Here is a 72,089-nt window from a genome sequence, read left to right as displayed (position 1 = left end):
TATTGCATATTTAAGCGCCTTTATTTGCATTAGTTAAGTCCATTAGTTGATCATCTTGTATATATTAGCTTCATTATGTGTATTTTTGTTTGCTTTCAGGTTAGTTCCCCAAGATAGTTAAAAGTGTGGTTTTTGATGAATTCTTGAAGAACTAAACCATGCCGGTACCGGGGACCTTCATTTTAGCTAAGCCTGTGACCTATTGAACTCATGGTTATCCCTGTAAAAAGAGCTAAGGACGTAAGCGCATCAACGGCCGAGCAAAGATCAGATCATGAAGCAAAATGGTAAAGGGCTCTGCAACATTGCAGGCGCCCGCCAAACAAGGCAGTGAGCTTCCAAACTGCGAGGGCCCGTCATAACCTGTAGGCCCCCGCCCAGTGCCGTGCCAAGCCCCCCAGGCACCATGTGGGCGCCCGCCATGCACCTGCAAGCGCCTGCCATTTCGTCTAGTGAACCTCGAATTTTGCAGGGGCCTGCAATACACTGCAGGCCCTCACCAAGCATAACCCCTAACACTGCGCGGGCGCTCGCCCTGCACTACAGGCTACAAACAAGTGGGTGTGGTCTGCATTGTTTCATCCACTGCTATCCCCTTGACCCAATGTGTGGTTCTGAATTCTTCTAGGGATGATGAGCCACGAAAATGGAGTGGTTGGAGGGCTACAATTGATTATTAAGGGCTTGATTCAATGTAATAGACATAACACACATTGTAGGATATTTTCTAGAGAGAGAAATATTGTTCTTGAGAGCTTTTGGGTTGGAACTTGCTCTAGGTGCGAAAGTGGAGGGCAAGATTTCTTCAACCTCCTCCTCACTTGCATCCATGGGTAACTAACTCCCTTTCTAGGGAGGTGATGAAGCCCTTCCTTGTAAGCATGCCTTAGTTTTGGTTTTATTTTGGGGAATGATATGTATTTGTGGTTGTTTCATGATCTAGAGCACCTTACATGTTGTAATGGATATTAATGTCTATAAATGATCATTTTGAGTTGATTATCTTGTCTTAAATTGTTTCCTCTCATGATTATATAGCTTGCATTTTTATTGTGACAATGAAGATGAGATTGTGAAATGGTTTTAATGGCATGTCTTATGAGAAACTTGTCAGTCCATAGCTTAAAGCCTCCCTTTTGATGGATAAATCTTGATTCTTGAGTTCATGTGCTTTTATCATTTGACTGAGGGTTTGATAATCTCTAGCTTGGTGAGCATGTCTAAGGCTACACCCTAGTTTAGGTAGTTCAAACATATAAAACTTTGATAGGTTATTCTTGCCTCTTGATTTCATGATCTTCTTGAAGGTAATGTAGCAATTTTGTGTTGTTGCATTCCATGGTCACATATATATGTTGTTTACCCAAGTTAATCATAACCTATCATGTTTATAGGGTAGGTAGTGGATTTACTTCCCTAGTCCACTCTACCTAAGTTTCTTTCCTCTTAATTTCCTGCAATTTATTGTTTTATGCAATCTTTAATTCAAAGTCACCAAGTGACAAACCAAACAAAAACTCTTCACCTCTTTCATCAAACTAAAAGTAATTTTACAATCTTTGTTACCATAAACTAGCAATCCCAGTGGTTCGACTTACCCGTCCAATAGTGTCACGCCCTGAATTTTCTAAATAAAATCCTTGATTTCATTAAATCAAAATACATCAGTCTTCACCAAGGATCTCAAAAGAAATATCATTTTATTGATACAAATCAATTCCTCAAATAAAAATATACATCTCTAAAATAAATTATATAATTCCTCAACACCAACTCTTCCACCTAAGCCCACAACTAGCAATCCACGGTACCTGAAACTGTAAGGGGGTGAGACGGGGAAGTCCTAGTAGGAAAAACTATAACAAGAATCTCAAGGGGTTTCATGAAAATTAGCTTCACAAAATAATATATATGTTTTTAAACAAAATAACATATATGCAATTTGAAGCAAAAGAGTAATCGCAAAATATTTAAGATAAAATCACCCAGGTAATTCAAGGTATAAAGAACCCTGTATTGAAAAATAAATACTTGAAAAATAAATACTCCTCTTTGGATCATCTGAGCATCAACAATCTCGGGTTTCTCTCTGTGTGAGCTCTCGGCTCACTGTGTGTGTCTCCAATTTTTCTATCATGCATTCCTTACTTAAAGTCACAAGACAGATACATATATATAAAGAAATCCTCCACCGACACAATACAAATATCAGCACTGTTCACCACAAGACTCAATCAGGCCAAATCATTTCATTCATGATTTTTCTATATCACATCATATCAACAATATCTCACTCTAATATAACAGACCAACCCACGTGAGTAGTTAAAGCCAAAACAAAATCTTGATCAAACAAATATCTTAGCGGGCCCCGCGAAATACATTGTATATCACCTTTTCAATTTTGCTTTCTCTCTCTATGTCGGCTGGCCGCACCCATCCAACAGAAAAGATACAAAATTATGTATATATTATTATATATACAAAAGTAACTAAACTAAAGCCAAAGGAAAATTGTCCATTAAATATCATAAGTGGGATCCACCCACCATCATCACCATTTTTCTTTATTTCCTTTACCCCCACTTGCGGCTGCCACCATTTCCTTCCTTAAGGCAATATATATATATGTATATATATCTATATATATATATATATATATTAAAACATCAAAACCCATTTCTCTTCCCTCCATTTCGCAGACTACTGTTTTCACAGCCCACTGTTTCCTTCTCAACATATATATATATATATATATATATAAATTGTACAAAAATCAAATCCAGCCAATTAATCTCCTCCATCAGTTATCATCACTAATATATGTATATACTTACATTATCACTATTCCAAAATGAAACTTTATCTAACCCACTAATTTCAGCAGCCAGCTCGCTTGTTCCATTTGAAGCAATTTATATACATATACCATATATATATATATATATATATATATATAATCAAACCCAACAACCCATTAAATAATTTAAGTGGGTAAATCTCCAATAAAAATTTAAATAATTAATTTTTTTAACAACTAAAAATCAAGAGTATATAATTTAAAATTAAGCTCTAAAAATTCGGGTTGCACAAATAGCCCTATTTTACAATGATTTGTGTTATTGCAAAGGGTTGATTATAATTAACTACCAAATCTTCAGTGTGCGATTCGTTATACGCTATGGCAATATCATTTAATATTGAAAACATATACTCATGAATCTAAGACATGTCCAAAATCATGTTTTAAACATACAACCAACGTTAAACACATGATTAAATCATTAATGCAATAGAAACGGAAATTAATTAAATAAACTAATTAATTTCTCTAGGTTTCAGATCTCAATCAAATAATCCCTAATCAACATATGTTAAACAACATAGTATGGTCATTACAAAATCAATTTAACAACTTAATTAAGCCAATGGAACTATTAGATAGATTTTAATTCTCTTTTAATTAAAATCTCTAGATTTTTAAACTCATCCAAATGCTCTCAAATTAACCTGGGTTAGAGAATATGCGAAGGCCTATTTTAATATCACATTACAAGTTGATTTCATACTTGATACAGTTATATGAATTAATCTTTCACAAAAGATAAATATTAAATAAAAGTTAAAATTCTTATTCAAATGCTTCCAATTTAATATATGTTGATAAACATACCAAGGCCTAAATTACTAGTATGCCACAATTCAATTCTAAGCTACATACATCCATTAGAATTAAATCCTATACAAAGAAAATAATTAAATTAAATTCTAGGATTAATACAAAGAGATTCATACAAGTTGTATAAGCTTCTAAAATCATCAATACAACATTTAAATGAACCCAAGACATCCCCTACCTCAATTTGAGATGAAAATCTCAAAAGTCACCAAAATGAAACCGCTCCGAATCCGACGATACTTCGGGGTTTTGTCGGGGACAACATGGCGATCATTAAACCCCAATGGATTCACACCAAAATCCTAACTTGGCTCCAAATCTAAACTCGAAAAATAGCCAAAACTGGATTCCAATCGGTTGGAATCGAAAGCCTCGCCAAGACGAACATTAAACACTAAGGCACTATGACTCTTTAACAAAAGGAAGAAATCCAAAAGAAGAGAGAGAATGTGGCAACCCCATGGGCTTCCATGGCTGCCAGCGAATAGAGGGAGAAGAATAGAAAAATCTGATTTTTCTTTTTAAGTTGCCCTATTTCCATGGCTGCCGGGTCCAAAAAGTGAAATTTGAGCAAACGCGCTCAAATGGCAAAACTCCATGAACGAAAAAGAACCAAAATGAGAAAATATGAACAACAAAAGAAACATAGTTGAAAACCGAGTTCCGAGCAGAGAGATATATCCCGAACAAGTTCGGCAGCAACCGGGGCCAAAAACCTTGAAACTAGGAAAAAAATGACCAGAAGGAACTTATAAGAGTACAAGACTCAACAAAAAGTGAAAATAAATCCCATACAAGGACCTAGGCTCAAACGAGGCATTTTTGCAATAACTTTCATTAATTGCATAATGGCCCCTGCAAAAAGGGTTAACTGCACTAATAACCCAGAATGAAAATATCTTCTAAAAATATTTTCTTAAAAACTCCTGAAATAAAATATCTCCAAAAGATATTTACAAAAAACACCCCAAGAAAAGAAAATATTTCTGAAAAACTATGCATCCATACCCCTATGGACGCCGGGAGCAACCAGAGTACTTTTCTACAAAAGTAAAGATATGTATTTCGTAAAAACCACTTCGAATGAAGTTACATGAAGTCAAAAACCAACTCTGAACACGAAAAGTGAGGTTGTGCCAAAAAGTGACAAACAGGGAAAAAGGACGAAAAGTGAATAGTATCGAAAAACGAAAAATGTGAAAATGACTCGATCCTTAAAGGAAGTTGTCAATCCAAAGGAAAGAGTCTCAGAAACCATTTTTGAGCACTTGAGATAACACTAAGAGGTGAGAAGCTGAACACATAAAAGAAAAGACAACGAAAAAAAAATTATCCGTAAAAATTGAGGAAAAAAGAAAGGAAGAAAATGACCGAGTCATTACAAACTCTCTCACTGATCACTTTAGTTTAATTTCAGTTTTTAAATCGTGACAACCAATCAAACATTTCAACCAATTCCCTATGAACCAATAGGAATTAATTAAAGACTGAACATAAATCTTCATCTCCCTGTGGGTTCGACACCCTCTCTATAGTGTTATCCTATAAGGATTCGTTCTATTATGAGTGGTAAAATTAGACACAACAGTGCTCCTACCATATCTTGCATCATTGGAAACAATGCGATAGACAGGGCACTTCTTGATCTTGGAGCGAGTGTGGTGTATGAGCAATTAAACCCTCGTCCATGGTGTTGCAACTTACTGATCGATCTATGAAGCAACCACGTGGGATCATTGAAGATGTTCTCATTAAAATGGATAAGTTCTACTTTCTGGTTGACTTTTTTTATCCTGGATATAGAACATGTTCACGATCCCAATAGATATATTCTTGTAATCCTTGGTCATCCATTCTTGGCTACAGCAAATGCCAACATTAATTGTAGGACTAAGGTTATGGATATTTCTTTTGGGAACATGAAGCTCAAATTAAACATCTTCAATGCTACTCCATATTCCTCAGAGAAAAATGAGTGTTTCTTTATTGATGTTATTGATGAGGATTCAGTCACCATCTTTCCAACAAAAGATCCTCCTCCTTTGATTTCGAATCTTTCTTGTCCTTCTTGTGAGTCTTCTCACAAACTTGAGCCTAAGCCACCACTGGATAAGCTTTAGTATTATTTCTTGGGTCTTGATGGAACCACATTGGTTCCTCCTGTTTTGAATTTCATAATCACCTATAGGACTGATTTTGGGATGAGAAAGGTAGTTGAATTATTGGATACAGGCTAAGGAGTGGTGTACAGTCGAGCTAGTGACGTTAAACTTAGCATGTTGTCGAGCTATCGATGTTAAACTTAGCATTTGTATGTTTGTAACATAGTTTATTTTTATTCTTTTTAGTTTTTCTAGGTTTTTAGTTTATTTGTTTTTTTTTTTTTTTTTTAAATTAGGATAGTTTAGGTTTGTTTTGATTAAAAAAAAAGAAAAGAAAAAAGATTAGGTTAGTTTATTTGTGTATTTTTCTTTTATTTTTAGATTAAGTTAATTGAATTTTAAAAAAAAAAAAAAAAAAAAAAAAAGATTGACTTCTGCATGACATATATATATATATATATATATATACATATATATATATATATATTTGTTTTACTCCATATACTTGATACTCTGATGTGTGTTGTAGAGTATGATTGTTTTGTCACGTATAAAAGACTAAGTTTGGGGGTGAGGTGACAATTTCATTATCTGTAATATAGTTCATGATCTTTGTTGGTTCTGTATATTTGGTAACATCTTTCTATCACAACATCTATTTTCACACATTAAGGACAATATGCATTTTAAGTTTGGGGGTAAGGCAGTGCCTTTTAAAATTTTGTTGTTAATATATTGTGCACAAGAGGATGCAATTTAATTGTTTAAGCATGATTTTAAGTCTGTTGATTGTTGTGATGTCCATATGTATTCTCAGATTGGTTAAAGATAGCTTGTATGTTGAATTCATGCTAAATAGGAATTTTTGAAAAATTTTGATATCAGTTGGTGGCCTGTGGTCCACTTTGTCAGGATAGTTACAATTTGATGATTTTGATTCCTAGAATAATTCACTTTGCACATGTTCACACTTACATGCATTCTGTGGGGTATAAACTTGAAATCTTATTCTGATTTGTGTTAAACTGAAATGAGCAGGTGAATTTGATGATTTTGAGAACCAAGGTATAAAAAAAAATTATGAAAGAAATAATATGGTATGTATACAATGGGAAAAAAAAAAAAGTCATCATCAATGTGAAAGAAACAAAAGAAAAGGGAGAAAAAGGGCTAAGTTCAGGTATGTACCTAGATTGCTTGAGCAATTAAGTCCTTAGGGGTGTTTTGACACCTAATGCCCTAAGACCATCTGGTTTGGGAGTCATTGACTGAAAGTTCGTTACATAAGAAGTTTAGGTTTCCTACATTACTTGAGCAATTAGGTCCTTAGAGGTGCTTCAACACCTAATGCCCTAAAACCAACTGGTTTGGGAGTCATTGGCTGAAAACTTGTTACAGTAGTGATTTAGAAAGCTTAAAAGACCTGAGCATTACACAGTACCCTTTCGAAAAAAAAGAGTTGAAAAAAATTGAGTGATGAATGAAATAAATACATACTTGTAGAAAATTAGGAAAAAATACCTTGGGAATCAGAATTTGAAAGGTTTACTTGTGAATTAAGGGATATCATGAGTTAGATATAAGTATGGATAGTAAGCCACATGTTTAAAATTGTAAGTTCACTATTAAAAAGGATTTTGGGGGTCGAGATTGTTAAATATGTGATTAAACTGACATATGAGGACCATGACTGCTGATATGATATTGAGAGTTGCAGATTTTTTCTGATTAATATAACTTGTCATACTTGTTGTAATTGACTGACTGATGCATTGCTGGAACATTATGATATGAAAATAGATTTAAATGAGTTTACCGTGCAATTAAGGCACTAATTTGAGATGCTTGTGGGTACCATCATTGGAAACCCTTACGAGACTATAACTCGTCCACTAGGGGTAACCTAAGGGTTTAAAGGCTTGTTACATAAGCTAAATGCAACCATGATTCCCACAAAAGAGGCTTTGTAGTTCTGTACTGCTAAGGGACTAGCAATATAAAAGTTTGGGGGTGTGATGAGCGCTGAATATTGCATATTCGAGCCCCTAAATATACGTATGTTAAAACCTAGAGTGATACTTCTATCCAATTTTAGACTGATTTATGTTTATTTTGTGTTTGTAGGTACTTTTCCAAAGAACAAGTTAAAACCGTGATTTTATGATGAAAAGACTGATATTGAAGCTTACAGAGCCGTTATCAGTCAACTAAAGCAAGCTTAAAGTAAAAATGATGAGAATTCTGGATCTACTTCAGTATTTTGGGCATAACTTTTCATTCGAAACACCAAATTGAGCAAACTCAGTGGCTCTGGAAAGAAGACTTGAAGCCCGATGTTTTTGTCTGTAATAGCTATCTCTAAATTCGCAATTTAAATAGGTCAAAATCACTTGGGCTTGAGCCCTGTTCTTGAAAGCTCAAGCCCTGTACCTAAAGCTCGAGCTTTAGGTACAGGGCTTGAGCTTTAAGTACAAAAAGCTCAAGCCGAGACCCAAAGTCAAGGATCGAGCACCATGAAAGGGGGATCGAGCACTATTAAAAGGAAAAACCTAAAATTATTCTTAAGTGTTGATGGAAAAAACACTTCAGAAAATATTGGAAGAAATTTGACTAAGTATAGAAGTAAGGATCGAGCCCCATTCCTAAAAGCTCGAGCCCTGTACCTAAAGCTCGAGCCTTAGGTACTGTTGGCCTAAGGATTCTATCTAAAGGTCAATCTTATGTTTTGATGATTACAAACCATTAATGATGTTTAAGTACTAATATTTTCATTGAGTGATATACAGTTGATAATTATTCAATCCTCAATGTTGAGCTAGAAGATCCATTCCAAGCATTCCAAATACTCAAGCTATGGATTCAAGGAAGCCTCAAGGTGCAAGAAATTAAAGAAAAACTCGGACTTCAAAGATTATTCAAGCTCTTCAGCAAATCTTCATCAAGCCTAAACAATCATGGTCAAGAAATGAAGAAAAGGGTAGATAGGATGGTGAGAGCTTAATGTTTAATGTCAAAGTTCAGTTGAATATATTTTGAAGCTCAAAATTACAATTCATGCATATTATTCTCATTTCATTTTTCAAAGAACATAAAATTAGCTCATTAAGTTTTTGATCACATTCACACATAAGCCTCACATCATACTGGAATTCATTTTAAGTCTCCTACTGAAATTAGAGAAGGCTCCACAAAATTAGAGAAGGCTCTATTTCAAATAGAGAAGGCTCCACAAAAATAGAGAAGGCTCTCAACATTCCAGTAAGCTATTTTTTTAATGAAAAATGAATCTTCCAACCAAAGAGTAGGCTCCCAAAATAGGGAGCAGGCTCTCAGAGGCTGGGAGCCGTCTCCATGCAATGGAGAGCCTACTCTCAAGGCTAGGGAGCCGCCTCCTCTTGTTTACAAGAGCCGGCTCCTTTTAGGGTTTTGATCTACAACGGAAACTTTTTCATTTATTGTTTCCCAACCACTTGCAACGACTATATTAACCATTGCTTATCTATAAATACAGAGGCTAGTCTGTAACATAAAACACACCATTATAGAGAGCATTCTACCATTCTTGAAAAGCATTAAAGAAGCATTCATTGAGCTTTCATTTCCTCTCTTATATTTCATTCCACTATAGTAATTCTGAGGTTCATATATATATTCATCTTTACTATAGTCGTGAGCAGAACTGTGTACTTCTATCTTTGAGAGATTTATTGTACAATTCATTTCTATTCCAAGTTATTGTAAAAGGGTTGGCGTAACCCAAAAGAAAGCCTAGGAGAAGGGTGTTCTCTTAGCAAGAAGAAAAGCAAAGTCTTGCTTTAATTGAAGGTTTGCTCTCCACCATTAAGGAAAAGCTCTAGTGAATTTGGAAAGTCTCAAAGGGGACCTTGAGCCGAGGAGTAGGAGTTTCCGAACCTCACTAAATCACCGGGTCATTGTTTGCAATCTCTCATCTCTATCTCTCTTATACTTGTGCCATATACTGCTTGAATATTTCAATTTCTCTGTGCTTAACAGTTTGTTAGATTTAATATTTTATAAATTACAAAAATTGGCCCTTGACTTTATTCACCCCCCCTAGAGTCAATTAGTGACTAACAATTGGTATCAGAGCCTAATCTTTAGAAAAAGATTTAACCATCTTAGAGAATGACCATGGCCAATACAAATTTTCATCAAGAAGGTCAATCTAATAATAGACCTCCTTGGTTTGACGGAAATGACTACAACTATTGGAAGATCAAAATGAGAGCATTCCTAAAAGGTGTAGATATAGATGTTTGGAAAGCCACAGAAAAAGGAGACCATGTTCCAACTAAAATAGTAAATGGTGAAACTGTTCCAACACCTGATATTGAATGAACCATCAATGACCGTAGGCTTGTACAATGTAATGTCAAGGCTATCACTAATCTCTATTGTGCCTTAAGCAAAGACAAATTTAGTAGAATTTCGGATTGCGAAACGGCCAAAGAAATTTGGGATAAACTTGAAGTTACCTATGTAGGAACTAGTCATGTTAAGGAATCCAAAATGAATATGCTTATCTATAAATATGAACTTTTCACCATGAACAACAGAGAAACTATTAGTGAAATATACTCTCATTTTACTAACATTGTGAATCCTTTGAAGGCTCTTGGAAGATCATATACATCATCCGACAATGTGAGAAAAATTCCTAGGTCTTTGCCTAAAAATTGGGAAGCCAAGATGACCGCCATCCAAGAGGCCAAAGATCTCAATACACTCCCCATAGATGAACTCGTTTGTTCATAAATGGCCTATGAGTTAGAGATGAATGATAGAGATGAAGACAAAGAAGCTCAAAAGATGGATATAGTTCTTCAAGCTACTACCAAAGAAGTCACAACTGATAAAGCTCCTAATGATGATGAAGAAGAAGAAGAAGAAGAAGTTGCTCTCATTACCAAGACCGTGAGAAGAGTCCTTCAAATGAAAAAGGTCTAAAAGAGTAACAACTTTAAAAAAAATGGTTCATCAAGTGAGCAAGAAAAAAGAGAAGCACCTACATGTTTTCATTGTGAAAAATCGGGGAATTTTAAATCTGATTGCTATACCTACAAAAATAAAAAGTAAAGGAAAAAGAAATGCAAAGCCATGCGAGCTACATGGGAGGATGATGATTCAAATGGATCCGAAAGTGACGATGAACTCAATGAATTGGTCAATCTTTGTCTCATGGCCGATGAAGATGAGGTAAATTCTAATCATGACTCATTTGATTTAGAAACTTCGTATGATGAATTAGTTGATGCACATAACTATTTGCTAGATGCTTTTAAAGAATTACATGATGAATTAGGCAAAATGGTTCAAAAGTGTGCTAGCCTTAGAAGAGAAAAGCTTATCAACTCTCAAAACCTTGAAAAATCTCAACTTGAAAATGAAACTTTGAAAAAGGAAAAAGAATTAGCTAAAGAAGAGGCCTCAATTGAGTTAATTTCTAAAAATGAATCATTGAAAGTCATTATTGAGGATCAAGTTGAAACCTTAGCTAAATTCACAACAGGTAGAGAGAATTTAGGCCTCATTCTTGGAAAGTAACGAAATGTTTATGCTAAGGATGGGCTTGGATTTGATCTTCACAACAAAGATTCTTGTTTATTGAAAAGAAGAAAACCCTTGAACAATTACTTTGTTAAAAATTCTTCCTTTAGTCCAACATGCAATTATTGTAAAAAGGTAGGACATAAGATCAATCATTATCCTATTAGGCCATGTAGGACAAAAGAAGTTTGGGTTGTTAAAGGGACTTATGTGCTTCTTCCTAACTCTCATGGACCCAAAAGAATATGGGTACCAAAAGAAGATTACTCAAATTCATTTTGTAGGTTTACGTGAAGTCTTCATATTCATCCAAGGACAAATGGTTCCTTGATAGTGGATGCTCAAGACATATGACGGGAGATCAATCAAAATTTCGCTCCATCAAACCTCACAAAGGATGAAATGTTATATTCGGCGACAATTCAAAAGGTAAGGTCATTGGCATTGAAACTATTGGTATCTCCTCTTCCTTATCTATTGATGACGTTTACTTGTTAAAGGCTTAAAACATAACTTATTTAGTATTAGCCAACTATGTGATAAAGGATATGATGTTTTGTTTAAATCAGACAAATGCATTGTCAAAAAGGATAATAATGAAGTTTTTCATGCTCTAAGAAATGGTGATGTGTACACTTTGCTTTTATGTGAATTACATGATCAAGATGTCAAGTGCCTTGTATCCTCAAATAAAAATAGTTGGTTGTGGCATAGAAGGTTAGATCATGCTAGTATGGATTTGATTTCAAAACTATCTAGAAATGAATTAGTCAAAAGCCTCCCAAAGACTAATTTTTCTAAAGATAAAACTTTTAGCGCATGCCAAATAGGCAAGCAAATCAAGACATCATTTAAAAGGAAAAAGGACATAACAGCTACAAGACCACTTGAATTAATTCATATGGACTTATTCGGTCCGAAGAGAATTGCTAGTCTTGGTGGAAAACTCTATGCATTTGTCATTGTTGATGATTTCTCTAGATTCGCTTGGGTATTTTTCCTTACACACAAAAATGAGGCTCATGCAATCTTTGCTAAATTTCTTAAGAGAGTCGAGAATGAGAAAGAGTGTAAGATTAAGTCTATTAGAAGTGATAGAGGAAGAGAGTTTGATAACCAAGATGTAGAAATATTTTGTGATGCAAATGGATACAATCATAATCTTTCGGCTCTTAGAACTCCTCAACAAAATGGAATTGTTAAAAGGAAAAATAGGTCTCTCCAAGAAATGGCTAGGACTATGTTAAATGAACATAAATCTCCTAGAACTCTATGGGCCGAAGCCGCTAGTACCTCATGCTATGTCATAAATAGAGTCATCATTAGAAAACTTCTTAATAAGACTTCTTATGAACTTTGGAACAAAAGGAAGCCAAACATTGGATACTTTAAAGTTTTTGGGTGTAAATGCTTCGTGTTGAATGACAAAGATAATCTAGGAAAATTTGAACCTAAATCAGATGAAGGTATTTTTCTAGGATATTCATCTCGTAGCAAAGCATTTAGAGTGTTCAACAAAAGAACACTAGTGGTTGTGGAATCTATACACGTTGTATTTGATGAATCACCATTACCCCCTCTTAGGTGCTCATTGGATGATAATGAAGATGTGATTAAGATTGAAAAAAACACTGAAAATCTTGATTTAAATGATTCGTCTATTGAAGATCACTCCAAAGATGTTCCAAAAGATAGTCACTCTCATGAAGATACTCTTCCTAAGGCTTGGAAGCAAGTGTCTAATCATCCAATAAATCAAATTATCGGTGATCCATCTAAAGGAGTAAGCACTAGATCTCAAATAAGTAATGTTTGGAACTATGTAACTTTCGTTTCCCAACTTGAACCAAAGAATATTCTTGAAGCCGAAAATGATGAATCTTGGCTCTTGGCCATGCAAGAAGAATTTAATCAATTTGAAAGAAATGAAGTTTGGCATTTGGTTCCAAGACCTAAAGATAAAACTGTCATTGGCACAAAGTGGGTGTTTAGAAATAAAAAGGATGAATCGGGAACAATTGTGAGAAATAAGGCAAGGTTTGTTGCTCAAGGTTATAATCAAGAAGAAGGAATTGATTATGAGGAAACCTTTGCTCCCGTAGCTCGACTTGAAGCTATAAGAATGCTCCTTGCATTTGCATCTCATAAAAACTTTAAGTTATATCAAATGGATGTAAAAAGTGCTTTCTTAAATGGCTTCATTGAAGAAGAAGTGTATGTTAAACAACCACCTGGCTTTGAAAGCTATAATTGTCCAAACCATGTTTTCAAATTGACAGAAGCATTATATGGTTTAAAACAAGCTCCAAGAGCTTAGTATGAAAGACTAAGTGGTTTTCTACTTGCTAATGGGTTCATTTGAGGAAAAATTGACAATACTCTTATCACTAAAACCATTGATTGCAACTTGTTGGTCATTCAAATTTACGTTGATGATATTATCTTTGGATCAACCAATAGTGTACTATGTGAAAATTTTGCCTCTAGTATGCAAAATGAATTGGAAATGAGCATGATGGGTGAACTAACATTCTTCTTAGGGTTGCAAATCAAACAAACACTTGATGGTATTTTTGTTTGCCAATCTAAGTATGTTAAGGATTTGCTAAAGAAATTTGGCTTGGAGGAAGTCAAACATGCCAATACTCCAATGAGCTCATCTTTAAAACTTGACAAAGATGAAAAGGGCATTAATGTGGATATTAAAAAATATAGAGGTATGATTGGTAGTCTCTTATATTTAACCGCAAGTAGACCGGACATCATGTTTAGTGTATGCTTATGTGCTCGTTTTCAATCTTGCCCTAAAGAATCTCATCTATGTGCCGTTAAACGCATCTTTCGCTATTTAAGTTATGCTACATTCTTAGGTCTTTGGTATCCTAGACATACATCATTTAAACTTGTTGGTTACTTGGATGCTGACTTTGGAGGATGCAAAGTTGATAAAAAAAAAAAAGCACTAGCGGGACTTGTCACTTCATTGGACAATCACTGGTATCTTAGTCCTGTAAGAAACAAAACTCCGTAGCTCTATCAACAGCGAAAGCCAAATATATTGCAGCCGGTAGTTATTACGCTCAAATGTTTTACATTAAGCAACAACTTGAGGACTTTGGACTTTATTTTGATCATGTTCCTATAATGTGTGATAATACAAGTGCAATTTGTATTTCAAAAAATCCGATTCAACATTCTAGGATAAAACATATAGAAATTAGGTACCACTTTCTTAGGGATCATGTCTCTAAGGGTGACATTGAACTTATGTTTGTCAATACGGAAAAATAATTAGCCGATATTTTTACAAAACCACTCCAAGAAGATAGATTTTGTTTACTTAGAAGGGAAATTGGAATGTGCTCAGAAGAAGAAATACAGCAGTAAAGCAAAGCAGCAGCAGAGCCAGCTCCATTCAGAAAAAGAGTCGTCTCTTTGAAGAAAAAGAGCCGTCTCTACACAAGGCAGAGCAGTCTCTACAGATGTTATCTAATTGCATGCTCTCGGGATCTCAAAATTCTAAGAGAGAGCCAGCTCTCTTTACATAAGAGCAGGCTCTGTAAACAGAAAGAGCAGGCTCTATAAAAACAAGAGCCGGCTCCCCAACCTGCATACAAAATTCTAAATGTCTATGCTCTCGGGATCTCCTGTTGCAGACAATAGAGCCTACTCAACAAAAAGGAAAAGCCAGCTCCTAAAATGCCTTAAACATCCTACTCTCGGCATCTCTAAAAAGCCTAAAAGAGCCGGCTCTAAAAATTAATTGAGCCGTCTCCAAAAATAGTTAAGAGCTGTCTCCATTTCTTCCTTGAGCCGGCTGTCATCACTTCTTGGCAAGGAGCAGGCTCTAAAATTGCTAAGAGCCGGCTCCATCAATTTTTAAAGAGCCAGCTGTCAATGGACAAAGAGCCCGCTCAACAATCTAAGAGCTGGCTCCGTTAAAATTCCAAGAGCCGGCTCCATTCCTTGAATCTAGGCACTATCACGAATTCCTCTGGTCTTAAAGTGCACTGTTGGATGTTATATATATACATTTATTCACTATTGGGCATAACCACATCCACTTCCAGAGAGCATCTCGGCACGGGCATTCTTCATTCTCCTCCAGTTTCTTCACAAGTAAGTGAATTTCCATCTAATTCTTTCCACATTTCATAAATTCATTGCCTTTTAATTGTATTTTCAGTCATTAATTTTTTAATTTCATCCTTTTAATCCATCATTCCATGAATCCCTTAACTATACTGTAGCTTTTCTCTTCCATATAAAAGACATGCTTCTAATAAAATATAAAAATAATAATAATAATAATAAAATTGCTTAGTTTATGGATTGTAAATTCAAAATTTATTCAACAAGCTTCCATTTGTCCTTTAATCAATTTGTTGACCCATTATATTTAGCTCAAATCTTAAGATATATATGTTCATTTGAATTTATCTTTGAATAAATTCTATCCATATGTTGTCTATGGATCATTTGGGTTTCTATTTCTAAAACTAATTTTTATTATCTCCAAATCCTAGTCTATGTTGCTCAAAAACAATATTAGGAGTTTTTCAAGCATAAATTTTTCTTTGCACTCAATATTATGACTGAATGATAATTTTAATCTAGGCTGATTCATTATTTCAAATTTTTAAGTTCCTCTATTAATCTTCAGTCTAAACTAATTTGAGTCTTGAAATTTTCATTGTCTTTTAAATTGGATTTTTATTCAGAGAATTCCTTCTGTAATTTCAGTTTAATTTCTAGAAATGTCCACGGCTTCATCCTCACGTAGAAAGAATCCTTCTCCTGGTCAAAAATGGTCTACTCAACATAATGATGAATCAGGTCCTAGTGAACCAAATCCTCCTCCACTTCAAATCTCTGTCACCATGCTATATAAAAACCCCACATACAAAAGCATACTTGACAAATTCTTTCAGCATAAAAAAGTGGCCATAGCAATGGTGTTTTCTGACACAATTTGCAATGATCTTCATCTCAACACCAATAGATTGTTTGATGCAATTGGCCTTGGATCATTTGTTGGAATGAATGAAGGATACTATCCAAAATTAGTGAAGTTATTCTACACTCATCTTGAAGAAATGCCCGGAGAAGAAAAACTTAACTGCTATGTGGCTGGAATATATTTTCACCTTGATACAAACAACATTGCTTGAATCCTTCACCTTCCCCCTATGGATGGAATTCAATTCTATTCTCATTTCAATTGGTTTAATGGACAAGGCTTTGACAAACTCTTGGCTATTCGGCAAATGAGTTATGATTCCCGTTTCACCAATACCAAAGAGGTTAACACCAAGCAATTAACTATGGAAGCCTGATTGATTCGCAAGATCATCATGTACTCTATTCTTCCCAAATCCGGCAGTCGATCCAAAGTTTCCCACATGGACGTCTTTCTTATTTGGCGTGTCTTAAATGGCAAGCACTTTGATCTTGCATACATAATATTTCATCACCTACTTACATGTAAAAGAAATAAAAAGGTCTCTCTATATTATGCCATGGTTCTCACTCACATATTTATGGCTAAGAAGGTTCCGCTTGATAGTCATGAAGCAGTTAAACTAGGGCCAAGACACATTCTCACTGCCTCAAATCTTGCGTCAATGGGGCTAAAAAGGGATTCCAATGGAGTGTGGTTTTATCCTAGGCAACGAAGGTTCGAAGAGGCTAGAGCTAGAAGAGAAGAGGTTGAGGATGTTGATGGTGGGGATGAAGATGAACATGAAAGTGATGACGATGATGAAAATGAGGAAGTTCTAGTTGAAAATCATACCAATCGTGCCTTCTTGTTGGAAATTCTCGAAGGCACTCGTCAAAACCAAGCCACTCTTGAAAAGTAACAAACTCAACTTAACGAAATGCACATGGCAATCACTCATCTTAATGAGGATTTTGCAGAATTTCGAAACCAATATGGACCTTCCTCTCCTTAGAACAGTATCCATCCGTTTTAAACCTATTTTTGTGCCTTATTTGCCTTATCTGCTTTTGAGAAGCATTTTTTTAGCTGTGTTTTACCAACTATGTTTTTCTTTGTCATATGATTAGTTCTATTCACAGCCTCTTTATGTATTAAATTCTGCTATGTTATAAAATGAAATATTTGTTATACATTTGCCCCTTATTTTCTTTTTCGCTGATATTTCATGATATGGCCAATATTTTTTTTTTCTTTTTCCCCCACCTTTTTGAGATGACAAAGGGAGAGAATGATGTGTTATTATGCTTATGTGTCTACTCTATTGCTTTCTATTTATATCTTGATAGATGCATATTGATAGGGGGAGACGTGTAAAAATGTTTGTGAAATGCTCTTAGATGTTTAAAATATCTATTTTAGAATCAAGCATGATATGATATTCTAGATATGCTTATTGATAAGGGGAGCATTCTTTCAAATGTAACTCCACATTGACAATAAACACATCAATGTTTTGTCATTATCAAAGAGGAGAAGATTGTTGGCCTAAGGATTCTATCTAAAGGTCAATCTTATGTTTTGATGATTACAAACCATTAATGATGTTTAAGTACTAATATTTTCATTGAGTGATATACAGTTGATCAATATTCAATCCTCAATATTGAGCTAGAAGATCCATTCCAAGCATTCCAAATACTCAAGCTATGGATTCAAGGAAGCCTCAAGGTGCAAGAAATTAAAGAAAAGCTCGGACTTCAAAGATTATTCAAGCTCTTCAGCAAATCTTCATCAAACCTAAACGATCATGGTCAAAAAATGAAGAAAAGGGTAGATATGATGGTGAGGGCATAAGGTTTAATGTCAAAGTTCAGTTGAATATATTTTGAAGCTCAAAATTACAATTCATGCATATTATTCTCATTTCATTTTTCAAAGAACATAAAATTAGCTCATTAAGTTTCTGATCACATTCACACATAAGCCTCACATCATACTGGAATTCATTTTAAGTCTCCTACTGAAATTAGAAAAGGCTCAGGAAAATTAGAGAAGGCTCTATTTCAAATAGAGAAGGCTCCACAAAATTAGAGAAGGCTCTATTTCAAATAGAGAAGGCTCCACAAAAATAAAGAAGGCTCTCAACATTCCAGTAAGCTATTTTTTCAACGAAAAATGAATCTTCCAACCAAAGAGCAGGCTCCCAAAATAGGGAGCAGGCTCTCAGAGGCTGGGAGTCGTCTCTATGCAATGGAGAGCCGACTCTCAAGGCTAGGGAGCCACCTCCTCTTGTTTACAAGAGCCGGCTCCTTCTAGGGTTTTGATCTACAACGGAAACTTTTTCAATTATTGTTTCCCAACCACCTGCAACAGCTATATTGACCATTGCTTATCTATAAATACAGAGGTTGGTCTGTAACATAAAACACACCATTACAGAGAGCATTCTACCATTCTTGAAAAGCATTAAAGAAGCATTCATTGAGCTTTCATTTCCTCTGCTTTCATTTCCTCTCTTATATTTCATTCCACTATAGTAATTCTGAGCTTCATATATATATTCATCTTTACTATAGTCGTGAGCAGAACTGTGTACTTCTATATTTGAGAGATTTATTGTACAATTTATTTCTATTCCAAGTTATTGTAAACGGGTTGGTGTGACCTAAAAGAAAGCCTAGGAGAAGGGTGTTCTCTTAGCAAGGAAGAGAAGCAAGGTCTTGCTTCAATTGAAGGTTTGCTTTCCACCATTAAGGAGAAGCTTTAGTGAATTTGGGAAGTCTCAAGGGGGACCTTGACCCGAGGAGTAGGAGTTTCCGAACCTCGCTAAATCGCCGAGACATTGTTTGCAATCTCTCATCTCTATCTCTCTTATACTTGTGCCATATACTGCTTGAATATTTCAATTTCTCTGTGCTTAACAGTTTGTTAGATTTAATATTTTATAAATTGCAAAAATTGGCCCTTGACTCTATTCACCCCCCCTCTAGAGTCAATTAGTGACTAACAGGTATAAAAAGCTCGAGCCTTGTACCTAAAGCTCGAGCTTTGCTATTAAATAAAAATTTTCAAGTTGCGGGATTTGTTCTAATTTAGTAATAATTCATCGCAGATAGGCCCAGATTACCCCAGAAGACTTAAAAGCCTATCCAACCCTTATTAGAAGTTAATTCTTCTATAAAATGAGGCATAAAGCCATCATATCAGAGCTCTCTCTCATATCTCTCTTTCACAGCGGCTTTTAGGATTTTGAAGAAGAAGATCTAAAAGGAGCTTTGGCGGTCCATGGCAATGAAAATCATAACACAGATGATATCTTGCATTGTCATGAGTAGTTAATTCCTCTCTTAGGGCATTGATGTAGCCCGAATCCGAATACTTTGGTTTGATTGTTCTGTACTTTGGGAATTTAATATATTATATATTTTGATTGCATGATTATGGGCAATTGACTTAATTCAATTGGATTTTAATGATTAAATAGTTTTTGAATGATTAGTACCTTGTCTTAGATTTAATTGTTCTTAAATTATATTCAACTCATTCTTATTAAACAGTATTTGGTGGAGGCCTATCAGACAGAAGAATTGAGATCATGCAATGGTGTTCAAACATTTATCATGAATGGATGTTTTCATAGTCTATGCCTAGGGAAGACGAGTTATACTGCAAAATTAGTTAGAAGTAGGTAGGTAGATAATTTGTGCCAACCAAAGATAGGTTATTATTAACTGAAATTCATGAAACATCTTTCTTTAAATTTAAATTAAACGAATGTTATTGAGTTTAATTCCATATTATACGTAATTGTTGAAATCCCAAGGTTGAATAGTTGACCATAGTATGAGGATCTTGGGGAAGTCAATCCCTAAGTATTTATTCTCTTGGTCTTAATCCTTTTATTCCGTTTATTTTCTTTTATGTTATTGAATTGCATCACAACGCAACAAATCAAATCATCTTTCTAAATTAAAATAGTATTAATTGAAGACTCGATAAACCACCATAGTCCTTAACGTTCGACACCCTCAATATAGCCCTATCCTACAAGGATTCGTTCTATTGCGAGTGGTATTTTATTATTGATAAATAAGAACACACATCAAACTGTATCCTCCTCGGCTCTCTCCTGATCTTGCTTCCTTTTGTGATCTCTATTCTTCCTATTTTTTGTGCAGGAATTGAATGACTTGTTCCACTTTACTAAGTCATATACCCTCCTAGCCCTCTGTGAATCTCTGTTGGGTCAAAAGAATATCCCTGATCAATCAACAACTGTGTAATCAGGTGGCCAAAAGGTAAAGACCAAACATCAGATCTGGCATTGTGATTGAAGATTAGGTTGTCCTAGTATTTGTGAAAGATCTCCCAAATAAGAGCAGGAATGGAGATCCAACAACCCTGGGTCAAACCATATAGTGCCTATAGAATCCCTTCTCACCTCTACGTACCATGACCTGAAAGAAAGGCATTGAGGTGTAGTACAAAGTCTATAAACCAGTATCAGGGATCAATATCAACCCAGTCTCCAAATATATTGCCTTCAAAGGTAGCATGTGGCGATAGGGTCGCAACCATGATCAACTCAGAGGGATAAGTAGGAATGACGGGGTACAGTGGATCCTCAGAGTCAATGACTAATGGAGAAAGATGGGGGCATCGGCAAGCGATAGCAATGGCAGAGATAGAAATGTCAATGTCCTGACCATCAATGGTCGTATGCATCAACTGCCGGTCATACTCATCCATCCGGAGGTGCTGGAAAAATAGTACAACCAACTGGGGATAGACTACAGTATCTGCTGGAGTCATGATAGCATCGATGCCCCTATGAGTGAGCTCATCAATAGACCACTTGGTCTACTCCAACTCGGCAAATAAGTCCCGGTCAAATCTGAACTCTGGCTCAAGTTTCCTGTTTGAGAAAAATGAAGTAGGCACTGCTCTGATAATAGGCCCATGTGCCTCGATGAAAGATGGCTCGGAATGAGCTAATACAGATGGGGTAGACTTAAAAGATGAAAATGATGACTCCGCCTTAGGAAATTGAGGAGGCTGTAGAGCTCTGGGTACTCTTTTTCTGGCAAGAGTCTTCTGCCTATGCTGCATCTGCAAAAGCAACAAGCAAAAATCAATGCACATATATAGAATAAGGTAAGCATCTGATAAGAAAACACAAAGCATGCCTTAATCAAGTAGAAATAGAGAATAGACAAATAGGATCATGCTTGTGCAAGAAATGATCAAGATAGCTTCAAAAAATCATTCAACATGCTTCAACTAGATAAGAATGGATCATGGCACAATAAGCAATCTCAGGTATGCAAGATAATGCAATGATGACATAGAGGGCAAACAAGTCACTTTTGGAAATATTTTAGCAAAAATTGGATCAAAAGGATAAACATAGGTTGTGATTTGCATTAATGATGTAGACCCTAGGATGACATCGTATCAATTCCTAAGCAAGAATGTCTACAAATACAGTATTTAACACCAGTGGGGCAAACAGGATAACATGGAGAATATAATCTGGTAACTGTCAACCTAGGACTCAAGAAACATGTATATCATAAAATAAAGACTAAGTGCCTTATACGGTTGCAAAACACTTCAATCCAAGGTATATTATGATACACAATTTCAAATATGAATCCTAGACATGGTATGCAACTACATAGCATGTATCTGAATGATGCACAAAGTCAAACTCCAGACAAAGAAATATACCGTACTCCATTTTAACAAAATCAACATCCTATGATCACTCATGGCCTGTGACCCCCTCTCAGCAATATATAAGCAGAAAAATGATTGCTTATGACTCGCGACCCCCTTTAAAGCTTAAATGAGGCAAAAAAATAGTCAAAGACTGAGAATACAAGAAACTTTCCATTTTTTAATCAAAATCACGACTAGAAAGAACCTCAGTCTCAAGCCCTTACTTGGCTTTCAAAAATAGACACAAGTGTATAGAATCAAACAAATGGCATTTTAACAGACATTTTTCAAGACAAAGCAAACATACCCCCAAACTTAGTTCAAATTGCATTTTAAAGTCCAAATTATGCTCACAAATAGGTACTAAGGCCAATGAACAACAATGATATCCCAAACAAATGATTTGAACTTTAAACATTCATTTCCCTCCCCCAAACTTATTCAAAGGGCAATGCAACAATGTTTTATTCCAAATAAGCACTCAAAATTTTCAAACCATCAATGTGACAAAGTGTGTGCAAGATGTGTATATACAAGAAACAAGTTACAATTTATTCTAAAATGCACACAATTATTCAAATAAGATCACATTTGACAATTATCAAGTTCATAAAACAACAATGGAACATTTGACTTCAAAGAGTTTGGTTTAGAATGGCAATTCAACATATTTTTGTTCAAGAAAATTCAAAATCTTAGCAAATGGGGTCGGATGTCAAACTTATGCCCTAGCATGGCAAATATCAAGAACTAAGCACAAACAAGTTCAATAGCACTTAGCACATGCAATTGGATGGAAAGGAATCAAACGGAACAAGTTTCAACTCAATCAAGGACATTTTGGTCAACTTTGAAATTTTCAACACTTTTGGGCAAAATTAAAATTTTTGAAAACTTTGGAGTCCAAGCATTCAAATGCATTGTAGGTAAACATCATAACAAGAATCATGCATTGAATGATCAACAAAAGAAGGAATTAAGCAACTCGACTTCTCATTTTCAAAACAAAGTTCAAAAATCCTTTCTTAACATTCTGAAATCAACAAGTGTGATCACAAAGAATTCTAAGCAATCAAGAATCATTTTGCCAAACCATGCACCTTAATCATGAGTAATGAACAATTTAAGATCAAAAACTTGCAAAGAGATTTCATTTAAAACATATTTAAGCAATTTAAATAAGACTTTGCATTTTCAAATTCAAAAGCATAAGTTTCAAAACAGGTCATGCATTTAAATAACTTAGGACTGAACAACATCTATGCATGTCATACTCAAAACAAATGAAACAATTCGGTAATTATGCTCACAACATTTCAAATTTTCAATGCCATTTCAAGTTTAAGATTTCCAAGAATTTTTCAAGTGCAACAAGATTTCCATTTCATTTTAAATTTCAAGAAAAACAAATCCTTTTTGACATTCAAGTTTCCATTTCAAATTAACAAACAACTTCTCAAATTCATGACATTTCCAAAGTCCAAATTCAATCAAGAATTTCACATTCCATTTACAACTTGAAGTTTCAAAACAATTTTCCAAAGACTTAAAATTTTTCCTTTTTTAATTCAATTCAAAAATTTAACTTTAAAGTTCTTTCCCAATTTCCAAATTCAATTCAAGTCAACAGAAAAAAGACCACATGCCATTAAGAATTAAAAATCAAAGTTCAAGTTTAATTTTTCAAAAATTCGGCATGGGTTTCAAAAAATTTCAAACAAAGAGACAAACATGCATATATCAGTCAATCAAACTTCAAACATCCACGTAGATATATCTCACTCAAATCACAATAAAAAATCCACTCAACAAGCCAAATGGGACACCGCCCACAAACATTAATCCATATATAAAAATGCCCATTCTCCTTCTAATTCAACAACAACCATAATCCATCCTCAATTCTACCCAAACTTCTTAATCACAAATATCACAGTACATGGTCCATTTCAATTTCAATCCATTTCTTCACTCTTTTTGTCATCTTTTTTTATTATTTTCATTTTTATTGATTTTTCATTTTTAATTTTTTATAAACCATTCTCCATATATATATATATTATTTTATTTTGAACACCAAACATATATACAACAAAAACATATAAAGCAAAAATAATAAAACTAAAGATGAAAAATGCACAAAATAAAAGAAAATAAAATAAAAATAAAAGGAGATGAATATACACATACCTGATCCAAAAAATGGAAGAGATGATGGAAACGGAGAGATTCAGAAATAAAATCAAGATTTCGGCCTAACCGTGACCTGAGACTCGCCGGAGTCTTGCCGAAAAATGCAGAGATCACCGGAGGATGATTCGAATCCTCCTTGGCCTAGATCGGCCAGAAATGATGAGAATGAGAGATTCGGAGAGAGGTTCAAGCAAGGAAGGATGAAGGAGCTTGGCCCTTGGCCAAAAGCTTCACCGGCTTCAATGGAGATTGGCGGCGAGTTGCTTTGGGGTTTCCATAAGAGATGAGGAAAGAAGGGAAGGTGGGTTTAGATGGTGGTAGTTCGCCAAAGTTGAGGGTGGTAGAAGCTTGAGAGGGAGAGTTATGGAGATTGAGAGGAGAGGGATTTGGTTTGGGGAAAGTATATTGGAAATGCAGGAATTGCAGGAAATTGCCCGAAATTGGAATGATTAACTTCAACTCATATCTAAACGACGCAGAAAAGAACAAAACAAGAAATAAGGGAGGAATAGGGTTGGAAAACCCTACGAAGCACTAGTCTTTAACGTCTCTAGCAAGACGTTAGGCTCTTTTAGCCCGGATCAAAGATCTTAGTAAACATCCCCTTCTCAACAGGGTGAATGGAACTTCAAACCCCACCCAACAAACCATTCCCTAAGGAAATTGTTGGATTTGGTTCAAGTAAAATTGATGGACTCTTATCAACAAAACTTTTGGGCTTCCATGCCTTTTCAACATTATAATTCAAGACATCTTTTGAAAATTCTTTCAATGGCAAATCATTTAATTTCAATTTCAAGACATTTTTCCATAACATAAATATCTTCATGTTGGTCCATAGAATTGGGGGTTGGATTAAAAATGTTCAACTTCACCTTTATGTGGCTAAAAGAGATCTTCATTATCCCCGTCCTATAATTGATGTTGGCATTCGCGGTTGCCAAAAAGGGACGGCCAAGGATAACGGTATTTGGCTCTTAGGATTTGGGACCGGTTCCATGTCAATGATAACAAAATCAACAAAGAAGAACTTGTCAATTTTAATCAAAACATCCTCTAAAATACCCCGGAGCTTCTTAATGGATCAATTGGTTAGTTGCAAAACTACCAACGTCGGTTTCAAATCACCTAAGCCCAGTTTAACATATACCAAATAGGGGAGAAGATTCACACTCGTTCCTAAATCCAAAAGAGCCCGATTAATAAGATGGTCACCTATAGTGCATGAGGTAGTAGGTGAACCGAGGTCTTTGAATTTGGGAAGGGTGTCGTGTTGCAATATAGAGCTCACTTGCTCGGTAAGAACAACTTTTCTTGGTGCTTGGCTTTTGTTCTTTCTCTTTAGAGTACAAAGATCTTTCAAAAATTAGGCATAAGCCGGAATTTGTCGAATTGCATCCAAGAGAGGAAGATTGATTTTAACTTACCTGAACACATCAATGATTTCATTAGCTTTGCTTTGTTGCTTTTCAAAAGATGCGGATGCGGATGCGGATGCTTTCAAAACATCCGAAAATGGAGCCTTTGGCTTAAAAGATTTTTCAAAAACATTCTTTGAAACATTTTCAACAATGGGGTCTTTTGCAATAAATGAAGAAGGAATAAGATGTGAAATAGGACGGGTGTCAATATTAGGTTGCACTAGTTCACTCTCTTCATTAGACTCACCAACTTGATTGTCAATCACCTTTCCACTTCTTAAAGTGGTCACCGCATTCACATGTTCAAGTGTGGGACCTTCTGAAGGGGAAGTGGTCTCCACAACAAATTGTTGCTTAGGAGAAGGATTCAAAGGCATTTTTCCTTTCTCTCTCGCATTCAAAGTGCTAGCTGTTTGCCCTACTTTGTTTTTAGCTTGTCAATTAATTGTGATTAAGAATGAAGCAATTTAGTGTTTGACTTAAAAGTACCTAAAACCGATAAGACTTTTTCTTCAAATGTGGGACTTCTAGAATGACCTTGAGAATATGATGGTTGATTTGGAAAATGAGAATTTGAAAATTGAATTCCATTTAGTGCTTGGTAGGATGAACAATAACCTTGGGAACCTTGGCTTTGCATAGGGGGCAGAACACATTTACTTTGAAAACCACTTTGGGGAGGGTTTGAGCCTTCCCCTTGGCTTTTTTAAGAGAAATTGGGATGGTTCCTCCACTAGGAATTGTAATGAGTGCCATAGGGATTATTACCTTGATTCACAAAAGCAACACTCACTTGTTCATGGTGTTCACTATGCACATGTCCATGGGGACAATTGGAAGTAGAAAGCAACACACTAGAACAAGTCATGCATGATTCATTGGAATGATGATGAGTAGGGGAGGAAGACACTTGATGAGCCGAATTTTGGTTGATCAAAAATTTATCAAACCGTTGAGTTAAGGACTTCACCTCGGTAACTATGTCATTAGAATTGTCCACTTGATATAAACTTGAATTCTTCTTTCCACCTATATTTCTACCATTTTTAGAAGATAAAGACCGGTGCATTGAGTTTTCACTCATGCTTTCATATAAATGCCACATATCATCTTCATGCTTATCTAAATAAGAACCTCCCATTGAGGCATCAACCAAGCCCTTATGGTTGTCCGACAAACTTTCATAAAAATATTGAACTATTTGCCACTTAGGAATGTCATGATGAGGGCACTTCCTAAGCAAATCATTCAACCGTTACCATGCCTCATACAATATTTCCCCATCCCCTTGTGAAAATTCACGAATTGAAGTTCTCATGGCATTGAATTTAGATACGGGATAATACTTTTTCAAGAACTCTTGTTGCATTTTTGCCCAAGTGGTTATAGAAAGAGGTCTCAAATTGTTAAACCAATATTTTGCCTTATCTTTTAGGGTGAAGGGAAAAAGTTTCAACGTCAAAACTTCTTCTTGCATGTCCGCATATTTTACAGTGGAACAAACTTCAATAAATTAATCCAAATGATTATATGGTTCCTCATTAGGGAGCCCAAAATAATTGGGAAGCATTTAAATGGTTTGTGGCCTGATTTCATAATAATGTGCTCTAAATAGAGGAAGATGAATGCATGTTGGTGCATTGTACTCATTAGGCACATAGTGATCTCTTAAAGCAATGAGAGGGTTTGCAACTTGTGACTATATATAAGCCCCATGATTGGCTTAAAAAACAAGAGGTGGTGGTGTCAAAAAGAATGGCCTTAGCATTCCAATTGGAACTTGGCCTTATGGTTGTGCAACAAAAGGTCTAGGCATGCCTAATGGAACTTGCATATTATCATGTTGTTGTTGCACATTAGGGTGAAGAATGCCTTGTTGGTTTATATGACCAAGGTCTTCAACACGGTCTTCAATATGGTTGTCAATTTATGAAATAGATTCACTTGAATTACCCCTTCCCTTGGATTACACACAATTGCTTCAAGATTAAGATTTAATGGGACAAAATAGTGATTTAGAGATCTACGACCATGCATGCACAATGCAAATCAACACAAATAACAACTCGACAAATAGCAAATAGCAAGCACTTCTCCTCCACAACATAAATCAATCAATCACAAGCCTCTACATACATTGATCCCATGCTCCCATGTTTTTCAACAAATGTAAGAAAATAAATGCCTCCATGCGGGCCGACGATAAACAATGAAAAGAAAATGCCTCCACACGGGCTGACGATTTAACTAAACAAGAGGAGTCAGAATAGCTCACAAAAGGTCCTTAAGCAACTTTAAAAGATTTTTTTTTTTTAGCTTTTTGCTTTGCAATTTTTCATTTATTTATTTTTGCTTTGCAATTTTTCATTTATTTATTTTTGCTTTTTATGCTTTTTGCTTAGCTTAACTTGCTTCTTTGCTTTGAAGTTCCTTTGTTTTACTTCTATTGGGTCCAAGTACCTAGCCAATCAAGATTAAACACAATAAGTAAACAAAATAAAATAAAATAAAAATAAGGATCAAAGGAGTACCAATTCCTAATTAATTCCAAATATGACGTTGTTAATCCCCAACAACGGCGCCAAAATTTGACAAACGAGTCCCTTGCGTATGTCAAAATGTGTGTAGTGAGAGTGCAAATCGAGAAAGCCTTTTTAGTCAAGTTTAAATTTATAAAAGTCACTACTACTACTAACTATTAACGTAGCAAGAGCGAGTAGGGATCGTCCCAAGGGATTTGTAAGGTACTTCGGAATCAGTACCAGATTAATAGGTCAAATGATCAAATAAGGGTTTGGTTTGTGTATTAAACTAATGGTTTAATTAAAATATACAAATTAAAATGCAATCTAGAGATTAGGGTAAAGAGAATGAGAGAAAAGTCTTGGGGCTAGAGTTCACCACTAAGCTTCACTTCACTAAACATTAGCAATTGTCAATTTAAGGGGAGCTTCATGTTATAAATCAAATGTGTGTGTGTGTCATTAATTGAAATACTAAGCACGGATGGCAAATTAAGTATAAATTGTCCAATTGATCTAGTGAGTAGCACAACCTATCAAACTAAGCCATTAACCATTCAATAAACCTATAATTAATGCATACACATAAATATAGAAATGTACTACTTGCACTTATAAGCATGGATCATCAAACAACAAGAATGGATTGTTTACCTATCTAGGAATTTAAAGTAACTGCACTACATTTACTCTAATGACAAGGAAATTAAATTGATTAAACTAAGGAAGTAGCACAATCTATCAAGAAATAAGCATGATCCATCAAACAAACCACAAGAGTAATCAATTAAGCACCATGCCTTGAGCATCACTAGATTTATAATTCCAACACCCATAGACATGCATCAAACTCATAAAAACCTAGTGATAAGCACATGACCACTCATTCTAGCATACATAGACATATGAATAGAATTAAAAGATCAATTGGAAGTATTAATTCATATAAATAATGTAAAAAAACACAAGATCTATATTTATTCATTGTCAAAACATCATTTACAACATAAATTTCCAAAAATCTACAAAAGACTAAGTTTAGGAAGCAAGCCTAGGGGCTATCTCTAGCCCTAAGAGAAAGATCTAGCCACTCATGGTAGTGGTCGTGTGTAATACCTCTAATTTTCAAAAAGATATAGTTGGAATTTAAATTTAATTTTTCTTTGAATTATGTGCTTATTTGCTTAATTAGTTAAAAGTGTATTTATTTAAATTAATTATTTATTGTAATTGTTTGTTTATTTTAAATTAATTGTTTAATTGTTTATTTTAAATTGATTATCTGATTAATTGGTGATTTAATTGATGTGTTTTATTTGATAGCTTATTTGATTTATTTATGTTAATTAAATTTGTGCTTTGGTGGAGGTATTTTGTTTAGTCGTTTGTTTATAAATTATATTACATCATAAACAGTTTAGGGTTTTATGTTATAAAATTAGGTTAGCCGACTTATTATTAGGTTGGAATTAGGATTAGGTTTTATCAAAACCTATATAAATATAAGCTTTGTGTCTGCAAGGGTTTTTAGAACCATTTTCCCGTAACTAGAGGTAGAGAGAAACAAAGAGGGTTTGAGGGGAAAAACACCGAGGGAAACTGAGAGAACCAGATAAGATTTCAGCTGAGAATTGAAGGTCGTACCAAGGAGGAAGGAATGGATGATTTGTGGGATTGAAACAGAGCTATAGGAGGTTTACCGGTACTCGGTAGTCGTCAGAGAATTTAGAGACGACGTTGAAAGGTTTCAAACCGAAACCTAAAGGCAAGTTTCATTCTATCTCCTTTTTGTATACTTGTGTTCTGTGCATTCTTTATAGTCTCCAAGGATTAATTTAACTTTTAAAACTGATAGTTGGATTGCATGCTATTTTTAAAACTGATCTAGATTTCATGTCAATTTTAAACTACAACAGTTTTATGTAAATTGTGTAATCTTAAATTGTGATACCTAATTAGATGTTTTTTATTGAAATCTGTGATGCATACTGTTATATACATGTTGGGAATGTGTTGGGATCTAATTTAGACACCTAGGAACCTTAGCAATGGAAGACAGAGGGTCTGGAACACGCTGGAGAAGGAAAAATGGAGGCTGGGAGAGTAGAGGCGGCTCCACCCTTCAATGGAGGCGGCTCCATTGAAGTGGAGCCGGCTCTACATGATGTAGAGGCGGCTCTAGGGATGAGGGAGCTTGCTCAACCTTAAATTGGAGCCTCCTCTACCTTAAATTGGAGCATCCTCAACCTTAAATTGGAGCCTCCTCTACCTTAAATTGGAGCCTCCTCTACTTTTTTGTAAATGCCCAGTAAGTGGTTTTGGTGGTTTTTCGGACTGTAGGGGCTAAAATGCAATACTAAAGTTTAATTGGGGGTTTTTAAAATAATATATATAACATATTTAAAGACCCAGGAATATTGGTTTATGATCTGGAAATTGGTATCATGATTTTTAAATAAAACTATGCATGTTACCAAGTAAGGAGGAAGACTTAGGTTCTAGTTTGTTGAGCAAACTAAATGGACTGGTATGAGAGTTATGTTTTAGAGTTCATATAAATGATATTTATATATAATTTAATGAAGGCCAGGAACATTGGTTTACACTGTGTTAATGAACTCCATGAAATTTAAACAATAATTTACATGTTGTCACGAATTATGGAAGTTTAATTACTAGTGGTTGTTCTAGCAAATTAAACAAACTAGTATTAAAATACTATTGGGACTTCATATAATGTACTCCATCTAGACTTCTGAGTGCCATTATATCAGGTGTAGGAATTCTAATTGAGGATTAAATAGACGTCATAAGATTTAAATATTAATTTACATACCGTCAAGGATTGAGGAGGATCTTATTACAAGTCTTTGTTCTAGTAATTTAAATGAACTAGTATGGAAGTATTGGTTGGAAATTCTAGTATAATGGGCTCAGTTTATAAATCTGATAATCATTATATCATGTTATGGATGCTAATTGCTGAATTGTTATAATTTATGTTCTGTCAATTAGTTGGAAATGGATAGTTTAAATTGTTTATCATTACTTTAACAGTTTAAACGGAGGTGATATGATTATAATCATATACTGGATGCATAATAGGATCTTATCTATAACTGATTTCTATTATGTTTGACTCTGGATGTATTTGATGTTCAAATGAGTGTGCATCATTTATGGATCATATACATTATATGCACCGGTATGGGACAGTGGCATATTAGGGATGGATTAGATTAAAACTCTAAGTCCTACCTATTCATACATACGGAATGGATTAACTAAAACAGTTAAATCCTACATGGATGCATGTCTTGTCAACTAAAAATAGTTGAACGACATAACGGATGGTTGTTTTATTTTTCTGTATTAAGAAGGATTTATATACATATATATTTATGGTACCGTGATATGAGCTTGAGTCTCCTGATCATGGTTAGGGTGCGTATATCACCTTGGATGGATATCTGGACCTAATAACGTTACCTGGTAGGTCTAGGTGTGCATGACTACGCTACGTGCATTTTGAGTGTTACCTTCTACTCAGGTGTGATGACTATAGGTTAATGAGCGTCCTATAGTGTGTATCTATATTTATATGGACTATTTTAGTTATTACTAAGCCATCTAGGATGTATCTACGTATCGGGTTTATGTATGGATTATAGTAGGATGGAACTTGCATGTTGGCCTGACCCACTCTTATTTTTCAGGTGATCGTCAGTACCAGGCTTAGAGCTTGATCGTGATGATGCAGATACAGTCACTCACTCTTCCGACTACATAGGATTTTCTTTCTTATTTTAGTTTTGGATTTTTATTCTGTAAATTTATTTTTCATTTGGGATTATTAGGGGTCCACTGGATGGATTCCCGAGTTATAAGAATTGGAAGGTTTAAATTATATTAAACTTTTATTTTGGAGGATTTTTACATTTAGAATTCTTTTCAGCTTATTATTTTATCTTTTTATTCTTTTGTATTCCTGCTTGTTTACATATTAATTGTTTGGTATCTCTTGGATCTGTGCCCGGACTTGATCACCCGTGGCTCTAGAATCGAGGGGTATCACATCATAGAACCCTCAAGGGTTATCTTTATTGTAGGCACCATCTTTTTCCTCTTTGCTTTACTCCAAAACCCTAGTTCTAGAGAGAAAAACTATCTATTTCTATAATTGGTAAAATATCTAATTGAGCAACCCTATACAAATTGGCTCATTTGATTCATATACAATCCTCTTTGAGTAGGCAACAAGTCATAAATACTGCATTTCATTGGTGCAAACTCGCAGCTACAAAAGTTGGTGGAGTTCGGGCACCTCGGGAATTAAAACAGCTAACTGCCAGTAGGGGCTTCGATCGATCAAACAGGTCTTCGATCAATCCAACACTTGCTTCAATCGATCAAAGCTGATGTGGCAAGATATTTTTGACAGCTGGCAACCTTATCCATTAAGTTGGCACCGTGTTAATCTCAATTAATTGTAGCTTCCTTTAATTGATCCAGGCTTCCTTCGATTAATCTAAGCTTCAATATTTGTAATTTTTCTGACTTTTTTTGGACCTTCTCTTTAGCTCCAACACTGAGCTATTAGGCTCTTTTTAGCTTGTTTGAACCTCATTGACCTGAAATAGACAAAAACACAAATAAGAACTAAAACATGAAAATAAGATAGATGACTGGACTAAAATACCCTAACTTAGTTGCTAAAATGCATCACATTTGAGCACTTATCACTCATCTTTGAATTTGTATGCTTTCTTAATTTAATTATAACGTAAATAGGTTAATACTTTAACAAGAAGAAAAAGAAATTGTAAAATCTATGAAAATTGAGGACATATTAGTCTTTTTATTAATGCCACATCATGCTCAAGTGTAACGAACCACTCCACCACATGATTTGATATTGTCCGCTTTAGACCCGAGCCCGCACGGTTTTGCTCTTGGACTTTACCCAAAAGGCCTGGCTCATACCATTTGGAGATAACACCACCACATATAAGCACTTCACCTTTCCCTTATCCAGACGATGTGGAATTGTGCACTTGTAGCTTGCCCAATATGGTAACCTGCCAGTGCCTCACACCCACCCACAGCACACCCACCCACAATGTTACCATAATCACCCCCCCGGGGCCAAACGTCATTGTTGGCCACACTTTCGGTTAGGTCATGCTCTGATACCATTTGTAATGAGTCACTCCACCACATGGTATGATAATATCCGCTTATCAGAGCACAAATAACCCCAAATAAAAGAAGGTAAAATAAAAATAAGGACAATACAAATATCAAATGAAAGAAATGTCGGGAACTATTCCCGAGCACTCGACTCAACCCGATCCGACAAAACCCAAACTCAGATAAGATGTATCAAATCTGAGTTTTCTTTCAAATTCGCCTGCTCATCTTAATTTATCACAAAACAGAACAAGACATTAAGTTTATACCCCATAGAATGCATGCAAGTGTCTACATGTGCAAAGTGAAATATTCTACAAATCAAAATCATAAGACTGCAAATATCCTGACAATGTAAACCACAGAAGGCCAACAGACATCAAAAAATTTCAAAAATCCCCAAATAACATCAATCCATACAAGTACAAGTCATATTTAGCCCATTCAAGACTACATGAGAACATAAATCGCACAAAACATGCTCAAAATCATCGCTAAAACCACATGCTCTTACCTCTATCATGCAAATTGTAAATTTTAAAATTTTCAAAAAGCGTGGAAATTTGTCAACAAACTTGCAATTATATTGCCTTACCCCAAAACTTAAACTGCACATTGTCCTCAATGTGCAATAAGAATAAATGTAGAAAAGGGTTAGAACAATATTACAATAGAAGTGATGAATATCAAAGCAAACCGTCCAAAGCATAGGCAATTGTTAAGCAAGGTGGTGCCACCAAACTTGAATGCATAAACCTGTCAAAGAAAGCAACTAGATACCACCACGTGAGAATAAACAAAGAACAAAAGAATAAGAAATCACCTCATAATATCAAGCATGCAGAGCAAAGAGTCATGAGAAATTTTTTTTATTATTTATCAAAACTAACCTAAACTAAAAATAAAAGAAAAATAAACTAAAAACTTAGAAAAATAAAAAGAAAAGAAAAATTGACTAATCTACAACTACAAATGAGACATGGTAAGCCCCCTTGGGATACTAAATTTAACGTTTCTAGCTAGACGTGGGGGTGACTCTCTAGTCAAAACTATCAAAAATGGAATACAGGACATCCACATTTAACCTCTTATGAAATTTCCCCATTACCTCATCACTCACAACAGTGAAATCATCTTCCAAAGGAATAACTTGAAAACAAATGGAAGATTTAATTTCTTTCCCTTCATCCATGGTCCTGCTTATATCCTTGTTGTGCTCTTAAAGTATATTCAAAGAATTACTTCCTTTGTTATTTACCAAGCTAGGATCTTTCAAAGACTCAATTAGATCTTTAGGAAACTCAATCTCTTCATCCTTCTTCTCTTCCTCTATATTGACTACCGTCTTCTCACTCTCTAAGGTATTAATCACCTAAATAAATTCATGATCAAAATTACAAGGAATATCCTCATCAATCATGTTGTTCTCTATTGGATTGGCCAATGACTGACTTGCCACTTCCTCCTCCTCCTGACTATTTAACTGGCTAGCTAGTGGACTCATTTGAGTTTCTAACTTAGCTATGGCTTGGGAATGGGAATTGAGCACTTAGGTATTTGCTTGATTTAATGATTGGAGCTCACCTAGCAAAGCTAACACTTTATCTTCAAATCCAGACTAGTACCTAGGAGGTGATGGAGTTGGTTCATCATAGAATTGTTGGGGAGCATAGTAGTTATAATGAGAATAAAAAGAGTAATCAAGTCCATAGTGAGATGGTGATACTTGTAGCAAATTGGACTCAATTTCGTAAGGAACAAAACATGACAAGGAGTTATAAGTAGAAGGGATGTAATGGTCCCTATAACCTGGATCTAACAATTCCTTCATTCGTGCTCAATCCCCTTCAACATATAAAAATAATAATAATAATAATAATAATAATAATAATAATAATACAACAAATGCAAGTGCACAGATAAGAGTAAGAAAAGCTCACAAAAGGTTTAGAAAATTATATTCATTCTTTTTTGTTGTTCCCGCACCTAAATTCTTGCACTTGAAAAGAAAAAGAAATAAGGTGAGATATCAGAGATTCCTAAACTACAAATTAAAGTAGAATTAATCTCAAACTCAATAAATCAGTTACGCAGTCCCCGGCAACAGCGCCAAAAATTAATGTGTATTTTATTTTACCAATAATAATATACCACTCGCAATAGTACGAATCCTTATGCTATAGGGTTATGTTGAGGGTGTCAAACCTCAAGGACTATGGTAAATTGTTATCAAGTCTAAAATTAATATTTATTTTAATTTAGAGAAAAGTTTGTTTGTTGTGATGAACTTCAAGAACATGAATAGAAATAAAATAAAGTAAATAGATTGAGATCAGAAAAAGAAGATCTTAGGGCTTGACTTCACCATGAACCTCATACTATGGTAAATTGTCTCAACCTTGGGATTTCAATGCTTATGTATAACTTGGAATTAAAATCATTAATATTCATTTGATTCAATTTAAAGAAAGATAAATCATGAATGTTTGTTAATATCAACCTATCTTTGGTTGGCACGAATTATCTACCTACCTACTTCTAACTAATTTTGCAAAATAATCCGTCTTCCCTAAGCATAAATTATGAAAACATTCATTCACAAAAATGGTTTACATACCATTATATGATCTCTATTCTTATTGTCATGAGAAGCCCTTACCCGCCAATCTCAAACAATAAGAATAAGTTGATTTTGATTTAAAGAAGAATTAATTCTAAGACAAAAGATTAATTTATCAAAAACTAATTTATTCAATTAAAACCCTAATTTCTTAGAAGATAAAGTCAATTGCTCAATAATCATGCAATCAATTATACATTAATAATGAAAATCCCAAAGTTTAGAACAATCAAATCATAATAATCGAATTCGGGTTACATCAATGTCCTAAGAATGGATTTAGATACTTATGAAGATGGAGAATATCATCTTTGTTGGTGTGGAAAGCATCTTCATGGACTGCACTTCTCTTCTGAGGATCTTCTTCTTCAATTGTTCAGAGAAAGCTTCAAAACCCTAAAAGCTGCCGCCAGATCTGAAAAGTTGCAAGAGTGCTTTCTTATGACCTTTTACCTTCTTTTGTAGAAGAAATCTGACTTTTATTCCCTCTTGGATGGGCTATAGGATTTCTGGAGTGGGCCCATCTGGGGTCAAAAAGGCAAAAAATAGAATAATCCCACAATATTTTTAAGCATTAGCATGAGGGTGATCAATCAACCTGGCCAAAATATTTTCGAATCGTCTTTTTGCCAGACACTTAGCCAAATTTTAGCATTTTTCATCAGGGTAATCGATCACCCTACATAGGGTGATCAATCACCCTAAACAGGGATCGATCACCATGAATAGGGTAATCGATCACCTTATCCAACATGCGGTTGTGTAATGTTGTTTTAACCTATTTGGAGTTCGAATCTCGAAATTGTTATTAGATACAAAAACGACAGCCTTCGAGTCCTCTTTCCATAGCCTCTGAGTTTTCCTAATTTGGAGTTTTGAGTAATAAGTTGTGCCCAAAATACTGAAGTAAGTTTAGAATCATTCAAGGGTGCTCAAGCACATTTTTTATATTTTGCCTGTTGGACTTATGAATCATTCCGAGAAGTCCAAAACACCTCTAAAAGTCTCGGGAACATTGATTCATACTTAAAAATCATGATTTGATCATTTTCTTTAGGAAATCAATATCAATATAAAACCGGATAAAAGAATTACTTAAGACCTTAATATATGCATGTTTTAAGGCTCGAATATGTAATATTTAGCGCTTATCACACTCCCAAACTTACATATTGCTAGTCTCTTAGCAATACAGAGTCAGAAACAAAGAAGCCGCTTTTATGGGAATTACGGTTGCATTTAGCCTATGCAACAAGCCTTTAAACCCCTAGGTTACCCCTAGGGGACAAGTTAAAGTCTCATGAAGGTTTCCAATGATGATAGCCAAAAACATCCCCAAATATGTGCCTTCAATGCAAAATAGCTCATTCAAACCTGTTTCTTATATCAAAATATCTCAACAATTCATGAACAAGCAAATACGACAAGTATAAAGAAATATATCATTCAGGGAAAATTTAAAACTTCCAATCATCAAATCAGCAATTATAGTCCCCACATGTCAGTCTAAACACATATCAAACAATCCCGATCCCCAAAATCCTTTTTTTTTAAAGTGAACCTATAATTAAACATATGACTTACTATCCATACTCATATCTGTTCCATGATATCCTTCAATTCACAAGCAATTCATTCAAATCCTGATCCCCAAAGTATAATTTCTAATTTTCACAAGTATACAATTATTTCATTCATTTTTTTTTTCACACAGGGTACTGTGTAATGCTCGGGTCTCTTAAGCTCTTTAGATTGCTCATATAACGAGTTTTGAGCCAATGACTCCTAAACCAGATGGTTTTAGGGGATTAGATGTTAAAACACCCCTAAGGACTTAATTACTCAAGCAAACTAGGCAACAGACCCAAACTGACCCTTCAACTTCTTTTCTTGTCTTTTCCACCTTTTAACGTGAATTCTCAATGCTTGCTGAGGAAAGAGTCCCAGTTACTCAGTGGAAAAGATCTCATTATTTTATGCATAGATACCTAATTTTATACCTTAGTTCTCAAAATTCTCAAATTCATCTGCTCATCTCAGTTTATCACAAAACAAAATAAGACATCAAGTTTATACCCCACAGAATGCATACAAGTGTGTACATGTGCAAAGTGAAGTATTCTAGTGATCAAAATCATAATACTGCAAATATCCTGACAATGTGGACCACAGACCGCCAACACACATAAAAAAATTTCAAAAATTCCCAAATAACATGAATCCAGCATACAAGTCATATTTAGCTCATTCAAGACTGCATAAAAACATAAATAGCACAAAACAGGCTCAAAATCATCGCTAAAACCACATGCTCTCAACTCTATTATGCAAATTGCAAATTACAAATATTTCAAAAAGTGTGGAATTTATCAACAAACTTGCAATTATATTGCCTTGCCCCTAAACTTGAACTACACATTGTCCTCAATATACAATGAGAACAAAACTAGAAAAAGGGTTAGAACAATATTACATAGAAGCGTTGAATGTTAAAGCAAACCGTCCAAAGCATAAACCTGTCAATCAAAGCAACTAGACAACCACGTGAGAGTGAACAAAGAATGAAAGAATGAAGAATATCATCTTTGTTGGTATGGAAAACATCTCCATGGACTGCACTTCTCTTCTAAGAATCTTTTTCTTCAATTCTTCAGAGAAAGCTTCAAAACCTGAAAAGCCACCGGCGGATCCGAAAAGTTGCAAGAGTGTTTTCTTACGACCTTTCACCTTCTTTTATATAAGAAATCTGACTTATATTCTCTTTTAGATGGGCTATCGATTTCTGGAGTCATCTGGGCCCAACTAGGGTCAAAAAGGCTAAAAATAAAATAATCTCGTATTATTTTTAAGCATCAGCATGAAGGTAATCGACCAGGGTGATCGATTACCCAATCCAAAATATTTTCAAAGTGCCTTTTTGCCCAACACTTAGCCAAATTTTAGCATTTTTCAGCAGGATGATCGATAACCCTGCATAGGGCGATCGATCACCCTTTCCAACATGCAATTTTGTAACTCTGTTTTGATTTATTTGGAGTCCGAATCACAAAATTTTTGCTAGACACAAAAACGACAGCCTTAGAGTTTTCTTTCCATATCCATTAAGGTTGACCAATTTGGAGTTTTGAGTAAAAAGTTATGCCCAAAATACTAAAGCAGGTCCAGAATCCTTCAAGGGTGCTCAAGCATACTTTTCATATTTTGTCTGTTGGACTTCTGAATCATTCCGAGAGGTCCAAAACACCTCCAAAAGTCTCAGGAACATTATTTCATGCTTAAAAATCATGATTTGATCATTTTCTTCAGAAAATCACCTACAAAAGCAAATGAACTAAAATCAGTATAAAACCGGATAAAAGTATTACTTAAGGCCTTAACATATGCATGTTTTAGGGCTCGAATATGCAATATATAACGCTTATCACATATCCTCATCGACTTACTCTGTGGGATTGGAGCTAGAACTTTCCCTAACATCACCCCTCGGTGGCCTATCACCCCTTGGCCTAAGATGATCTTGTCATGGTGGCATGACGCTATAAAATGAGGAAACGAATCAACATGACAACACTAAACAATTCGTCCAAAATGATGTTCCCATGCAACTCACTTGATAATCATAGGAGTATAAAACACTTTGAGCACATGCTTAAATCGCATAAACATTTCATATACATGGCCATGTAACATATATCTCAACATTTAAACATGTAAGTATATAGCAAGTAAGCATGCTCATCAAAACATTAAACACCTTAGCATGTATCACGCAAACAATGCAAATCAATCATTTACCCCAACTAGGTAGGCCTATACCCATCGTCCAAATGGTTTTAAAACCATCACTCTAATATCAAATATGAAACGACCCAAATCCGGAGGATTCGGATCACTAACCGGGTCCTTACCTGAACCCGTAGATATATAAGGGTACTATTGTCATTCACATTAATATACTAGTTCTAGGTTCTGAGGGTAAAATTGTCATTTGCCATGGTCAAATGTGGTTTAAAACCTAGAAAGGGTAAAACTGTCATTTACTAGGGTCATTGAATGCTCAGGATGAAGTTTAAAGGGTAATTAGGTAATTACACTAAAGTTTGGGGTCAAAATGCAAGGTCTGGTCCATCTAACCGATCAGATGGCCATTCCAGAGGAGGTGTCAAGGCTGAAGACTATCTAACCTGTTAGATGATGGATCTAACCGATCAAATGGCCATCTAACCGATCAGATGACCCCATCTGATCGATTAAATGGTGAACCCAAAAAACATGTACACTGCCCAACCCATTTAACCAATTAGATGGGAGTATCTAATCGATTAGATGTTCCCAGATCTGATCTAACCGATCAGATGATCCCATCTAACCGGTTAGATGATGCCCAAAAGTGAAGTGATCGATTAGATCACTTTCTGAACCTCTACAAATGATACCCAAAGTCTCAAACATGATATTAAACCCAGAAGCAACATCTAACTCAACCATATTACATAAATTCATCAAAATATATCCATTCATACATCGTTTAAAGATTGAAAATCCCATAATCCATTACATACGTACCCTAAAAGAATTATTTGAGTCCAAAAGAATATGATTACAAAATAAGGCCTCTATGGCCAATATTACAACGACTTCATATGGAGTTGACAAAAGAATAAGGTCATTTGCATTATTAAATGTCAAAATAATGCCTTTACAAGAGATAACAAAAAATGGTCATCAATCTACTTCTTAGTTTGTGAGGGCGCATCATCTACAATGCCCTTTTTATGTCCTAAAAATGTTAAAATATAGGGTGAGCACAATAGCTCAATAGAAATAGCCTACACCTTTTGTAATCTCGTAAATCACACTCAAAGCAAAGGATAGCAAAAGAAAGGGATCATATAATATGGGGGAGAAATAATCATACAACATGCACTTCAATTTCAAATTTTTCAAATGAAGAAATGAAATGCAATGTGATGCACTCTCCCCATTTCCAAAATTAATCCCATCACAACTTAACCCACACCGAAAATGTTAACACAACTCGACCCTAGGCAACTCCTAGGCGTCACAAAGGGAATTGGCTAGCTATCCCTAACCTGGGGTGTCTCCCTAGCGTCATTTAGGGACTAGGTAGCTCAATTATACACGTCCAAATTCTATCTTGTGCCCTCTTCTAGGTTGGTTAACCCCTTGATCACTTGGCAACTTCAAAGCGCCCGGTTTTCAAATCCATTTTCCAAACCTTTTCTCAAAAACCTTTTAATTTCAAATCCATTTTGCAAACCTTTTGAAAATCACTTCATCAACCCTTTCCAACCCATGAACCCAACCAATATTCATGATATGCATACTAGAAATCAAGTCATTCACATTTCTTAAGAAAATTAACTCACAACAACATTAAACTAGCATGTGTTAACTTAAATAAACCAAATCATCATATCCATAGCATGATTCATGTGGAACAACAACCAAACCAAGGAATTTCATGTAACAAGAACAAGATATACCACATAATCATACTTTTCAACAAATACACATTCAAGAAACTCACAAAGATCAAAGAACTTGTAATATAGACTTCCCTACCTCAAATGGAGCAAACCAAGCTCTAGATCCCAACTTGAAATCCCACCAAAATGATGCAATATCAGTGCTAAAACGTAGCCCTTATCAAGCTCTATAATTCTTCTAACTATGGTTTAGGCTAAATCTTACTTAAACTTGCAAGATCTTATAGAGAATAGTGAAATGTAGAGAGAGAGAGAAAAAAAAAAAAAAAATGAAAAGGAGGAGAAGTGGGTGGTCGGAAGGGAGAGATGGGTGATGAGAGTTGTGTGGTCCAAAAGTGGCTCTAAGATCTTCTAGAGTCCTTAGTCAAGTCAAAGTCCACCCTACTCCTCAAATGACAAAAATGCCTTCTAAAACTCATTCAATTACTTTCTATGCCATAAAATATCTCCATCCACTAACCATCCATATATATATATATAACACATCAATGCTCATATAGTTAAATAAATGTAATAAAATCACTGGGACCCATATGACGCGTAGTACGATGTACGAAAAATAAATAAAAATAAAATACCAAAAAATTTGGAAAATTCGGGACATTAGAGTGCCAAGCTGGGAGTTCATGGTCATTCCCTTACCAGCTTGAGGGGGCATGCTAAGGGAAATAAATTTGTGATGCCCCAAATTCGTAGAATCCGATGCATAAACTACGGTAATGTGAAACTTGACCTGATAACGGATCCGGAATGCTGAAGCTAAGTCAAAAAGGTCAAATGGTACCTTCTAGCACCAATGACACTCATAAAATCATAGACTAGGTCAAACTAAGTCATGATCACCACAAAACGGCTTATACATAGTTTAAAGTGCATAATGGAAGCATAATGAAGATTATAACATACAAGAGATATGCCTAAACCATGTTTGCAAACAACAGTCAAACCGGTCGTCCAAAATGAGACCAAGAGCTTCGATCATTCGAAAAGGGAAACCGGTTAGCTGATTGTGGTCCCAACAGTTCTTTAGCTTTTGCTTGAAAACTAAAATTAAATCAAAGGTAACCGGCTGTCCAAAATGATATTTCGGTCGACCGAAATGTCTCGAAGTTTTACAGAAAATTCGAAAATGTAAAGGCTTCATACAAGCTTCAAATCCCCGACATACATTGGTCCAACATGAAATCTAAAAGTGCAAAAGTGTGTGACTACATACATAAGTGTTGGATACATGTGAAAATGAAATATAGATGGCTCTAAGGCCTCATTACATACCAAAGTCCAAAAATACATAATTTCTGCATCCACGGTTACACAAAAGATGAATTAGGGCAGAAATGACCTTGGGACTTAACCAAGAGATCTACTAGTTCCAATTCCATTTCCCCCTTCAACAAAGAATTAAGTATCACATATTACACATAAACATTAATATTCCCAAAAGTTGCATACAACATGCTAAACACTTTACATGTGAGTATAAACCAAAAGATGATCAAAATGTAAACATAAGTTCGGACTAAGGATGGTGTGCATCCAAGAAAAGTACCTCATTACCTGAAAAACAATGATCAACTAGGGTGAGTAATTTGAATTACTCAGTAGGAAATGCATATGCGGATAATCTAAGGTTTCAAATGTTTTGCAAGCATAACATAAATAAAGACATGTAGATCATGCCTCCTAACGTCTAGTTTCAAGGTGAAGCTAAGGAATCATCCTAAAACTAACTATGAAGCATTTTAAATGAAATCCACAACAAACAAAGGTTCTTAACCAAATTGAAACATACAATGCCAAACCACAAGTTACAATTACATAATATTGTCAACTTGGAAATAAAATACGAAATCACACAATAGGAATATCTTGGACATCACATCCGGTTATGAACATCACAACTAAAACAAATTAGCTATTTTGGAATACTAACTCGCCGGGAACTACCCAAGTAGCCACTATATTGGGGAGAACGCATACCTCCCACTAGAGCCTAACTTTAGACATGTCAATGTAACAAATGCACCAAGTATTTCCAAAATTAACAAATATGTCTCAACATATAGATAAGTAGATAATGCACAAAAGTCACCTTCCATGCACACATAAGGTGGAATATCACACATTCCATGTACTAAGTCCTCAAGACTAAAAATGGCATATAATACCCTTAATTTTAAAAGAATAGTCTCGGTATTTATTTAATTATTTTAATTGCAATTTTATTTATTTACTTGATTATTTGGCTATTTGATTACATGTTTAATTGAATTTGTAATTAAATGATTAGTTGAAGGTATATGCTTAAATGTTTTATTTGAAATGGTTGATTTAATGGATGTGTTTGATGAGCACTAAAAAGTGCGCATTTAAACCCGTTAAGCTTAAGCATTCTAGTACCTTTATCTATCTTACTTTGCCGTTTTAGACTTAATACGTGTTATTTATATTTTCAGGCACTAATCCCAAAATTGAGCTAACTCAGCCAAATAAGAGCTTAATTGAAGCAATCCTGAGATAAACCAAAGGAGGGAGCAAAGTGGAGAAAGCAAGGAGAAAAAAGGAATCAAAGTTGTGCAGCTGAAAAGTTCGATCGATCCAACTTAGAGTTCGATCGATCGAACATCTATGATCGATCACAGTACTTCTCGATAGATCCAACCTTGGCCTTTGCTGAAATTCCAAGTTCGATCGATCCAACATCACCTTCGATCGATCGAACCCTATTTTATCCTACTCAAATGATTGATCTTATCCACAGCTGTACGCCTACCAACCACTTTTTCCTTTTCCCCATAAATATCTTCGAAATATCTCAGCTTTGTTCTTATCCGGAGGAGTCAGACCACTTCGATCGATCTAAGATGCAGTTCGATCGATCGAACCCATCTTCGATCGATCCAAGTTAAGGTTCGATCGATCGAACTTCCTCCAGCGAGAAAAAGTTAAAGTCCAGCTCATTTATTCCGTCCTTCACCCAATCATTGGAGAATATGCCTTGCACGACCACAGCTCATCATAGGGTGTATTTGACCTACCTATATAAGAACTATGATACACTTTTTGGGGAGGAGCCTAGAGTCTCTTGTCACACATTGAAAATCATCTTGGAGGCTATTCTTGGAGAGGAAGAAGGGAGGAAGCTAGAGCTACCATTGGAGGAGATCTTCATCTACAAGGAGCAGCCATGGAGTTAGCCCTTGAGGGTTGGATCATCACTACCATGAGTGGCTAGACATCTTCTTGGGGCTAGAGTTAGCCCCAAGCATGCTTTCTTTACCCCATCTTATGTAATTTTGAGGGATGTGTGTTGTAATGCATATTTTGATTCTTGAACTTATGAAGATCTTGATTATTCATTGAGTTCTATGGATTGATGCTTCTAATTGATCATTTTCTCTATCTATATGTCTATGTATGCTAGAGTAGATGCTCACCTCTAGATTTAATGTTATTGATGCATGTCTATGTGTATTAATGCCTTTAATCTTGAGATTGCCAAAATATGAAGTTCTTAATGTAATGCTCTTGTTATGTCTCTAGATGGTTCATACTTATTCCTTGATGGATTGTGTTTCTCTTTTAAGTAGTGTAGTGTTAGTTGGGGAAACAATTCATGCTTGTTCTTTGATGTTCCATGCTTTTGAATGCAAGAAGCATATGCTCTAATTTTGTGATGTAAAGGAATTTTGAGCTTAATGAAGGGTTAATGATTAGTTATGATATGTTGTATCTTTCACATGTGTTTAGACAATTTATTCCTCTCCCAATAGATATTTTGTATCTCTCACATGATGATTAGATAATGCATGTTTAACTAAGTCATCCTTATGGATTGCTTGGACTATGAGCTTAATGAAAGGTTCAATGACTTGAATTGTTATTTTGTTATCTTCACATGATGTTTAGACAATATATTCCTCTACCAATAGATGTATTGTGGCCTCACACATGTTGATTGAGACAATTTGCACTTGTGAGTCACCCTTACCAATTGAATGTCTTTTACACACACAACATTGTTGCAACACATTCATTTCCCTCATTAGTCACTTGATTATGGTTTGGAATAGTATTGTTTGGTGGTGATCTCTACACCCCAAGACCTTTCCTTCTTACTTACTTTTTATCTTATTGCATTGCTTTATTATAGTTTAGCTCATTTAGTATAATCAACCAACCAACCAATTGTGTGATCACTCGACCTACTGACCCTAATTACCATAATTCACAATTCGATACACCATCAAATCCATTGGGACGATCCCTACTCGCCCTATCTATATTTTATATAGAGAAAGGTAGTAGTGGCTTTTTATAAATGTAAAACTTGGCCACCTCCTAAACACACACAACTCTTCAAGCTTGACTTGGTATCGCGACCCTTGCAAAAGAGGACCCGGTCAGTTTTTGGCGCCGTTGCCGGGGATTTTTAAATTGGCAACGTCGAATTGTGAAATTCAATTAGGATTAGTACTCTTTTGATCGTGTCTTTAGTTTCTTTTTATTTTCTGTTTTTGATTACTTATTAAGTGTGTTCTTCATTAACAAGGTGCATTGAGCAAGGAGCTAGCAAAGAACTTCCAAGCTAAGGAGCAAAGCAAAGCAAAGGAAAAATGCTTAAAATGAAGAGTTGCTATAAAATTTTTGCTAAGCTAAGCTTTTAAATTTGGAGTTAAAGTGCTAAAGGACTATTGTGAGACCTTCTTACCCAATCTCCTTAGTTAAATCGGGGGCCCACGTGGTGGCATTGCATATCATTAAAAGCATGGGAGTATGGGAATTATTGTATATGGAGGAAGTTGATGATATTTGACTTGTTGTGGAGGAGAAGTGTTTGTTTGATTGCTTTGTTGTGATTTGTAGTCTTTACTTAATCATTCACTCTAGGCATTCACATAGAAAACCTAGAGGGTAATCTTGGCCACCTAGACCCGCATTTCATGCAAAACCTCCCTCCCGATCAATACGGTCTCGGGGCTCAAGCTCCAATGCCTCCAATGGTACTTCGTGACTATTATGATCTCCATGCATACCATGCACCTTCTTGTATCATGTTGCCTAATTTCGAGACAAATCAATATGAAATCAAGCACGAAACTATTCAATTGTGTCCACTTTTCTATGGTCTAAATGATGAGGAGCCTTATAAGCATCTAAATGAATTCTTTGAAATATGTTCCACCATTAGATACATGAATGTCCCGGAGGAAGTGATTAGACTACTCCTTTTCCCTTTCACCCTCAAAAGCAAGGCAAAGCATTGGTTCAATACTTTGGAAGCAAATTCTATAACTTCTTGGATGCAAATGCAAAATGAATTTTTAAAAAAGTTTTATCCCATGAGCTTGACCAATGCTATGCGTACTTCAATTAGAACTTTTTCTCAAAAAGAAGGGGAGTTATTACATGAGGCTTAGGAAAGATTGAATGACTTACTAGGGAAATGCCCACATCATGGCATTCCAAAATGGCAAGTGGTTCAATCCTTCTATGAGAGCCTATCCGACATTCATAAAGATATTGTTGATACATCATGTGGAGGATCATATTTTGGGAAACATGAGGATGACATTTGGCTACTCTTTGAGAAGATAAGAGAAAACTCTTTACAAAAATTTTATACTTCTCAAATTGACCATGAACGAAAAGAGAAGAAGAAAAATTCTCAAGTTTGTCAAATAGAGAGTTCAATGGGAATTGTAGCCGAGATTAAAACTCTTTCTCAAAAGTTTGACCAATTCTTGTTAAATCAAAAACCGGCTAACAATTCCTATCCTCATCATCATACCTCTCAAATGAATGAGCCTTGTATGACATGTTCAAGTGTTTTGCACACTACTTTTGATTGTCCCCACGGACATGCTTATAATGAACACTATGAACAAGTCAATGCTACATTCGCTCATCCCTATTCCAATGTTTATGTTCCAAGGTGGAATGAACATCCAAATTCTTTTCAAGCTCAGAATTTTCAAAACAAGTACATTCCACCTCACAAGAGAAATGAAAGTTTTCAAGGGTTCACTCCTTCATATCATCAAAGAATGAATAATTCTTCACATCCTCAATTGTATGAATTCCAAACGGAGCATCATTCTCCTCATGCACTTCATAATGATTCTACATTTGAAGATAAGGTTTTAATGGCTTTAGATAGCCTAGAGAAGAACACAAGTTTGTTGCATTCACACTCTCAATCTATATCAAAGCTAGAGTCCCAAATCGGGATCATAGCTAATGCATTGAATGCAAGGGAAGTGGGTAAGTTACCTAGTCAACCCGAGAGGAACCCAAAAGCTCAATTTTGTGTGGAGGCAAACTCTACGTCGGAGAATGCCTTACAAGTTCAAACACAAGCAATCACTACTTTGAGAAGTGGTAAGCAAGTTGACAATAAGGTTGAGTTGCCAAAGGAGGATAGTGAATCGGTGCAACCAAATGTTGTCACTCATCAAAATTCCAATTCCATACCTATCTCTTTGGATGAGAATGTTCCAAATTGGAATACTCAATCTTCATCATCTTCTCAAGTGCCAAAATGTCATGAGCCAAAATCTCCTTTCCCTTATGCTTTGAGAGAAACCTCACCTCAAGAGAGGCAAGATGGGAAAATACTTGACATGATGGATGTTTTCAAGCAAGTGAACATAAATCTTCCCCTCTTAGATGCAATTAAGCAAATTCCGCCTTATGCCAAATTCTTGAAAGATCTTTTCACACAAAAGAGGATGAACAAAGGACAAGGTCCTAAGAAAGTGTTCATCACGGAGCAAGTGAGCTCCATTCTTCAACAAAATACTCCACTCAAATGCAAAGACCCCGGTGCTCCAACCATTTCATGTGTAATTGGAAATCACGAGATCCGGAGAGCTCTTCTTGACTTAGGTTCAAGTGTTAACCTGATTCCTTATTCTGTGTATGTCCAATTGGGGTTAAATGAGTTAAAACCAACCTCGGTGGTGCTTCAAATGGCCGATAGATCCATCAAAACACCTAGGGGTATGGTTGAGGACATCCTTGTCAAAGTAGATAAGTTCTACTTTCCGGTTGATTTTGTAGTGTTAGACACTGAACCGGTTGCTAATTCCACTACTTAAATCCCAATCATCTTGGGAAGACCATTCCTTGCCACCGCCAATGCCACTATCAATTGTAGGTCCGGAATCATGGATCTTTCTTTTGGCAACATGATGGTCAAACTCAATGTTTTCAATGCATGTCGACATCCCATAGATGAAGATGAGTGTTATGTTATTGATGTGTTAGATGAGGTTGTTGAGGAATCAATTCCCACAATAATCATGAAACAACCGCTTGAGGATGATCTCTCATCTCTTTTATCCGATGATCCTCTTGCCTCATGTCTTCTTGAAATGTATGAGAGTTGTGGGTTTGATAATGAAAATTCAATCAATGAAGTAAGCAATATAATGGAATCCATAGCAAGTTTGAATTGTCCACCATGGAAAACTCCAATTGAGCCTCTTCCTTCACTTTCTAGTACTCCTCCGGTTCCATCTTTGGTATCTCCACCAACTCTTGAACTAAAAACTTTGCCTTCTAATCTTAAGTATGCATTTCTACGTCCTCGCGACACTCTTCCGGTTATCATCTCTTCAAGCCTAGATAAGGACCAAGAAAATGCTCTACTTAATGTACTTAAAGAAAACAAAGAAGCTATAGGGTGGAGTGTGGCGGACCTTAAGGGAATCCTTCCATTTGTATGCATCGTATACTCATGGAAGAGGATACAAAACCCTTTAGGGATGCCCAAAGGAGATTGAATCCTAACATGAAAGAGGTAGTTAAGAAAGAAGTAGTGAAACTTTTGGATGCCGGAATCATCTACCCAATCTCCGATAGCAAATGGATGAGTCCTACACAAGTAGTTCCCAAAAAGTCGGGAATTACCGTGGTTGAAAATGCTAAAGGTGAGGAAATCTCTAAGCGCACCGCCAACTCATGGCGTGTGTGCATTGATTACCGAAAATTAAATGCCGCCACTAGAAAGGATCATTTCCCTTTACCCTTCATTGATCAAATCTTAGAGAGATTGGCGGGGCAACAATACTATTGCTTTCTAGATGGATATTCCGGTTACAACCAAGTGGCCCTTGACCCATTAGACCAAGAGAAAACCACCTTTACATGTCCATTTGGCACATTTGCTTATAGATGGATACCTTTTGGTTTGTGCAATGCTCCTGCTACATTCCAAAGGTGTATGATGTCTATCTTTTCGGATATAGTGGAAGAGTATCTTGAGGTCTTCATGGATGATTTTTCTATTTTCGGGTCTTCCTTTGATGCTTGCCTCAAAAATTTGGACTTAGTGCTTAAAAGATGCCGTGAAACAAACCTTGTTCTTAGTTGGGAAAAGAGCCATTTCATGGTTCAAGAGGGAATTGTTTTGGGTCACGTCATATCTAGAAGAGGAATTGAGGTAGATAAGGCGAAAGTTGAACTCATCTCTGAACTACCCCCACCTTCAACGGTGAGGGAAGTTCGCTCTTTTCTAGGTCATGCCGGCTTCTATCGCCGCTTCATCAAGGACTTTAGCAAAATCGCTAGACCTTTGTGCAATCTTCTTGCCAAGGATACTCCTTTCGTCTTTGATCAAGCATGCCTAGATGCCTTTCATAAATTGCGCACTTCATTGTCATCTGCTCCTATCATGCAACCTCCTAATTGGTCTTTGCCCTTTGAAATTATGTGTGATGCTTCTGACTATGCCATGGGGGCAGTTTTGGGCCAACGAGTAGGTAAGCTCCCTTGTGCCATATATTATGCAAGCAAAACCTTCTCAGGAGCTCAATTGAATTACTCCACTACCGAGAAGGAATTACTTGCTATAGTATATGCTCTTGATAAGTTCAGCTCTTATTTGCTAGGATCTAAGGTTGTTGTTTACTCTGATCATGCTGCATTGAGACATCTTTTAACAAAAAGGGAAACAAAACCTAGATTGATTAGATGGATTTTACTCCTCCAGGAATTCGATTTTGAAATCAAGACAAAAAGGGCACGAAAATGTGGTTGCTGATCATCTTTCCAGATTACAAATAGAGCCTTTCCCTAGTCTTCCAATTCATGATTCCTTCCCGGATGAACAACTTTTTCAAGTCTCAAATGGAAAAATGCCTTGGTTCGCTGATATTGTGAATTATTTGGCAATAGGCAAGCTTCCAACCTCTTGGTCAAAGAACGACAAAAATCGTTTCTTTGCCAACATCCGGAATTACTATTGGGAAGACACTGTTTTATACCGTTATTGTCCCGATCAAATTGTGAGAAGATGCATTCCGGAGAGTGAAATCCCAAGTGTTCTAGTGTTTTGCCACACACTTGCATGTGGTGGGTGTTGGCCTAAGGATTTTATCTAAAGGTCAATCTTATGTTTTGATGATTACAAACCATTAATGATGTTTAAGTACTAATGTTTTAATTGAATGATATATAGTTGATCAACATTCAATCCTCAATGATGAGCTAGAAGATCCATTCCAAGCATTCCAAAGCATTCCAAACATTTAAGCAATGGATTCAAGGAAGCATCAAAGTTGCAAGAAATCAAAGAAAATCTTGGACTTCAAAGATCACACAAAGCATTTCAAAGAAAGAAAGCAAGTCTTCATCAAGCCTAAACGATCATGGTCAAAGAATGAAGAAAAGGGTAGATAGGATGGTGAGAGCTTAAGATTCAATGTCAAAGTATATTTGAATATTTTTTGAAGCTCAAAATTATAGGACCATGCATATCATATATCATTCATATGCTCCTATGACCATTAGCAATAGACTAGGAACTTCATTTATATATATTGTCATATGAAATCTTTGCTAAGAAAGAGTTAGTTCAAGTTTGATAAGCTTTGAAAGAACTTATTTTTTAAGCTAGAAATTCTAGGACCATGCACATTAATCATTATATTTATTTTGGTCTCTAAAAAGAAAAGGAAAAGGCATTGAATTAATTTTTCGTCTTTAAAGCCTTTGTTGCCAAAACTTGGTAAATAACTCTTGGACACAATGCACTTGAAATTTATCATCTTCATATGTCCCAAGACTCTTAGAAATAGGCCTTGAACTTAATTGAATCATTCATCAAAGTCTTAGGTGCTAGAAAGATGGATATCTCAAAAGAAGCTATTTTCAGCTTAGAAAATTTCAGACCAGCTTGTACTAAAACTGCTATAACTATTTGTGTAGTTAGAATTTTTACACAAGGCCAGTGGCATTGGAAAGCTGACTTCGAGCCCTTGAGTTTCGACTCAAATTTCACCTAAATTGGATTAAAAATGACTGAGATATGAGCTTCACAAAATACCTGATTCTGCTCTGCGAAAATTCTGACCAGGTTGCACTTAAACAGCCATAACTTTTTCTATGGATGGAATTTTTGAGCAAGGCCGGTGGCTTTAGATAGCTGACTTCAAGACAATAAATTTAGACTCAAATTTCACCTTATTTGGAGTTTCATGGACTGAGTTATGTCTATTTGAAGTCATGCACTTTTTTCTGTCCAATTTAGCAGCAGCCTTCATGAAGCAAGAGCAGCCTCTATAAGAAATAGAGCCAGCTCTCTCAAAGACTAGAGAAGGCTCTAAAAATTTAGAGACGGCTCAGAAAAGTAGAGAAGGCTCAATGAAAAACTAGAGAGGGCTCTACCAAAAAGTAGAGAAGGCTCTACGAAAGTAGAGAAGGCTCTAAAAATCTAGAGAAGGCTCCACTTTTCCATTGAGCCGTCTCCTTTTCAGAAAAAGAGCCTGCTCCACTTTTCTAATGGAGCCGCCTCCATTTGAAATTGAGCCGCCTCCACTTTTGCAAAGAGCCAGCTCCTTTGAGGGTTTTGAATTACAACGGCATTTTTTCTGCATTTAATTCCTCTAACCACTTCTAACAGCTATATTGAGCTACGAATTTCTATATATATACAGAGGGCTTGTCTACAAAAATACACTATTTTTAAGAGACATTAAATTACATTGCAATCAGAGCTTTTGTTCTCAATCTTCTCTTCATCTCTCTCATTTCACTCTTATTCTATCTTGAGAGATTCCAGAAAAGATTAACAGGGTTTTTGCTCTTATTTTAATCTTCAAAGAGTTTTTACTCTATTATACTACTTGAGAGAGCATTCAAGAACATTCATTCAAGTGCATCAAAGAGAGCTTTTGGCTCTATCTTAATACAGAGCTTTTGTTATGGTTTTACTCACTCATAGAGCCTCTGTTTAGACATCAATCTTCATCTCATATAGAAGCTTCCATAGCTGAACCAGAGTGAACTTCAGAGAGCATTTAGTAAGCCTTTGCTGAACTTTTGTTCTAGTATTTCATCAGAGCTTTTGTTCTGCATTTTCCTTATCATCTCTCATACATTTCATACTTAGAGTTTGAGCTTCACTTGATTTTATATATACTCTATTGTGAGGTTTGATTTGTATCAGTTCTTGAGAGGATTTCTTGTACTACAAATTCTATCTACAAATCTGCTGTAAGCCTAAAAGGAAAAGTTTCTCGTAGCAAAGAAATTATAAGGGCTGGTGTGGCCTATGTAAAACTAAGAGAGGTGGTCTCTTAGCAAGGATACTGTAAAGGGTTGGTGTGACCCAAAAGAAAGCCTAGGAGAAGGGTGTTCTCCTAGCAAGAAAGAGAAGCAAGGTCTTGCTTCAATTGAAGGTTTGCTCTCCACCATTAAGGAGAAGTTCTAAGGAATTTGGGAAGTCTCAAGAGGGATCTTGAGCCGAGGAGTAGGAGTTTCCGAACCTCGCAAAAATCGCTGTGTTGTTGTTTGCAATCTCTCTTCCCTTATCTCATTTACAATTGTGCTAAATTGATTACTTTCATATCTTGTTTATTGCATAATTGGTTATACTGTTGATTAGAAATTGTATTTCAATAATTTACGAAAATTGGCCATTGACTCTATTCACCCCCCCTCTAGAGTCAATTCTTGAGTAACAATTGGTATCAGAGCCTAAACTCTATTAAAGGACTTAACCGTCTTAGAGCACGATCATGGCCAACAATGGTAGTATGACACTCTTAGAAGGTTATCCCATTGATAAACCTCCTTGTTTTGATGGAAATGATTATATCTATTGGAAAATTAGAATGAGGGCATTTTTAAAAAGTTTTGATATTGATGTGTGGAAAGTTATAGAAAATGGTGGTCATATCCCAACTAAAGTTCTTGAAGGAAATAAAATTCCTAAGTCGAAAGGGGAATGGGATGAAAATGATCATAGATTAATATAGTGTAATACTTTAGCCATATGCCATCTTTATTGTGCATTAAGCAAAAATGAGTTCAATAAGATTATCTTTTGTAAAACGGCTAAAGAAATTTGGAACTCACTTGAATTAGCCTGTGGAGGATCAAATAATAGGTGAGGAATCATATATGCCTATGTTTATTGAAAAAGATGCTTTTTCCATCATAAATGAAAATGAATTAGTTAGTGAGATGTATTCTAGTTCTACTAACATTACTAATCATTTGAATTTTCTTAGTAGAACTTACTCTTCTTTCTATAGTGAAGTAAATAAAGTAACTCAAAAGAAGAGTATTGCTCTTCAAGCTTCTAGCAAAGAAGCAAGTGACATTAAAGAGTTGGACAAACTTTGTCTCATGGCCGATGAAGATGAGGTAAATTCCAATCATGAATTTTTTGATATAGAAGCCTCTTATAATGAACTAGTTGATGCACATAATGAATTACTTGATGCGTTTAAAGAGTTACATGGTGTGCTAGATAAAATGACTGTGAAATGTTCTTCTCTTAAAAAGGAAAATCACAATCTCTCTCAAAGACATGAAAAAGTCCAAATGGAAAATGATTCTTTGAAAATGAAAAACCATTATCTTGTGCAAGAATTACAAAAGATCCAACTTGAAAATGAATCCTTGAAAAAGGAAAAGGATAATGTACTATCTATAGAGCGACCATCAATTGATTGCGTTTCCGAGTATAATTTTTCAAAGGAAATCATTGATGATCAAAATGGCACTTTAGCAAAGATAACCAAAGGAAAAGAGAACTTAAGTTCTATACTTGGAAATCAAAGAGTTGTCTATTTCAAAAATGAGATAAGACCTGATCCTCATACTAAAGATGCATGCTTGTTGAGAAGAAGAAAGCCTTTTTATGATCACTTTGTCAAAAGTAGTACCCATTCCTTTAAATGCAATTATTGTAAGAGGCTAAGACACACAATTCATGATTGTCCATTTAGAAAGAAGTTGAAGTCAAAGAAGGTTTGGGTTCCAAAAGGAACTTATGTTCCATTACCTAACTTATATGGACCCAAGAAAATTTGGGTACCAAAAGAAGAATATGCAACCCTTTCTTATAGGGTTACTTGATGGCATCAATCAAGGATTATAAATGATACATCTATTTGAGAAACAACTTCCAAGCTAATGAAGTTAGTAAATAATTCATTTCTCATTAATATGCTCTTATATGAAGTATTCAATCATGAAATTCTAAGTATGACACTCTTAATATGCTACTTATTCCTAATAGATGTAAAAATGTCTATGTTTTGATATTTTGCATAAAAGTTTTTTTTATATATGAGTTATGAACATGCTAACATGAAATGATTTTCTATCTTTCAAATGATCTTTAGATTAACTATGCCCAATCTTTGTGATGGATTTATTGGAAGATATGCCCTCAAATGAAAGCATACATTATCAAATGTAGACCGTCAATTCTATTTCATGTGAACCTTATCAAATGTATTAAAGTAGCAATGTATAAAAAGTTATCTATATGCTTTTGTGATCTTAAATGTTTTATCTACTTATTTGTGTCACTTCCATGCATACAGTAAATGAGGTTGTTCAACTTGAGGAACAAATCTCATTGGAAGAGCCATCTCATTAAAATGAAGAATGAGAATGTATATTGCTTTCCTAAGGGTTGGAAGTGTGTTGTCTATACAAAGGCTGTTATAGCAAATTGAAAGGGTAAGCCTCAAAGTAAAAAAGAAAACCCTAGAAAAGAAAGCTAAATGAGAGTGTCTCGAGAGGCCATATGAACACATGATTTCCTGAGTTCTTAATCAAGAATGAAAGCTGAATACATTCTCAGAAATCAGTGAGCAAATGTAAAATACATTGAAGTGATGATGGATGCTTAATAAACTGAAAATCTGGTGCAAAAGGTGTCTGGAAGGACTTAAATTTGCTGGAATCACTATCTTAGCTTGAAGAAGGTTTAAATAAGCTCTTATATCATGTTTACATCTGCAGGAGGTGCTCACTTGAATAAAGTTGAGCTGAAGTAAGTTTTCCATATCCCTAACCCTCATTTAAGCTTATTTTCTGGTTCAGCCTCTGATTTATGAAAGGAAGTGTTAATATCTTGTTGTGATTCATCTGCCAATCATACTAGCAAGTGTCTGTGGTTGAATAGAGACTAGTGAAGTTCAGAAGTTATATCAAAACTGACCAACTTGAAGTTTGGCCTAGTAAACCTAAGCTGTTAAGGTTTAAGGCCTGAAAATCTGGGATTCAAACTATGAAAATTGTTTACCATGCTTATCTTGATGTAATTACTATCTGAGCAAGTGTATTTACATGAAATATATCTGAGAGGTTCGAATTCAATGCAGTGGTGTAGTGATTTTACAGCTTTGTCCCTGAGTGCAGAGTTTCTACAGAAACTGGTCTATAATAGATTTTGAGGCTGAAATTAAATTATGAAATGAATTGCTTAACCTCTGAGCTTTTGTGAGAAGATGAACCAACAAACTGCAGCAGAGCCAGCTCCATTCAGAGTAAAGCCGTCTCTTTGAAGAAAAAGAGCCGTCTCTACACAAGGCAGAGCAGTCTCCACAGATGATATCAAATTGCTTACTCTCGGGATCTCTTCTGCAGACAATTGAGCCTGCTCAACAAAAAGGAAGAGCCGGCTCCAAATTTTTTTTTAGCCGTCTCCAAAAATATAAAGAGCCGTCTCCAAGTAAAATTCAAGAGCCGGCTCCAAGATAATTAAATTGCCGGCTCCTATTTCTGGCCAAATTCAAGCTCTCGGCATCTCCCTGCAGCATGTAAGAGCCGGCTCCAAAATTCCTAAGAGCCGGCTCCAAGATCCTTTACAGAGCCGACTCCAAATTTTCTATGAGCCGGCTCTCACATCTGTTGTCTACATGTTTTTAAAAGTCTCGGCATCTTCCATTTGAGCATCTTCCATTTGAGGCATTCTATGCTGAATATTCCAGAGACACCTCAAGGCAGCCATCACTTGCGATTTGGGCATTATGTTCTAAGCATAAGCGGAGCAGGCTCTATCCAATGTTGAGCCGCCTCTAATGGAACAATAGAGCAGGCTCCTTATAAAACAAGAGCAGGCTCTAAGAATTTATAGAGTCGGCGCTATACAACATAAGAGCCGGCTCCCATGATGGTTATAAGCATCAGTCTCTCAGCATCTCAAGAAGAGCACAAGAGTAGGCTCCAATAATGCTATGTGCCGGCTCCATCTTTGTTGTTAAATTAGTCTCGGCATTTTCTATATTGAGCATTTCAGTTGAAACTTCCAGAGACATGAACTAAGAACTCTAGGACTACTTCATGTTGATTGGGCATCTTCATAAGTAAGCTCTCTTCATCACAATTCTTTTTAAAGTTCATGTAACTCTTGCTTTCTAAATGATTTTTAGTAATTAATTTCTAGTAATTAATTTCTAAACTCATCACCTTTAATTCATCATTCCATGAGACCCTTGATTGCAATGTAGCATTTTTCTTTCACATGTAAAAGACTTATTCTAGCAACAATTGCTTAGTCTATGGTCTGCAAATTCAAAATTTATGCACAAATTATCATTTGTCCTTTAATTAATCTATTAATCCATTATATATAGATCAAATCTTAGAGATATATTGCACAAATGTTGTTATCAAACCCCATTTGTTTTGAAGTTATCTTTGAATAAATTTTCAACATGTGTTGTCTATGGTTCAATTTGACAAAATACTTCAAGATTCTACTGGATTTCCACTTTTAGGCTGAATTTATCCATTTCAATCTTTAAATCTTGTTACATAAAATTTTGTGTTGGGGTTTTCAAGTATAAATTTGTCCTAGCACTCAAATTGATTGAATGTGAAATTTAAACTAGATTGATTCATTGTTTCAACATCCTTTTAAGTACCTCTGTTAATCTTCAGTCAAAACTAATTTGAGTCTTGAAATTATCATTGTATGATAATTGGATTTTTTTTTTTTTGGGAGAATTCTTTCTGTAATTTCAGTTTAAACTCTAAAAATATCCATGGCTTCTATAGATGTAAAGTGAAAATTTGCTTCAAATTTCTTCTTATTTGTTTAAATCTTTCAAGTTTCTTATACTCTACTACTTGAAAATATGGCAAGAAACTAGATTATCCTCCCACCTTTTTGAGATGACAAAGGGGGAGAAAGATATGTAATTCATTATGCTTGTTATGCTTATGCGTATATTGCTTTTCACTTATTTTAGATGCATGTTGAAAGGGGGAGTCTTATACACTTTAATGTCTAATATATTTGTTGTAAAATCAAGCATGCTATGATATTCAAAATATGCATATTGATAGGGGGAGCATTCTTTCAAATGCAACTCCACTTTGACAATAAACACATCAATGTTTTGTCATCATCAAAAAGGGGGAGATTGTTGGCCTAAGGATTTTATCTAAAGGTCAATCTTATGTTTTGATGATTACAAACCATTAATGATGTTTAAGTACTAATGTTTTAATTGAGTGATATATAGTTGATCAACATTCAATCCTCAATGATGAGCTAAAAGATCCATTCCAAGCATTCCAAAGCATTCCAAACATTCAAGCAATGGATTCAAGGAAGCATCAAAGTTGCAAGAAATCAAAGAAAAACTTGGACTTCAAAGATCACACAAAGCATTTCAAAGAAAGAAAGCCAGTCTTCATCAAGCCTAAACGATCATGGTCAAAGAATGAAGAAAAGGGTAGATAGGATGGTGAGAGCTTAAGATTCAATGTCAAAGTATATTTGAATATTTTTTGAAGCTCAAAATTATAGGACCATGCATATCATATATCATTCATATGCTCCTATGACCATTAGCAATAGACTAGGAACTTCATTTATATATATTGTCATATGAAATCTTTGCTAAGAAAGAGTTAGTTCAAGTTTGATAAGCTTTGAAAGAACTTATTTTTTAAGCTAGAAATTCTAGGACCATGCACATTAATCATTATATTTATTTTGGTCTCTAAAAAGAAAAGGAAAAGGCATTGAATTAATTTTTCGTCTTTAAAGCCTTTGTTGCCAAAACTTGGTAAATAACTCTTGGACACAATGCACTTGAAATTTATCATCTTCATATGTCCCAAGACTCTTATAAATATGCCTTGAACTTAATTGAATCATTCATCAAAGTCTTAGGTGCTAGAAAGATGGATATCTCAAAAGAAGCTATTTTCAGCTTAGAAAATTTCAGACCAGCTTGTACTAAAACTGCTATAACTATTTGTGTAGTTGGAATTTTTACAAAAGGCCAGTGGCATTGGAAAGCTGACTTCGAGCCCTTGAGTTTAGACTCAAATTTCACCTAAATTGGATTAAAAATGACTGAGATATGAGCTTCACAAAATACCTGATTCTGCTCTGCGAAAATTCTGACCAGGTTGCACTTAAACAGCTATAACTTTTTCTATGGTTGGAATTTTTGAGCAACGCCAGTGGCTTTAGATAGCTGACTTCAAGACAATAAATTTAGACTCAAATTTCACCTTATTTGGAGTTTCATGGACTGAGTTATGTCTATTTGAAGTCATGCACTTTTTTCTGTCCAATTTAGCAGCAGCCTTCATGAAGCAAGAGCAGCCTCTATAAGAAATAGAGCCAGCTCTCTCAAAGACTAGAGAAGGCTCTAAAAATTTAGAGACGGCTCAGAAAAGTAGAGAAGGCTCAATGAAAAACTAGAGAGGGCTCTACCAAAAAGTAGAGAAGGCTCTACGAAAGTAGAGAAGGCTCTAAAAATCTAGAGAAGGCTCTACTTTTCCATTGAGCCGTCTCCTTTTCAAAAAAAGAGCCTGCTCCACTTTTCTAATGGAGCCGCCTCCATTTGAAATTGAGCCGCCTCCACTTTTGCAAAGAGCCGGCTCCTTTGAGGGTTTTGAATTACAACGGCATTTTTTCTGCATTTAATTCCTCTAACCACTTCTAACAGCTATATTGGGCTACGAATTTCTATATATATACAGAGGGCTTGTCTACAAAAATACACCCTTTTTAAGAGACATTAAATTACATTGCAATCAGAGCTTTTGTTCTCAATCTTCTCTTCATCTCTCTCATTTCACTCTTATTCTATCTTGAGAGATTCCAGAAAAGATTAACAGGGCTTTTGCTCTTATTTTAATCTTCAAAGAGTTTTTGCTCTATTATACTACTTGAGAGAGCATTCAAGAACATTCATTCAAGTGCATCAAAGAGCTTTTGGCTCTATCTTAATACAGAGCTTTTGTTATGGTTTTACTCACTCATAGAGCCTCTGTTTAGACATCAATCTTCATCTCATATAGAAGCTTCCATAGCTGAACCAGAGTGAACTTCAGAGAGCATTTAGTAAGCCTTTGCTGAACTTTTGTTCTAGTATTTCATCAGAGCTTTTGTTCTGCATTTTCCTTATCATCTCTCATACATTTCATACTTAGAGTTTGAGCTTCACTTGATTTCATATATACTCTATTGTGAGGTTTGATTTGTATCAGTTCTTGAGAGGATTTCTTGTACTACAAATTCTATCTACAAATCTGCTGTAAGCCTAAAAGGAAAAGTTTCTCGTAGCAAAGAAATTATAAGGGCTGGTGTGGCCTATGTAAAACTAAGAGAGGTGGTCTCTTAGCAAGGATACTGTAAAGGGTTGGTGTGACCCAAAAGAAAGCCTAGGAGAAGGGTGTTCTCCTAGCAAGAAAGAGAAGCAAGGTCTTGCTTCAATTGAAGGTTTGCTCTCCACCATTAAGGAGAAGCTCTAAAGAATTTGGGAAGTCTCAAGAGGGATCTTGAGCCGAGGAGTAGGAGTTTCCGAACCTCGCAAAAATCGCTGTGTTATTGTTTGCAATCTCTCTTCCCTTATCTCATTTACAATTGTGCTAAATTGATTACTTTCATATCTTGTTTATTGCATAATTGGTTATACTGTTGATTAGAAATTGTATTTCAATAATTTACGAAAATTGGCCATTGACTCTATTCACCCCCCCCCCCCCCCCCCCTCTAGAGTCAATTCTTGAGTAACAGTGGGCATTTTAGTGCAAAGGAGACCGCCCTAAAGGTTCTTCAAAGTGGGCTCTTTTGGCCCACTATTCATAGAGATGCCTACAACTTTTGCAAGTCGTGTGAGAGGTGTCAAAAGATGGGAACAATGTCTAAAAGAGATATGATGCCATTAACCAATATATTGGTTGTTGAAATTTTTGATATTTGGGGCATTGATTTCATGGGTCCATTTCCTATGTCATATGGTTATCAATACATTCTTCTTGCCGTTGATTATGTTTCTAAGTGGGTTGAGGCTTGTGCTACCAAAACAAATGATCACTCCGTGGTCATTCAATTCATTAAATCCAATATCTTTGCTCGTTTTGGTATGCCAAGGGCTATGTTAAGTGATGGAGGAAAGCATTTTTGCAATCATTTCTTGAGGCAATTATTTCTTAAGTACTCCGTCACTCACAAAGTAGCCACTCCCTACCATCCTCAAACAAGTGGACAAGTTGAAGTGTCTAACCGGGAAATTAAGCATATCCTTGAGAAAACGGTTAACCCCACCCGGAAAGATTGGTCAAGAAAGCTAAATGATGCTTTGTGGGCTTATCGTACGGCATATAAGACTCCCATTGGCATGTCCCCTTATAGAATTGTTTATGGGAAGCCTTGCCATCTTCCAGTTGAGCTAGAACACAAAGCCTTTTGGGCAGTTAAAAAGCTCACAAAGCCGGAGAGAATAGGCTACTTCAATTGAGTGAATTGGAAGAGCTAAGGCACAATGCTTATGATAATGCCAAGCTCTACAAAGAAAGAACCAATGCCTTCCATGATAAGCATATTGTGAAGAAGTCCTTAGAACCCGGTCAAAAAGCTTGGCTTTTCAACTCTAGGTTAAAACTCTTTCCCGGCAAATTGAGAACCAAGTGGGAAGGTCCCTATGAAATTATCTCGGTTGCACCGCATGGAGCGGTAGAGATACAAGACTTGAAGAAGGGGAACATCTTCAAGGTGAATGGGCAAAGATTGAAACCATACATAGAGGGCCAAGTCTTTCAAAGACATTTAGAGGTTGCAAATCTTATTGACCCGGTGTATGAACATATTGATGAAGATTTTGATAAGAATTTAAAAACATCTTTTGAGTTAAATCCAACAAGTTCTTCCAAGAACCATTTGTTGGGTGGAACTCAAAACATCTCTCATCCCAAAAAGGAGGGGATGCATTGCAAGATCTTTGATCCGGGTTAAAAGAACCCTAGGTCTTGCTAGAGACGTTAAAGACTAGCACCGAAATTCGTAGGATGTCAAAACCCTATTCCTCCCTCATTTCTATCTTGCATTTTGATTCTTGCGAAGTCTAGATTCTGTTTTTGTGGTTCATATAAATTGGAAGGAACTGAGTAAGGGATTGCATGAGCATTCAAGTCATTTTGAGCATTTAGGCATAATTTCGATCGATCCAAGTCTTGGTTCGATGGATCGAACTTTGGTTCGATCGATCCAACTATGGACTCGATCGATCCAGCTCTCATTTTTCACCCAACACTTAGAAAAATTTTGGACCTGCATCCAAATTCCAAAATGCATGCTCTCAGGATCTCCAAATTCTCAAAAGTTCAATCGATCGTAAACCATTTCGATCGATCGAACTACCTTTCGATCGATCCAACATGTGGTTCGATCGATCATGAGTCCCAACACTTAGAAAAATTTTGGACCTGCATCCAAATTCCAAAATGCATGCTCTCGGGATCTCCAAATTCTCAAAAGTTCGATCGATCGAACTACCTTTCGATCGATCCAACATGTTGTTCGATTGATCATGAGTCCCAACACTTAGAAAAATTTTGGACCTGCATCCACACTCCAAAATGCATGCTCTCGGGACTTTTCAAAATTTTTCATGTTCGATCGAATTCCAAGCTCGATCGATCCAAGGTTCCAGCACATATCAACTCTTGAACCCTTAAACTTGTACATTCTTTATCCTCTTCGATCGATCGAAATCTTTCTTCGATCGATCGAAATTTGCATTTTCTCTAATTGATCAAAAAAAAAAAAAATTTCATTAAGAGTGGAGACCTAAGTTCGATCGATCAAACTCCATCTTCGATCGATCGAACTCACAGCCGGCACCTCCAGCCACTGCAGATCTTCACGATCGGGCCTCCTGAGACTCCACTTCCAGTTGTTCTATGCTTTCATTTCTTTTATTCTGGATCTGTATTATACTGTCACTGTTACTGTATTATATTTTGCGGCCGGTCTGTCGGCTTTATTATTTTATTGATGTACCTGCACTTTATATTCTCTATATATTGCTTCTTGATTATGGATGTCTCTTAGTATCTCATATTTGTATATTTGACTCCATCAGGTACACCACAGTGACTTCAGTGAGAGAGTGCTGCCTAATTTTTCAGGACCACTCTTACACCTCTCTCTCTATTCTCTATTTATCCCATCTTACACTTGCATGTCCACTGTGCACTGATTATCCTATCTTGTTTTCTAATGAGTTTATCCGAGTGCAAACTTTTCAGGACCACAGTTTATCCCAAGTTTGGGGGGGCCATGCCACCCACTTTGGATACTTCTATCCCGATCATTCATGTCTAAAGCACTGGTATACTCTTTCCTTTGTTCTCTTCACACATTGAGGACAATGTGTAGTTTAAGTTTGGGGTATTGGTGTATATTTCAGTGTTACTTTAAAATTCAAATTTTGAGCATGTCTTGTGTATTTGAGGGATATTTCTATACTTGGTCCATTTCTAGCTATGATTTTGATCTTTTAAGGACTATATTGCTTAAAATTTAAAAATTTCTTGACTTGAGAGTCCAATACTCCTTGTATGCCTTGAGGATGCCATTTAGGAGTAAATTTTTCAAAAGATTGATATCTTGCTTGCATTTGTGGTCCACATCATCCTGATTTTGTGATTGTTTTGAGATTCATTCTAGGATTCTACACTAGCACTGGCGCACGCTAGCATTCAATTATGGGGTACATGCTTTGTTGATTATTGAATTGGTTATATCCCAATTGGGCTAGTAGTGCATTGAAAGCTTTCATTCTTGATAAAGGTGGATAACAACCCCTTTTCATTGAGTAGCCGAGATTCTTGCCTCATTAAGCAGTGAACTTCTCGCGCCGAAAGGTGGAGGGCCCAAACTCTAGGTTAATAATTGAATTGAAAAAAAAAAAAAAAAAAAAAAAAAAAAAAAAAAAAAAAAAAAAAAAAAGAGAGAAAAGAAAAGAAAAGAAAAGAAAAAAAGAAGAAGAAGTTGCAAAAAGCAATAAAAGTGAGAAGTGGGAAATGATTAGATGGTTGTCGTCTTGATTTGTAGCCTAGTTGATTTGAGTTTGTAAGTCCGTAAGGGTGTCTTAACACCTAATGCCCTAAAGCCATCTGGTTTGGGAGTCATTGACCTAAAGCTCGCTACATGAATCTTCTAGAAAGCTTAAGAGATCAACACATTGCACAATACTTCCAGCTTTGATCCTCAATAAAAAATAAAAAATAAAAGAGAAATAGAGTGAAAAGAATAAGCGCACCTAGAACAATAAAGCTTTAATAAAAGGTCCACTCTCTTATCTTGATGATCGGTACTAGATTTGTGTGCTAGTTTGAGGGTAAGGATGTGATTACTTCTCTAGTTAGCTAAGATAGCAACACACTTGATGCCGGACCTCTCACATGGATTCTAGACTTGTTTTGATTTTCATGATCATTTTCTTGATGTGTGGAGGACAATGCTTGCTTGCTTGATATTGAAATTTTGGGAGATTGCTTAGAAACGGTTGAAAAATTGCATACTTGAGGTAGTTTTCTCCCAATGCTTGTTTGCAATATTGGTGCCTCTTTTGAAAGAATGAGCTTAATGTTTGTGGGTACCATTTCTGGAAACCCTCACGAGATTTTACTCGTCCACTAGGGGTAACCTAGGGGTTTAAAAGGCTTGTTGCATATGCTAAATGCAATCGTGTTCCCTACGAAAGTGGCGCTATCATTTTACTTGCTTTCCAGTTTATACTTGTTTAGTTGTTCATTTCATTCCTTTACTTCTTAGTTCATTGCTAGGGACTAGCAATATTTAAGTTTGGGGGTTTGATGAGCACTAAAAAATGCGCATTTAAACCCGTTAAGCTTAAGCATTCTAGTACCTTTATCTATCTTACTTTGCCGTTTTAGACTTATTACGTGTTATTTATATTTTCAGGCACTAATCCCAAAATTGAGCTAACTCAGCCAAATAAGATCTTAATTGAAGCAATCCTGAGATAAACCAAAGGAGGGAGCAAAGTGGAGAAAGCAAGGAGCAAAAAGGAATCAAAGTTGTGCAGCTGAAAAGTTCGATCGATCGAACATCTATGATCGATCACAGTACTTCTCGATAGATCCAACCTTGGCCTTTACTGAAATTCCAAGTTCGATCGATCCAACATCACCTTCGATCGATCGAACCCTATTTTCTCCTATTCAAATGATTGATCTTATCCACAGCTGTACGCCTACCAACCACCTTTGTCCTTTTCCCCATAAATATCTTCGAAATATCTCAGCTTTGTTCTTATCCGGAGGAGTCAGACCACTTCGATCGATCCAAGATGCAGTTCGATCGATCGAACCCATCTTCGATCGATCCAAGTTAAGGTTCGATCGATCGAACTTCCTCCAGCGAGAAAAAGTTAAAGTCCAGCTCATTTATTCCGTCCTTCACCCAATCATTGGAGAATATGCCTTGCACGACCACAGCTCATCATAGGGTGTATTTGACCTACCTATATAAGGAATATGATACACTTTTTGGGGAGGAGCCTAGAGTCTCTTATCACACATTGAAAATCATCTTGGAGGCTATTCTTGGAGAGGAAGAAGGGAGGAAGCTAGAGCTACCATTGGAGGAGATCTTCATCTACAAGGAGCAGCCATGGAGTTAGCCCTTGAGGGTTGGATCATCACTACCATGAGTGGCTAGACATCTTCTTGGGGCTAGAGTTAGCACCAAGCATGCTTTCTTTACCCCATCTTGTGTAATTTTGAGGGATGTGTGTTGTAATGCATATTTTGATTCTTGAACTTATGAAGATCTTGATTATTCATTGAGTTCTATGGATTGATGCTTCTAATTGATCATTTTCTCTATCTATATGTCTATGTATGCTAGAGTAGATGCTCACCTCTAGATTTAATGTTATTGATGCATGTCTATGTGTATTAATGCCTTTAATCTGGAGATTGCCAAAATATGAAGTTCTTAATGTAATGCTCTTGTTATGTCTCTAGATGGTTCATACTTATTCCTTGATGGATTGTGTTTCTCTTTTAAGTAGTGTAGTGTTAGTTGGGGAAACAATTCATGCTTGTTCTTTGATGTTCCATGCTTTTGAATGCAAGAAGCATATGCTCTAATTTTGTGATGTAAAGGAATTTTGAGCTTAATGAAGGGTTAATGATTAGTTATGATATGTTGTATCTTTCACATGTGTTTAGACAATTTATTCCTCTCCGAATAGATATTTTGTACCTCTCACATGATGATTAGATAATGCATGTTTAACTAAGTCATCCTTATGGATTGCTTGGACTATAAGCTTAATGAAAGGTTCAATGACTTGAATTGTTATTTTGTTATCTTCACATGATGTTTAGACAATATATTCCTCTACCAATAGATGTATTGTGGCCTCACAAATATTGATGGAGACAATTTGCACTTGTGAGTCACCCTTACCAATTGAATGTCTTTTACACACACAACATTGTTGCAACACATTCATTTCCCTCATTAGTCACTTGATTATGGTTTGGAATAGTATTGTTTGGTGGTGATCTCTACACCCCAAGACCTTTCCTTCTTACTTACTTTTTATCTTATTGCATTGCTTTATTATAGTTTAGCTCATTTAGCATAATCAACCAACCAACCAATTATGTGATCACTCGACCTACTGACCCTAATTACCATAATTCACAATTCGATACACCATCAAATCCCTTAGGACGATCCCTACTCGCCCTATCTATATTTTATATAGAGAAAGGTAGTAGTGGCTTTTTATAAATGTAAAACTTGGCCACCTCCTAAACACACACAACTCTTCAAGCTTGACTTGGTATCGCGACCCTTGTAAAAGAGGACCCGGTCAGTTTTTGGCGCCGTTGCCGGGGATTTTTAAATTGGCAACGTCGAATTATGAAATTCAATTAGGATTAGTACTCTTTTGATCGTGTCTTTACTTTCTTTTTATTTTCTGTTTTTGATTACTTATAAAGTTTGTTCTTCATTAACAAGGTGCATTGAGCAATGAGCTAGAAAAGAACTTCCAAGCTAAGGAACAAAGCAAAGCAAAGGAAAAATGCTTAAAATGAAGAGTTGCTAAAAATTTTTTGCTAAGCTAAGCTTTTAAATTTGGAGTTGAAATGCTAAAGGACTATTGTGAGACCTTCTTACCCAATCTCCTTAGTTAAATCGGGGGCCCACGTGGTGGCATTGCATATCATTGAAAGCATGGGAGTATGGGAATTATTGTATATGGAGGAAGTTGATGATATTTGACTTGTTGTGGAGGAGAAGTGTTTGTTTGATTGCTTTGTTGTGATTTGTAGTCTTTACTTGATCATTCACTCTAGGCATTCATATAGAAAACCTAGAGGGTAATCTTGGCCACCTAGACCCGCATTTCATGCAAAACCTCCTTCCCGATCAATACGGTCTCGGGGCTCAAGCTCCAATGCCTCCAATGGTACTTCGTGACTATTATGATCTCCATGCATACCATGCACCTTCTTGTATCATGTTGCCTAATTTTGAGACAAATCAATATGAAATCAAGCCCGAAACTATTCAATTGTGTCCACTTTTCTATAGTCTAAATGATGAGGAGCCTTATAAGCATCTAAATGAATTCTTTGAAATATGTTCCACCATTGGATACATGAATGTCCCGGAGGAAGTGATTAGACTACTCCTTTTCCCTTTCACCCTCAAAAGCAAGGCAAAGCATTGGTTCAATACTTTGGAAGCAAATTCTATAACTTCTTGGATGCAAATGCAAAATGAATTTTTAAAAAAGTTTTATCCCATGAGCTTGACCAATGCTATGCGTACTTCAATTAGAACTTTTTCTCAAAAAAATGGGGAGTTATTACATGAGGCTTGGGAAAGATTGAATGACTTGCTAGGGAAATGCCCACATCATGGCATTCCAAAATGGCAAGTGGTTCAATCCTTCTATGAGAGCCTATCCGACATTCATAAAGATATTGTTGATACATCATGTGGAGGATCATATTTTGGGAAACATGAGGATGACATTTCGCAACTCTTTGAGAAGATAAGAGAAAACTTTTTACAAAAATTTTATACTTCTCAAATTGACCATGAACGAAAAGAGAAGAAGAAAAATTCTCAAGTTTGTCAAATAGAGAGTTCAATGGGAATTGTAGCCGAGATTAAAACTCTTTCTCAAAAGTTTGACCAATTCTTGTTAAATCAAAAATCGGCTAACAATTCCTATCCTCATCATCATACCTCTCAAATGAATGAGCCTTGTATGACATGTTCAAGTGTTTTGCACACTACTTTTGATTGTCCCCACGGACATGCTTATAATGAACACTATGAACAAGTCAATGCTACATTTGTTCATCCCTATTCCAATGTTTATGTTCCAAGGTGGAATGAACATCCAAATTCTTTTCAAGCTCAGAATTTTCAAAACAAGTACATTCCACCTCACAAGAGAAATGAAAGTTTTCAAGGGTTCACTCCTTCATATCATCAAAGAATGAATAATTCTTCACATCCTCAATTGTATGAATTCCAAACGGAGCATCATTCTCCTCATGCACTTCATAATGATTCTACATTTGAAGATAAGGTTTTAATGGCTTTGGATAGCCTAGAGAAGAACACAAATTTGTTGCATTCACACTCTCAATCTATATCAAAGCTAGAGTCCCAAATCGGGATCATAGCTAATGCATTGAATGCAAGGGAAGTGGGTAAGTTACCTAGTCAACCCGAGAGGAACCCAAAAGCTCAATTTTGTGTGGAGGCAAACTCTACGTCAGAGAATGCCTCACAAGTTCAAACACAAGCAATCACTACTTTGAGAAGTGGTAAGCAAGTTGACAATAAGGTTGAGTTGCCAAAGGAAGATAGTGAATCGGTGCAACCAAATGTTGTCACTCATCAAAATTCCAATTCCATACCTATCTCTTTGGATGAGAATGTTCCAAATTGGAATACTCAATCTTCATCATCTTCTCAAGTACCAAAATGTCATGAGCCAAAAGCTCCTTTCCCTTATGCTTTGAGAGAAACCTCACCTCAAGAGAGGCAAGATGGGAAAATACTTGACATGATGGATGTTTTCAAGCAAGTGAACATAAGTCTTCCCCTCTTAGACGCAATTAAGCAAATTCCGCCTTATGCCAAATTCTTGAAAGATCTTTGCACACAAAAGAGGAGGAACAAAGGACAAGGTCCTAAGAAAGTGTTCATCACGGAGCAAGTGAGCTCCATTCTTCAACAAAATACTCCACTCAAATGCAAAGACCTCGGTGCTCCAACCATTTCATGTGTAATTGGAAATCACGAGATCCGGAGAGCTCTTCTTGACTTAGGTTCAAGTGTTAACCTGATTCTTTATTCTGTGTATGTCCAATTGGGGTTAAATGAGTTAAAACCAACCTCGGTGGTGCTTCAAATGGCCGATAGATCCGTCAAAACACCTAGGGGTATGGTTGAGGACATCCTTGTCAAAGTAGATAAATTCTACTTTCCGGTTGATTTTGTAGTGTTAGACACTGAACCGGTTGCTAATTCCACTACTCAAATCCCAATCATCTTGGGAAGACCATTCCTTGCCACCGCCAATGCCACTATCAATTGTAGGTCCGGAATCATGGATCTTTCTTTTGGCAACATGATGGTCAAACTCAATGTTTTCAATGCAAGTCGACAACCCATAGATGAAGATGAGTGTTATGTTATTGATGTGTTAGATGAGGTTGTTGAGGAATCAATTACCACAATAATCATGAAACAACCGCTTGAGGATGATCTCTCATCTCTTTTATCCGATGATCCTCTTGCCTCATGTCTTCTTGAAATGTATGAGAGTTGTGGGTTTGATAATGAAAATTCAATCAATGAAGTAAGCAATATAATGGAATCCATAGCAAGTTTGAATTGTCCACCATGGAAAACTCCAATTGAGCCTCTTCCTTCACTTTCTAGTACTCCTTCGGTTCCATCTTTGGTATCTCCACCAACTCTTGAACTAAAAACTTTGCCTTCTAATCTTAAGTATGCATTTCTAGGTCCTCGCGACACTCTTCCGGTTATCATCTCTTCAAGCCTAGATAAGGACCAAGAAAATGCTGTACTTAATGTACTTAAAGAAAACAAAGAAGCTATAGGGTGGAGTGTGGCGGACCTTAAGGGAATTGATCCTTCTATTTGTATGCATCGTATACTCATAGAAGAGGATACAAAACCCTTTAGGGATGCCCAAAGGAGATTGAATCCTAACATGAAAGAGGTAGTTAAGAAAGAAGTAGTGAAACTTTTGGATGCCGGAATCATCTACCCAATCTCCGATAGCAAATGGGTGAGTCCTACACAAGTAGTTCCCAAAAAGTCGGGAATTACCGTGGTTGAAAATGCTAAAGGTGAGGAAATCTCTAAGCGCACCGCCAACTCATGGCGTGTGTGCATTGATTACCGAAAATTAAATGCCGCCACTAGAAAGGATCATTTCCCTTTACCCTTCATTGATCAAATCTTAGAGAGATTGGCGAGGCAACAATACTACTGCTTTCTAGATGGATATTCCGGTTACAACCAAGTGGCCCTTGACCCATTAGACCAAGAGAAAACCACCTTTACATGTCCATTTGGCACATTTGCTTATAGACGGATGCCTTTTGGTTTATGCAATGCTCCTGCTACATTCCAAAGGTGTATGATGTCTATCTTTTTGGATATGGTGGAAGAGTATCTTGAGGTCTTCATGGATGATTTTTCTATTTTTGGGTCTTCCTTTGATGCTTGCCTCAAAAATTTGGACTTAGTGCTTAAAAGATGCCGTGAAACAAACCTTGTTCTTAGTTGGGAAAAGAGCCATTTCATGGTTCAAGAGGGAATTGTTTTGGGTCACGTCATATCTAGAAGAGGAATTGAGGTAGATAAGGCAAAAGTTGAACTCATCTCTGAACTACCCCCACCTTCAACGGTGAGGGAAGTTCGCTCTTTTCTTGGTCATGCCGGCTTCTATCGCCGCTTCATCAAGGACTTTAGCAAAATCGCTAGACCTTTGTGCAATCTTCTTGCCAAGGATACTCCTTTCATCTTTGATCAAGCATGCCTAGATGCCTTTCATAAATTGCGCACTTCATTGTCATCTGCTCCTATCATGCAACCTCCTAATTGGTCTTTACCCTTTGAAATTATGTGTGATGCTTCTGACTATGCCATGGGGGCAGTTTTGGGCCAACGAGTAGGTAAGCTCCCTTGTGCCATATATTATGCAAGCAAAACCTTCTCAGGAGCTCAATTGAATTACTCCACTACCGAGAAGGAATTACTTGCTATAGTATATGCTCTTGATAAGTTCCGCTCTTATTTGCTAGGATCTAAGGTTGTTTTTTACTCTGATCATGCTGCATTGAGACATCTTTTAACAAAAAGGGAAACAAAACCTAGATTGATTAGATGGATTTTACTCCTCCAGGAATTCGATTTTGAAATCAAGGACAAAAAGGGCACCGAAAATGTGGTTGCTGATCATCTTTCCAGATTACAAATAGAGCCTTTCCCTAGTCTTCCAATTCATGATTCCTTCCCGGATGAACAACTTTTTCAATTCTCAAATGGAATAATGCCTTGGTTCGCTGATATTGTGAATTATTTGGCAATAGGCAAGCTTCCAACCTCTTGGTCAAAGAACGACAAAAATCATTTCTTTGCCAACATCCGGAATTACTATTGGGAAGACCCTGTTTTATACCGTTATTGTCCCGATCAAATTGTGAGAAGATGCATTCCGGAGAGTGAAATCCCAAGTGTTCTAGTGTTTTGCCACACACTTGCATGTGGTGGGTGTTGGCCAAAGGATTTTATCTAAAGGTCAATCTTATGTTTTGATGATTACAAACCATTAATGATGTTTAAGTACTAATGTTTTAATTGAGTGATATATAGTTGATCAACATTCAATCCTCAATGATGAGCTAGAAGATCCATTCCAAGCATTCCAAAGCATTCCAAACATTCAAGCAATGGATTCAAGGAAGCATCAAAGTTGCAAGAAATCAAAGAAAAACTTGGACTTCAAAGATCAC

The 72,089-nt window shown here is 35.9% G+C and overlaps 1 non-coding gene and 1 pseudogene across 1 annotated transcript; one reads left to right on the top strand and one right to left on the bottom strand.

Annotated features, from left to right (window-relative positions):
• The first annotated feature begins 26,840 nt into the window (after window positions 1-26,840).
• On the top strand, window positions 26,841-26,939 carry LOC132272046 (small nucleolar RNA R71; annotated as a pseudogene).
• A 40,901-nt stretch (window positions 26,940-67,840) lies between these two features.
• Window positions 67,841-67,944, bottom strand: LOC132272231 (small nucleolar RNA R71). Its single transcript, XR_009469997.1, has one exon. It is a non-coding gene; the product is annotated as a small nucleolar RNA R71 (small nucleolar RNA).
• Window positions 67,945-72,089: the final 4,145 nt, after the last annotated feature.

This window comes from Cornus florida, unplaced genomic scaffold, assembly GCF_030987335.1.
Source record: "Cornus florida cultivar Cherokee Brave unplaced genomic scaffold, ASM3098733v1 CherokeeBrave_3.0.0_Hap2_Chr08, whole genome shotgun sequence".
Lineage (NCBI taxonomy): Eukaryota > Viridiplantae > Streptophyta > Magnoliopsida > Cornales > Cornaceae > Cornus > Cornus florida.
The sequence above is the reverse complement of the archived record's forward strand: the minus strand, read 5'-3'. Positions and strand labels throughout refer to the sequence as shown.